The sequence below is a fragment of the Rana temporaria genome, chromosome 4 (genome assembly GCF_905171775.1).
Source record: "Rana temporaria chromosome 4, aRanTem1.1, whole genome shotgun sequence".
NCBI lineage: Eukaryota > Metazoa > Chordata > Amphibia > Anura > Ranidae > Rana > Rana temporaria.
Window position 1 is genome coordinate 54459898 of NC_053492.1, and position 71751 is coordinate 54531648.

Here is a 71751-nt window from a genome sequence, read left to right on the forward strand (position 1 = left end):
TGTTGGATGAGAATGGACTGGAAGTGAATGGGAAGGAAAGAGTGGGGGAAGAAGTTTGTAAGTTTTATGCAGGTTTGTATAAGGAAAAGAAGAGGGATGCAAGAGTTGAGAAGGATGTGTTGAAACAGGTGGAGGTGTGTTTGGATTTGGATGATAAGAGTATGTTAGGGGAGAAAGTGAGTAAGGGTGAAGTTGATGAATGTCTTGGAAGCATGAAGAAAGGGAAGACGCCTGGTAGTGATGGTTTGCCTGTTGAGTTTTATTGTGCGTTTTGGGATGTGATTGGGGATTGTGTGTATGAGATGGTGATGAAAGTTCTGGAAGTTGGGAGAATGCCTGAGTCTATGTTGAAGAGTGTGATTGTTCTGTTGTATAAAAAAGGTGATAAGCGTGAGTTGAAGAATTGGAGGCCTATATCGTTATTGAATGTTGATTATAAGGTTGTGGCGAAAGTGTTGGCGAATAGGTTGCGTGCGGTGGTGGAGAAATTGGTGGGAGAGGAGCAAGTGTGTGCGGTGCCTGGGAGGTCGATTGCTGAAAGTTTGGTGAGTCTGAGGGATGTGTTGTGGTTATGTAAGGAAAGGAAGCAGGAGGTGGCTGTGTTGGCTGTGGATTTTGAGAAAGCGTTTGATAGAGTGTCGCATGATTTTATGTTCAAAGTGTTGAGGAGGATGGGGATACCTGAGGTTTTGATTGGTTGGATTAAGTGTTTGTATAGAGGTATGGTAAGTAAGTTGTTGGTGAATGGGTAGTTGACGAATGATATAGACATTGGGTCTGGAGTGAGACAGGGATGCCCGTTATCGCCTGTATTATTTGTTTGCGTAATTGAACCGTTGTTGAGGATGTTGGCTAAGGATAAATGTGTGAGAGGGGTGGAGGTTCCTGGGAGTGGTGGTAGAGTTTTGAAGGTGATTGGATATATGGATGATGTTACTGTAGTTTGCAAGGATATGATAGGGTTAAGAAGGGTGAAATTATTGATTGATATTTTTTGTATGGCAAGTGGGTTTTGTGTGAATATGGGGAAGAGTGAGTGCAAGTTGTTTGGAGTGTGGGGAACGGTTGAACAATGTGGTTGGAAGTTTTGTGTTGGAGGATTGAGGATTTTGGGGGTTAAGTTTGATGGAGATTTGTATGGGAGAGAGAGTTGGCAGGATCAGGCAGCGCCTGATAGAATGATGAAGCAGATTGTGAGAGTGTGTTTTTCGTTTTTTTGGTCGTCGCGGATGGAGAAGTTGAAGAGAGAGAAAGTGATGAAAAGTGCAATGAATGGTGGGAAGGGTATGGTGAGTATTGAGAAGTTTCTGGTGGTGAAGTATGTAAGTATGTGTGTGAAATTAAGCGAGAAAGAGAATATTGCAGGATGTATGGTGAGGTATGCTGGTGGCAGTGTGTTGCGGAAATGTAAGTTGTGTGAGGTTGATTTGAGGAAGCCTGTATGTTTTGTTGCGCCTTGGTTTTATGTGAGGATTGATAGGTGTATGAGGAGGTATGAGTTGCGATTTGTGACGCGGGATAAATGGTGTGAGAATAAAAAGATTATGCAGTTGTTGAAAGAGAGGGAGGAAGTGGAAGGAATAGGTGGTTTGAGAATTGTTGAATGTAAGAAAGTCTGGAAGAATGTGTGTTGTAAGGGAGTGGACAATAGGCAGAAAGACATTGCATGGATGGGGGTGCATGGGTGTCTGCCTACTAGGGAATTTCAGAGAAGAAGAAGGTTTGTTGACAGTGAGGTGTGTCCGAGGAGTGGGTGTGGGGGGACTGAGAGAGTGATACATGTATTTTGGGAGTGTCGGTATGCTAGGAAAATATGGAGTAGGATGGAGAAGATGGTGAAGGGACTGACTGGTGTGGATGTTTTAACGTATGAGATGGTGTTGTATGGTTTGAGTGATCTAACAGGGAATGAGGAGAGATTGTTGTGGATAGTGGTGAATTGTGTTAAGGAATGTTTGTGGGATGTGCGGAATATTTTTATTTTCAGGCAGGAGATTGTTAAAGTGAGGGAGTGTGTGGCCATGTCCGAGGAAGGATTTTTAATTATGTGTATTTTGATTTTAAGAAATTGGGTGAGGGTGATGCACGGAAGTTGTGGAAAGTAGATGAGTGGAAACAATGGTGTTTATAATGTGTGCTTTTCTTCGGGATTATATTGTTGATGTTTATTTTTGTGATAAAATTAACCTTTTATTTTTGTCTTTCAGGGTGAGTGTAGATGGTGGTGAAGGGACAGTGTGGAGAAAGTGTATAGGAGTGATTTTGTTTGTGTAGGGATAGGGTTGAGGGACAGTGTATTGTAGGGGTAGTTTTTGATGTTTTTGATCTTTTGTTGCTAATTGATGGGTGGATGGGGATATCTTGTAAAATGTTTTTCTTGTTACCTTGATTTTTGCTATATTTTGCTGTATTTTGTTATTGTTGTTGTATGCTTTGTTATTTACCTTTTTGTGGGAGGGATTTTTGGGAGGGTTTTGTGGGTGGGTTCTGGGAGGGAAGGGGTGGGTTATGTAAATATTGTCAACATTTTTTTGTATTATGTAAATATTGTCTTTTTGTATTATGTAAAATATTGTCTTTGTTTTGTATTATGTAAATATTGTCTTTATGTTGTATTTTAATATTGTACAAAATTTTAAGATCTTGTTTTGTACATATTTTTGTCAATGTTACTTTGTATTTTACTTGTGAAATTTTAAATAAAAGAATTTAAAAAAATCTGTTCTTATCAGTTGCCAATAGGCGGTGCTAAGCTGACTGTCCCCGGTACCCTGTGGCAGGGGGAAAGGGATGGCAGTCGGCGGACGCTAAGCCTGTTGGTGTGGAGGTGGAAGCCTTCTGATTTGGACAGAGAGGCATGAGGTCGAAGCCAAGAGGCCGGGTCCCTGGCCGTTGGCCTGGATTTGGTGGTAACTGCCCCAGTCAGTTGTTCTGGAGGGAACCCTTGCTTCTCCTTTAACCGGGAAGGAGCGGGTAGTACTTCCAGAATGTGATTAGGTGGGAGAGATAGGGGTTGTGGGTAGAGTCTGCGTCAGTAGGCTCTCCCCAACCTCTTCTCCCACCTTCCTGGCTGGGAAGGGTGCTGCCGGTCCGGACCGGGGGCTAGGGACCGTTGAAAAGCCCGTGGAGATTGTGCCCCTGGAGTGGCAGTCCAGGGGTGCCATACATTGCACGAGTGTTTGAGGGGCACTCATCGTGTGGCACCTTCAGGTCACTGATCTCCACAACACACTTTTCACACCTGCCGCTTGGGCCGGGCCTTTTGGCTAGGACCAGTGGAATTTTTATCCTGGCCGGAGGGCCGGCCAATGTATTTCACATTGGTCACTTTCCTCACCTTCCCATCTTCCTTTTCCCCACTTTCTTTTATTATTTTTCCCCGTGTGTTGTTTTGTTTGTCACTTTTTGTGTGGTGCTTGCACTTTGTGTGGCGAGTAGGGTGCTGATCCTCGGGCCGGTCTCTGAAAGTCTTGGGAGTTGGTGGACTCGGCCTTCTGGTTAGGTTCACCGGCTCTCATGGGGTCTCCCTTCGGGGGAGCCTCACCGAGGAGGGTTCTGTTTCGGCAGTCCCTCTGAGGATGTTGGGTCCTTGTGGCTTCGGCTGCTTGGACCAAGATGGGTCCATATGGCTTCGGCTGTATGGACCACAGTTTACTCTTTTCCCTGCCAGGAGCCTAACGCCCCGGGGGATCAGAGACGGGTCCTTTTCGGAGGACCACTGACGTTTGCACCCGTCGCAGTTTTTTGTGATGTCACTCTTTATGTGTGTGCACATTTTTCCCTGCACCGGGTGGAGTTTTTGGGTTGTGTTTTGCACGCCACAGGCTTTTCAAAAAAAAAAAAAAAAAGTTCTGCTGCCTTGTGACTTACCAAGAGGTGCTCGGGGTACCCGACGGTCGGCCTTGGGGGACGCTTCTCTTCGGAGGGCCCCCCTTGCTGCTATTGGCCTTAGGATTACTTACCGAGCAACGTGAAGCGATCGCCTTATTAAAGGCGTTTCTGACGTGTTTTTGGGGCCCCCTTGGGGGTTCCCACTGGACGGAGGAAGATGGCGGCCCGTGGATTACGGGATTCGATACGGTTCCTTGTGAAGCCGGAATTTAAAGCGGAGGTCGAGTTGAAGACGATCGTGGTCGATGTTCTGTTGGATTTCCTGTGCCTAAGGGTAAGAGACATTGTTTGTCTTCAAGATTTTCCTCAGCAGAGGTTATATGACGTAACTCTCCTTTCTTCCGAGATGTGTTGGAATGCCTATGAGAAAATAAGGAACGAGGAAAATGATCTTTTAAGGAAGATAGAAGTTATTCCACTTTTTATGCAAGAGGAGAAAGCCATTGTCGTCCATCTCTACAACCCCTTTGCAGATGTGAATTTGGTGAAGGCTTTTTTGAACAACTATTGTGAGGATTTACGCGGTGGAGATAAGGTACTGAACAAGTTCCAGATATGAACTGGGAAATATAGGTTCTTTGGGAAGTTCCGGCGTGACTCAGCATGTGTTGGGGGGGTGAGGAGGCCCCCGGCTGTGTTTAACATTGGTGGGGAAAGGGGGTTCCTTTTCTATCCCGGACAACCCGTATACTGCAGAAAATGCTGTGTTTATGGACATACAAGTGGGGACTGTGATAAGGGGGTGAAGTGTAGGTTTTGTGGAACTGAAGACCACTCTTCTAAAGAGTGTAAACAGAAGAAAGTCTGTGACATTTGCAAATCAGTAGGTCATCTGGCAAGACAATGTCCGGAATATTCCACAGCTAAAGCCTTTTCAGAAGTGGGAAGGATGGTAGCCAGGAACTTGGCAAAAGAGGAAGAGGAGCAGCGGAGGGCAGAGTACCTGGCTCGGAGGCAGGGTAGTAGAGCTCGATCTGCTAATGTGGGTCAGCCAGCTGCGCGCTCAGAGCCAGGGACCAATGATGCTGCACCCACAGCTCAATCTGAGGCAGTGAACAGCGAGGCCGGTGCTGCTACTAGTGCCAGGGCGGACGCCGTGAGCCTTGAGGTTGCTGTGGGGGAAGATGTCGGTGTGGAAGCGGAGAGGGATGGAGCCCCGGCGAGTCAACCTGATGTTGGTGTGGAAGAAGGACAGGAGGGCCAGGCCTTTATGAGTCCGGGACAGGTTTCGGACATAATAGGTGGTATCTCCTCTAGTGATGAGGAAGGAGATGAGGAAGGAGATGAGGAAATGGACAGCGACGAGTCTCTGGAGTGCGGGCAGAGGCTTGTCATCGCAATGGAGGAGACTGCTCAGTCCTCCACCAAAAGGGCTCGGGAGGAAGAAGCAGGAGGAGGAGGGGAAGGCGTGGCTGACCCCGACTATGGAGGCTCAGGTTCTGAGTCTGCCAGTTCTCCTTTAATAAGGAAAAGATTGACATATGCAGATGTAGCAAGCAAGGGGCAGGCAGAGGACGCGCATTATCTTTAAGGTTACGTGATGGCTAAGTTTAACCTTTTGACATTTTTCATGATGACCTTGATTGTGAGTTCTGTTAATGTTCGGAGCATCTGTTCTGCATGGAGACATGCTATGGTGTTTGAACACTTGAGCCGGCTTAAAGCTGATATAATTTGTTTGCAGGAGTGTGGGATTGAAAGATTGCCATATAATGAATGGGAGGGTGGTGTATCACTGTGGTCCCCGGTTTGTGAGTCCAGAAGTGAGGGTGTGGGGATTTTGGTTAAGAATAAAAATGTACAGTGTGTGTCTCATGAAGTAGTGATACATGGAAGAATGCAGATGGCTGTTTTTGAGCTATTTCAAAAAAAGTTTTGAGTGATTAACTGCTATGCCCCTGCAGATAAAAAAGAAAGATGTGCTTTCCTGAATGTACTTAAGTTGTGGTTGCCTGGGAGAATACCTACAATACTGATGGGTGACTTCAATTGTGTGAGAAAGAATGAGGAAAGAGAGGGTAGTGGGGATGGAGGTGGTATGGACAGCTCTTCTAAATTGTTGAACGATCTGGTGGATGATTTTCACCTGCAGGATGTAGCGGTTGTGATGGAGGGGGCAGACTTATCTTTTACCTTCCATTCAGACAAAGGAACAGTTAAGTCGAGGATCGACTTTATTTTTTGTTCATCCTCTCTTAAGGTGCAGGAGTATGAGGTGGTTCCTGTGGCCTTTTCTGACCATTTGGTGGTAACAGGTCACATGAATATGGAAGTGAGTGTTAATTTTGGGAGAGGTTTATGGAAACTGAATTGCTCTCTGCTTGAAGAGGATGTAGCCTGCATGAAGTTTAAATCATTTTATGATGTTCTACTTTTCAAGAAGCGTGAATTTGAGAATGTGCTGGATAGGTGGGATTGGGCTAAGAAAGAAGTTGCTATCTTTTTTAGGAGGATGGGAAGGAAAAATGCAAGAAGGAGGCGGGAGGAGGAGGAACGTTTGGTTAATAGATTGCACTTTTTGTTTAAATGTAAAAGAATGGGAGTGGATGTGGAGGAGGATATTAAGGCCGTACGAGAACAAAGAAATAAGATGATTAAAGAAAAGGGAAAAGGAATAGTTTTCCATGCTAAAATACAAGAGATGGAGGAGGGGGAGACCTGCTCAAGATATTTTTTCAAAAAGTCCTTTGGGCCTAAAAAAGCTTTATGTACAGTCCTGAAAGGGGAAGAAGAGGTAGGTGGAGGTAGGGTGAAGGAAGTCGTTAAAACGTTCTATGAAGAACTGTATGGGGGTAGTGGAACTGCCCGGAAGAAGGAAATTGAAGATTACTGTCAAGTGGTGAAAGGAAATCTTAGAGACGAAGACGCGGAGACTCTTTTGGATGTGGTGACAGAAACCGAAGTGGAGGACGTATTGAAAGGGATGAAGAAGAATAAGACACCCGGTGGTGATGGACTCCCGGTAGAATTTTATTTACGTTTTTGGCCCATGATTAAACACCAGGTTTTTGAGGTGATTCAGTTTTGTATGGAGAAGAAGATTCTATCAAAATCCATGAAGGAAGGTATCATTACTTTGCTATATAAGAAAGGGGATCCACGTGAAGTGAAGAACTGGAGGCCGATAACTCTGCTCAATACGGATTACAAGATCTTAGCAAAGCTACTAGCAAACAGAATGAGAGAGGTGATCAGTAAAGTAATAGGAGAATGGCAGGTGTGTGCAGTCCCGGGTAGGAGTATATCAGGCAATCTGATCCTGCTGAGGGACCTAATATTCTATGCGCAGAGCAACAACCTGCCTTTGGCAGTTGCGGGATGTGATTTGGAAAAAGCATACGATCGAGTATCTCATGGCTATTTGATGGTGGTTTTGAAGAGTCTGGGCTTCACGGAAAGCCTGGTGAAGATGGTGAAGTGTCTTTATAGAGATATTAGTAGCAGAGTTCTAGTGAATGGGAGCCTCACTGAAGCGGTGAAGGTCAAATCAGGAGTCAGGCAAGGATGTCCCTTGTCTCTGATCATGTTCATTTGCGTGATGGAACCTTTAATGAGACACATAGCCATGGACAAGGCCTTTAAGGGGGTTTTTGTACCAGGCTGCGATGGAAATAATGTAAAGACCCTATGCTATATGGATGATGTGGCCTTTCTTTGTAGTTCAGCAAGAGACTTGAATAGGGCGGAGCTGCAATTGAAAATTTTCGGGAGTATATCTGGACTAAACGTTAACTGGGAGAAGAGTAATGTGTGCGCTCTGAGTGGTACCTGCGATGTTTCCAGAGGAAAATTGAAGGAAGTCGAAAAAATTACGGTCTTAGGGATCCAGTTCGAGAGGAATTTGTTGAGCCAAGCAAACACTGAAAAAGGTGTGGAGAAGATCTCGAGGAAACTAGAGCTCTGGAAGTTAAGGAGGTTATCGCTGTCTGGAAAGACATTAGTAGTGAAGGCAATAATTATGCCTTTATTGCTGTATTTCGGAGTGATTTTTCCGATAAATAAACGTTGGACGCAGAAGGTGACGAGGATGCTGTTTATCTTTTTCTGGGGTTCCAAGATGGAAAGAGTTTCAAGAGATGTAATAATGAAAACCGAGCAGATGGGTGGGTATAACTTCCCTAATATCGAGAGATTCCTTGAAGTACAGTGGTGGCTGGCGCATCATAAGGTCTTCGAGACAGGAGGAAAGGCAGCCTCTCTAATGAGATATTTGATAGGATGGCCACTTCTAAAATGGGGGTGGTGTAAAAAAGATTTAAGAAGACCTATGTCTCTAGTTTCCCCAAGTTATTATTTAAGGATGAGATCTTTTTTTGAGCAGAAAGGGCTTGGTGCACTAGGACAAAATGCTGTCAACAAAGTATGTTTGTGGAAATGGTTAAGGAAGGAGGAGGTGGTGTCTAACATTCCAGGTCTAAATTCAAAACGAGCAGAAGAATGCTGGAAGAATATGGCTGTGACAGGAATAACAAATAAACACAAAGAGATCGGATGGATGGACTTGCATAACTGTTTGCTTACCTGTGAGTTCCTGAAAGCCAGAGATCTTGTGCGGAGTGAGGTCTGTCCTAGAAGAGATTGCGGAGGGAGAGAGAATGTTAGGCATGTCTTTTGGGAATGTACTTTTGTGAAAGAAGTATGGAGGAGGATGGAAGGCTTCTTAAATAGAGTAATTAATGTGCAAAATGTGACCTTTGTTTCAGGTGTGTACGGTTTGGCTGGTGGTGGGAGAGAGGCACGACGGAAAATATGTATTTTTTCGGCTATTTTTAAAGAAGTGTTGTGGGAGGCGAGGTGTGCATTAAGAAAAAATAAGTTGGTGCTGACTGAAGAAGAATGTGTAGAGTGGTGTGTGGCAAAGCTGTATTATGTGCTGGTGTTGGAAAGGAGGAGATTAGGGGAGGAGGAGGCTAATGAGGTGTGGAATTTCAAAAGATGGAGGGAAGGGGGGGGTTTGTAAAAAATGTTTTATATATATATATATATATGTTTTTCTTGTTAAACTTTATGCCCAGATGATGAAGTGAACACTGTCAGTGAAGGTGTCGGGAGAGTTATGCTGAGGAAGTGATTCAGTCTGATGGAAAAAAAAAAAAAAAAAAATCTGTTCTTATCAGTTTAATATCTGATACGTCCCCTATCTGGGGACCATATATTAAATGGATTTTTAGAACAGGGAGATGGAAGAAGAGCTTGCTCTGTCCACTCCACGCATCGACCTGGTATTGCAGTACCTCCAGGACCGGTGCACCCCTCTCTTACGCAGTGTCAAAAAATAGATTTAACTGGAACATCATCCAACTTGTTTGTCTTGTGTGTTCTTGTTGCTTGCTGACAATGTTTCTTGCTTAAACTCGGTTCCGTGCTATAATAAACTGGCATTTAACCCTTGTGTCTTTGTCTTTATTGCTTCTTGTCACTTTCTTGCCAAATGCCACTACTTTATCAAGTTACCTATACAGCAAGACCTAGATGTAGTCAGGGCATCCAATTTTCGACAAGTCAGCTAGTGTTCTACTCCTCGCTCTCTGTTTCCTAAGGCCCAAAATGAAGCCTTCGATAAGCAGTGACTACTCTGCTGACAAACAAGGGGGCTGAATTTGCTCCATTGCTGTGTGCCTTGCTGCATGCAGCAGCTAGCTAGAAAAGTCAGCTGTGCCAAGGGTTTTTTATTTTTATCCGGAGGATCCCTTAGTCTTTGACTCCCTCTAGTGGCCCTCGATTTTCTTCCACGTTATGTTAACTAAGTCCACGTTATGCTAACTAGGAGGCCGGCCCATGCAAATGATTTTCCTCGTTGAACGTGCACGAGGAGCAACGAGAAGCACCTGAATGTGTGCAATTCTTATTTTGGGATGACTGAAGGTCATGACTGGGCTCCAGCAGTGTTGGCCAGGTGTCAGGAAAGGGTGGATTGTCCAGTAGACAGGGGGTCAGGCCTGTAGACCAGCGACACCCGTCTGGCTGAGGATTCACACCTCCGGACAGCCTAGACTGGGGGGAAGGGCGCTTGCCGGGTACAGGCAAACGGGCAACTCTCAGCGAGCCCTCCGGTGGGGCCAGAAAGCCGCTCGCTCGGAACAGAGAATAATTGGGTTATCGCTTCTCGGCCTTTTGGCGAAGATCTTGTGTCTGAGCCATTAGGTAACATCTGGCACCAGACCTACTCGGCCTTAAGATGCTTCCCTAGGGTTGCATTTTTTGCTGCTATTGGGTAGGTCGCTGTCTAGTGTGTACGAGTGGAGATCGGCTGGATTTGAATGCGGATTCGGATCTGAACTTTAAGGGCGTTCCTATTTTGCATATTCGGAGTCCGGTTCCTCCGGGCTCCGGGATCGGAGAAATCGTCTTCCTGCCGTGGGCAGAATGGCCAACTACGGGCTACGGGATACAGTTCGTTTGAGAGTAAAAGATGGAGCTGAAGTGACTCTTCATGAGGTTGTCGTGGATCTGTTGAAGGAGACTCTTAATATAGAGGTGAGCGAGATAGCGAGATATTGTGTCTTCAGGATTTCCCTTCTCAAGGCATTTATGATGTTACTTTCACTTCCTCTGAGGTTTGCTGGAATGTGTACGAAGGATTGAGAGCAAGAAGTGAAGATAAAGTGGTGAAGAAGTTTAAGTCGTTTCCAATGTTTCAGAAAGAAGAGAAAGTAATAACGGTACATCTTTATAATCCATTTGCGGACATCTCTTTGGTAAGAGCCTTTTTACTCACATATTGTGATGAACTAAGAGGAAGAGAAAAAGTGAAAAATAAGTATGGGATTTGGTCTGGTAAATACCGGTTTGTAGGACGTCTTAAAGATGATCCCAGCTGCATTGGAGGTGTAAAGAGACCTCCGGCTGTTTTCACAGTAGGAGGAGAAAGAGGGTTCCTATTCTACTCTGGTCAACCCATGTACTGTAGGAACTGTTTAAAGTATGGCCACACTAAGGCCGAATGTAAACTCGGGATGAGATGCAGATTTTGTGGAGGAGAGCATCAAGCAGCACAATGTCGGGCATCTAGGGTGTGTGACATTTGCCAAAAGTCAGGTCACTTAGCGCGCCAATGTGAGACATACGTAAATGTTAAAAAGGCTTATGCATTTTCGGACATGATGAATGACAGAGATAAGGCGGGTGGCCAAAAGGAGCAAGCTACAACATCGCAGGGAAAAGGGGGAGCTAGTTCAGGATCTAGTGACATTGTGGGTCCTGTTGGCAAGCCTGAAATACCAAAAAATGTGAGTTCTGAACCTAGAAAGGATGTGGATGAAGCGAGAGTGGAGCAGGAAGCCGACAGAGCCACTTCGGCAGAAGGAGTGGTTGTTGGTGGTACTGCCCCTCCTATCGTGGACACTGAGCAAGGTGTGGGTCAAACTGGAGAAGATGGAATGGACACAGGTACAACAACTGATCAGGATGTAGTGGTGGAGAGCTGTGGTACAGATGCAGCCTCAGTTCCCTTACCAGGTCCTCTAAGTGGACTATCTTCCAGCGAGGCAGAGGATGAAGATGAGGAATATGAAGAAGAGGATGAAGAGGAGATGGATGAAGAAAGTGGAAGCATTGCATGTGGTCAAGGTGTGGTGCGCTCATCTGGAGAAAATGAGGAGTTGTCCTCTAAAAGGTTTAGAGGTGAAGAAGGAGGGGAGGAAAGTGGGAACCTAGTAATACCCACTCACGGGGGATCGGAGTATGCTCCTGATTCTGCCGGTTCTCCTATGGATGTAAGGAGATACTTCAATGCAAGAGATCAAAGACCGTAGTTTTTCTTTAAGAAAGTATTATGGCTGACATATTTTTCTGGTTAATAATGGTGCTTACAATAAGTACTATTAATGTAAGAAGTATAAATTCAGCATGGAGGAGAAGGGCTGTGTTTGACGAGCTAAAAAATCTTGATGTGGATGTGTTTTGTCTTCAAGAATGTTGTGTGGAATATGATCCTGAACAATCAGAATGGGGGTTTGGAAGTTGTGTGTGGTCTCCACTGTGTGTGTCCCGCAATGAAGGAGTGGGTGTATTGTGCAAAAATAGAGATATAAAAATACTATCATATGAATGTATTGTACCTGGGAGACTGCTGTTGTGCCATATGGAACATCATGGGACTAAATTTAGATTATTTAACGTATATGCTCATGCTGATAAAAATGAGAGAAAAGAATTATTGAACTTACTAAGAATACATTTAGTTGGGAGAACCCCTACAATTGTGGCAGGTGACTTTAATTTAATTTGGTTTGTGAAAGATAGAGAAGGAATTGGTGAACAAAAATTGGATGTGACGTCTAAAAACCTAAATGAAATTGTAACTGATTTCAAGTTGAAAGATGTGGTGGTGGAGGTGGGAGGTAAAGAAGAAGCCTTTTCTTACTTCTCTGATAAGGGAACATGTAAATCACGAATAGATTATATACTGGTGACTGGAAACGTGAACATTCATAGATGCAAGAGTTATAAGGTGTCCTTTTCTGACCATGTGGCTTTAAGCTGTAGAGTGGAGGTGGATCAACAAATGGCTTTTGGTAAAGGAGTCTGGAAATTGAATACTTTACTGTTACAAGACCCAGAGATATATAATGAGTTTGCAGTGTTTTTTGAAAAATTGGTGGCCAAGAAGAATATTTTTAATAATGTGCTAATCTGGTGGGATGAAGTTAAAAAACAGATGGCGGAGTTCTTTAAAAAGATAGGAATGAGGAAAGCCCGGGAGAGGAGAGAAGAAAATGTTAAAACTGTAAAACAACTACACTTCCTATATAAATGTAAAAGGTTGGGACTGGAAGTGGACGAAGAAATACAAAAAGTTCGGGGAAAGAGGAATGAAGAACTAAAAAGAAAAGGCAAAGAAATACTGTTTAAAGCCAAAATTAAAGATATGGAAGAAGGAGAAAAATGCACAAGGTATTTTTTCAAAAAGGTGCTTAGTCCAAAGAGTACCATGGCGGCCGTGTTGGTGGAGGGGAAGGTGGAAACAGGAACAAGAATTGAAGAAGCAGTAAAAGATTTCTATACTGACTTATATAGTGGTAAAGAAGATACAAAAATGAGTGAAATAAAAGAATACTGTCAAGTGCTGGAAGATGCCTTAAACCCAGAGGATAAAGAAATGTTGGATTATGAGATTACGGAACCTGAACTTTTGGATGCAGTCAAAAGTATGCAGAGAAATAAAACCCGGGGAAGAGATGGTTTGCCGGTAGAATTTTTTGAATTTGGATGGCCCGTGCTTGGAAAGCATTTCCTCGAAGTATTAAAATTTTGCAGACAGAAGAATTGTATATCACAATCTATGAAAGAAGGTTTGATTACTTAAATTTTTAAGAAGAAAGGGGATCGAAGAGAAATTAAAAATTGGCGTCCAATTACCTTATTGAATAGTGACTACAAGATCTATGCAAAGATATTTGCAAATATGATGAGACAAGTAATAGGGAAGATGGTTGGAGAATGGCAAACATGTGCGGTCCCAGGACGCAGGATGTCTGATGGTCTAATTTTGTTGAGAGATTTAATATCCCATTTACAATCGAATAATGAAGCTCTGACAGTGGCTGGAATTGATCTGGAGAAGGCCTATGATAAGGTTTCTCATAAATTTTTGTTTTCTTGCTTGCTGAGTCTTGGGATCCCGAGTGCAGTGGTGAACACTCTAAGGAGCCTATACACTGGGATTACAAGTCAGATATTGGTGAATGGAAGACTGTCACCAACGGTTGATATTTTGTCTGGGGTTAGACAAGGATGCCCCTTGTCCCCTATTTTGTTTATTTGCGTTGTTGAGCCTTTGTTGAGATATGTCCAGACAGACAAAGTGATGAAAGGTTTTTTTCTACCAGGAGGAGATGGTACTAAAATAAAATCATTATGTTACATGGACGATATGGGATTTCTGTGTGGGAATCAATCTGACATGAATAGAGTGGATTTGTTACTGAGGTTATTTTCAAATGTGTCTTGGTCTAAAAGTAAATTGGCAGAAGAGCCAGCTGTGTAACTTAAGTGGGATGGATAATGTGCGATCTGAGAAGATCCCAAAAACGGAATCGATAACAGTATTGGGTGTTCACTTTGAAAGAAATCTTGTAAATACAGTTAATGCTGAGAAGGCCCTTGAAAAAGTACAGAAGAAAATTGAGTTTTGGAAACTGAGAAGATTGACATTAACAGGAAAAGTGTTGATTTCTAAGGCAGTATTGCTTCCTCTGATGCTCTTTTTTTCAGTAGTATTCCCGCCAAATAACGCATGGTGTAAAAGATTTGAAATGCACATGTGTAGATTTTTTTGGGGCTCTAAAATGGAGAGGGTGCGGAGAGAAATAATCAAAAAAGAATGTAAAAACGGAGGATACAATGTCCCTGACTTGAGAATATTTCTGGATATGCATTATTGGTTAAACTGTTTCAAAATATTTAGGAGTGGAAATAGAACCGCAAAAATGATGAAATACTTGGCTGGCTGGGAAATGGCAAAGTGGGGCTGGTGCAAAATCGATTTGACCAAACCAAAGGCTTTTATTGTACCTATTTTTTATTTAAAATTGAAAAGTTTTTTTGAGAAGAATAAGTTAAACCAGATGGATGATGGATCTACAGATAAAGTTAAGCTTCTGAGATGGTTGAGAAAGGATGAGACGGTTTGCAATATCTTTAATTTTCCTTCTAAAGTAGCACAAGGAGTTTGGAGCAAAATGAGTTGGGGAGGCGTGTCTAATAGACAAAAAGAAATTGCTTGGCAGACTTTCCAAGAATGTTTGATGACTTAATATTTCCTAAAAACACGAGATTTAAGTAGAGAAGAGACGTGCCCGAGGGATGGATGTGCTTCAATGGAGTCAGTATATCATGTTTTTTGGGACTGCAAGTTTGTAACCAAATTAAGAAGGAAACTTGATCCCTTTTTCAAAGAAGTTCTGGGAGTAGGATTAAATTCCTTGGAAATATGGATGTTTGGTGAAATAAAAGGATGTAAGAGAACTCAAAGAAGAGTATGGGTGTTTTCCTGTATAATGAAAGAAGTGATTTGGGACGCAAGATGTTTATATGTGAGGAAAAATGTACGTTTATCCGCAGATGATTGTGTGAATTTATGTTTGGCAAAACTGCATGTTGTGTACCTATGGGATGTGAAGTTAATGGGGGCGGAGGAGGCTTCTGATTTTTGGAGAAGGAGTAGATGGAAGGTGTAGGTGGTGGAAGGTTAAAAGAGTAGGATAGAATAGTTGATAATTGTATGGAAATAGGAGTGTTAGATGCATATACGTTATTTTATGTGTGTTTAAAGATTTTTTACAAAAGAACTATAATGATGACGGAGTTAAAGCCGGAGGTGTTTTCTAAAGTTTTCATTGGAGAACTAGTGAGATACAAAGTTTGGCGGAGATACTCAGTCTGAAAAGTTCGCAAAAAAAAAAAAAAAAATCTGTTCTTATCAGTTTAATATCTGATACGTCCCCTATCTGGGGACCATATATTAAATGGATTTTTAGAACAGGGAGATGGAAGAAGAGCTTGCTCTGTCCACTCCACGCATCGACCTGGTATTGCAGTACCTCCAGGACCGGTGCACCCCTCTCTTACGCAGTGTCAAAAAATAGATTTAACTGGAACATCATCCAACTTGTTTGTCTTGTGTGTTCGTGTTGCTTGCTGACAATGTTTCTTGCTTAAACTCGGTTCCGTGCTATAATAAACTAGCATTTAACCCTTGTGTCTTTGTCTTCATTGCTTCTTGTCACTTTCTTGCCAAATGCCACTACTTTATCAAGTTACCTGTACAGCAACACCTAGATTTAGTCAGGGCATCCAATTTTCGACAAGTCAGCTAGTGTCCTACTCCTCGCTCTCTCTTTCCTAAGGCCCAAAATGAAGCCTTCGATAAGCAGTGACTACTCTGCTGACAAACAAGGGGGCTGAATTTGCTCCATTGCTGTGTGCCTTGCTGCATGCAGCAGCTAGCTAGCTAGAAAAGTCAGCTGTGGCAAGGGTTTTTTATTTTCATCCGGAGGATCCCTTAGTCTTTGACTCCCTCTAGTGGCCCTCGATTTTCTTCCACGTTATGTTAACTAAGTCCACGTTATGCTAACTAGGAGGCCGGCCCATGCAAATGATTTTCCTTGTTGAACGTGCACAAGGAGCAACGAGAAGCACCTGAATGTGTGCATATCTTATTTTGGGATGACTGAAGGTCATGACTGGGCTCCAGCAGTGTTGGGCAGGTGTCAGAAAAGGGTGGATTGTCCAGTAGACAGGGGGTCAGGCCTGTAGACCAGCGACACCCGTCTGGCTGAGGATTCACACCTCCGGACAGCCTAGACTGGGGGGAAGGGCGCTTGCCGGGTACAGGCAAACGGGCAACTCTCAGCGAGCCCTCCGGTGGGGCAAGAAAGCCGCTCGCTCGGAACAGAGAATAATTGGGTTATCGCTTCTCGGCCTTTTGGCTAAGATCCAGTGTTGTTCTGCTGTGCTGGTGATTGGTCAGAAGGTGCCCGGGGTACCTGACGGTCGGCCCTGGGGGGATCGTTCCTCTTCGGAGGGGCCCCCCCTTGCTGCTATTGGCCTTAGGCTTAGTCCCCGGGCAACGGGAAGCGATCGCCTACTTACTTCCCTTTGTGGGATGTGGAGTAGTCCCTAGGTGAACATGGTGTTTACACCTGACGCACCAAATACAGTTCGGCTGTCTGTTGTTGAGGAGAGGAGGGATGACGTTGGGCTGCACCATATTCAGAAGCGCGTAATCGAGGAACTGTTGGGAATGGCTCGTGAGAGTATTTTTTGCGTACAGTGCTTTCCTTCCACTGGTGTTTATGTCACCTTTTGGGAGAAAGCGGACTTGCAAACATGTTGGTTACGGCAGGCGGAGAAGCAGGGCGACCCTTTATTGGACGACATAACTTTCCATTGTCGGGAAAGCAAGTTGCAGATACCGGTCATTGTCCACATGTACAACCCTTTCGTGAAGAACGAGGAGATTGTGGCCTTTTTGGCCATGTACTGTGATTCCGTTTCTGCTGGACAGGAACAGGCCAATATTTTTGGAACATTCAATGGCAAACGTAAGTTTTGGGTCCAGCAGAAACGGGATCCAGACGGAATTGGAGGGGTAAGGCACCCACCCCAGACTTTTTCTATCGGGTCCAATCGTGGGTATCTTTGGTACCCAGGGCAGCCTACATTTTGCCGGCTGTGTTATTCTTTCGGGCACACCAGGGAGGAGTGTGTCATTGGCGAGGTTTGCAGGAACTGTTTCAAGCCTGGCCATAAGACCGCAGGCTGTGGGGAGGGCAGGAAATGCCATATTTGTGGTAGCCGGGAGCATCTTGCCCGGAATTGCCCGAAGGTGGCCCGGGGGAGTCAGCCAAGCCAGCAGTCGGGCCCACAGGGGAAAGACGCTGGAGGTGGAGAGTCACTGGAGAGTGGGGGAGGCAGAGCCTCCTATGCCGATGCAGTGAAGGGCAGTAACATCATTGCCCCTCCCCCTGTGTGTGATCCAGCCCATGCTGAGGATCTTCCTAGCGAGCCTCTAGATGCTGCCGTGGGGGACGTGCGCTCCAGTGGGGCTGAGTGCGCGCCCGAGGCCCTGGCAGCGGAGGGTGAGCAGGAAAGGGAGGTAGTGGTGGCTGATGGGGGGGGGCAGGCCCGAGTGCTGAGAGTCCTGCGCAGGAGGCAATGGACCTCAGCCACGACTCACTGAAAAGGAAAAAAGAAGAATCTCCTTTGTCTCCCTCACAGGTCATCGAGGACTACAGCGATGTGGGCTCTCCGAAGGAGGACGTGGCGGCTGACTCAGACGACTCGGGCCAATCTGACATCAGCGCTGACAAAGTGGAACATCTGCAGGATGTGACCGGCTACCACAGACCAAAGGCCAGGAAAAAAACAGAGGTAAAAAAAGGGGGGGTGGTTCCTGTGAAGACCCGGAGTTCTAAGGCAAGTAAGAAAAAGAAGTGACGGTCAATTTTCTTTTTTGTCTTGGACCGGTGTGCTGTCTAAACTTCCCTTAGATGAAATTAAGGATCTCTTCACTCAATGTTAGGAGTATAAGATCTGCATACAGGAGGGCAGCTATTTTCCAACGTTTTGCTGCCCTGCCCTGCGATATTTTGTGCTTGCAGGAGTGCAACTTGAGTGAGGAGCCCCGGGCTGCTGGTTGGACCCAGGGACCTGCTGTGTGGTCCCTGAATAATAGAAAGAGTGGCGGGGTGTGTGTGCTCTTTAAAAATAAAAACTTTAAGGTCCGAAGGGTTGTACATGTGGACCAGGGCCGGTGTCTGCTGTTTTTTTTTGAGTTTGGGGGTATTATTTTTCATCTGTTTTGTATATATGGGGCTGCTGTGAAAAATGAAAGACTTGCTCTTTTTGAAAAATTGAATTTTTTTTTGGGGGGGAGGGAACCTACTTTTTTGGTTGGGGATTTTAATTGTATTATTAGGGATGGGGATAGAGTGAGTAGTAGTGGGGTTGGTGGTGGTGGTAGCACAATGGACAAGTCGGGGAAGGAGCTTGGGGATATTGTTAGGATGTTTAATTTTATTGATGCTGGGTGTGATGTGGGGTCAACCTTTTTTAGTTCTGGTGGGAAGGTGTCCTCACGGATTGATTTTTGTTTTCTGTCCAGGAACATGAAAAAAGAATTTTTTAAAATTGAGAAGATGCCTTTCACGGATCATGGTAGGATTGATTGTGGAGTAAGTATATGTGCTGAAGGTTTGTATGGGAAGGGGGTGTGGAAGTTGAATGTGGATGTGTTGGAGGATGTGAAAATAAGAGAAGAGTATGGTAGGTTTTTTTGAGGTTGAAAGGTAGGAAGAATGATTTCGGAAGCATGGTTGTATGGTGGGAGTGGGTGAAAGTTAGGACAAAAGAGTTTTTTGTGAGGAAGGGGTGTGAGAGAGCGCGGAATGAAAGATTTATGTATTAAATGTGGCAAAAGAGGTTTGACTATTTGGAGGAAATGAGGGAGTTGGGAGAGGATGTGTCTGTGGAGATTGGAGAGGCGAGAGAGAAGTTGAATGAGTTTTTGGAGGCGAGAGGGAGAAAGATTGTGTTTCAGGCGAAAATGGAGGTGAAAGAGAAGGATGAAAGGTGTACTAAATTTTTCTTTAAGAAGGTGTTTGGAGGGAGGATGGAAATGAAGGATGTGGTGGATGAGAGTGGTGCGGTAGTGGTTGGAAATAAGGGTATAAGTGAGGTGGTGAGAAGTTTCTATTCTGAATTATATACGGCTGGTAAGATTGATGTGAGTGCGGAGAAAGAGGTTTTGGGTGAGGTTGAGGCGTGTTTGAGTATGGAGGATAGAGAGTTGTTGATGGCGGATGTAACGAAAGAGGAAGTGGAGAAATGTATGAGGAGTTTAAAAAAAGGGAAATCACCAGGTGGCGATGGGCTGCCGGTGGATTTTTATTGTGTTTTTTGGGAAGTGATTGGGGGGGGTGTTTTTGATGTATGTAAGGAGGTGTTGGCGAGTGGAAGTTTGTCTGAGTCTATGCGTGAGAGTGTTATTGTTTTGTTGCACAAAAAGGGAGATAGGAGTGATCTAAAAAATTGGAGGCCTATTTCACTTTTGAATGTAGATTACAAGATGATTGCGAAAGTTATGGCTGATAGAATGAGGGAGGTGATTGGGAAGATGGTGGGCGAAGAGCAAGTGTGTGCAGTGCCTGGAAGAAAGATTGCTGAGAGTTTGGTGAGTTTGAGGGATGCTTTGTGGTGGTGTAAGAGTAGGTGTCAGGGGGTGGCTGTGCTAGCAGTTGATTTTGAGAAAGCGTATGATCGGGTGGTGCATGATTTTATGTTTAAGGTATTGTCTAGGATGGGTGTGCCGGAGAGGATGGTTGGGGGGATTAGGAGTATGTATAAGGGTATGGTTAGTAGAGTGCTTGTGAATGGATGGTTAACAGGGGAGGTGCAGATTAAGGTGGGTGTGAGGCAGGGGTGTCCGTTGTCCCCTGTGTTGTTTGTTTGTGTGATTGAGCTTTTGTTGCGTATGTTGAAAAAGGATAAAATTGTGAGGGGTGTGGAAGTGCCTGGTGGGGGTGGTAAGTGTCTGAGTGTGATTGGGTATATGGACGACGTTACTGTATTATGTAGGAGTGTGGCAGGTTTGAGGAGGGTGAAATTGTTAGTGGATGTGTTCTGTATGGCTAGTGGTTTTAGGGTGAATATGGAGAAGAGCGAGTGTAAGGTGTTTGGAGTGTGGAGCGATGTGGCATCTTGTGGATGGAAAGAATGTGTTGGTGGTTTGAGGGTGCTTGGTGTAAAGTTTGGCTGTGATTTGTATGGTAGAGAAAGTTGGGAAGATGTGAGAGGGAAGCTGGAGAGGAAGATCCAGTTTTGGTCTTTAAGATCTATGTCTTTGGAGGGTAAAGCCCTAGTGGTTAAATCTGTGTTGTTGCCAATATTAATGTTTTTATTTTATGTTTTTCCAGCGCCAGACAGGGTGTTAAAAAAAATTATCAAATTATGTTTTACTTTTTTTTGGTCGTCCAAAATGGAGAAACTTAAAAGAGATAAAGTTGTGAAAGGTAAGTTGAATGGTGGGAAGGGTTTGGTGTGCATTGCGAGGTTTCTGGTTGTGAGGTATATAAGTATGTGTGTGAAGCTTGGTAAGTCTGAGAGTTTGGCAGGGTGTTTTCTGAGGTATGTGGGAGGTGGTGTGTTGAGGAGATGTAAATTGTTGGAGTGTGATTTGAGGAAGCCTGTGTGTTTTAACCCACCGTGGTTTTACGTGAGGATTGAGAGAGGTATTAGGAGGTATGGTTTGGAGAGTGTAAGTAAGGAAGCTTGGTGTGAATGTAAGAAAGTATTGAAGATGATGGATGGGAGGGAGGATTTGGAAATAATAGGTGGTTTGAGTGAGGCTAAGAGTGAAAGAGTGTGGCGGAATGTGTGTGTCACTGATCTGACCAATAGGCAGAAGGATGTGGCTTGGATGATTGTGCATGGGTGTTTGCCGACGAGGGTATTTCAGCGTAGAAGGAGGTTGGTTGACAGTGAGGTGTGTCCGAGGGAAGGGTGTAGAGGATGTGAGGATGTGGTTCATTTATTGTGGAGATGTGTGTTTGCAAAGAAAGTATGGAGGAAGATGGGTGGTTTAATTAAAGGTTTGACTGGAGTGGAAGATTTAACGTATGAGATTGGTTGTGTATGGATTGTGTGATCTAGGGGATGAAAAAATGAGGTTGTTTTGGTTGTTGGTTAACTGTGTGAAGGAGTGTTTGTGGGATGTTAGGAACATTTTAGTTTTTCGGAGTGAAGTGGTAAGTGTGAAGGAGTGTGCCGCCATGATCCGTGGAAGGCTATACTTCTACGGACTGTGCGATGTTAAGTATTTTGGGTTACCTAAAGCACAGGAATGTTGGTGTTTTAGGCAATGGAAATATTGGGTGTAAGTTGTGTTCAGGGTTATGTTTTTTTATGTTGTTTTTTTGATGTATTTAACTTTTTCATTTTTGTCTTTCAGGGTGAGTGCAGGCGGTGGTGAAGGGAAAGTGTGGAGCAAGTGTTGAGGAGTGTTTTTTGTTTGTGTAGGGATAGGGTTGAGGGATAGAATATTGTAGGGGTAGTTTTTTATTGTACTATTTTTGATGGGTGGAAGGGGTTTGCTGTAAATATTTTCTTGTTTTTTGCCATTTTTATTGTTGGATATTTTGATGATGTATGCTTTGTTTGTTGTTTGCCTTTGGGGTTTTGTGGGAGGGTTTTGAGGGAGGGTTTCGTGGGAGGAATGTGGGTGTTATATGTAAATATTTGTCAAAAACTTTTTGTACTATGTAAATATTGTATTTTGTATTGTGAAATGTTTGTTAAAGTTTTTTTTTGTATTTCTTGTTTTTATTCTTGTACAGTATGTACAATACGTTGTTGTACATATTTTTTGTTGTTTTTGTCAATGTTTACTTTGTATTTTATTTATGAAATTTTAAATAAAATAATTAATTTTTTTTTTTGGATTTTTAGAACAGGGAGATGGAAGAAGAGCTTGCTCTGTCCACTCCACGCATCGACCTGGTATTGCAGTACCTCCAGGACCGGTGCACCCCTCTCTTACGCAGTGTCAAAAAATAGATTTAACTGGAACATCATCCAACTTGTTTGTCTTGTGTGTTCTTGTTGCTTGCTGACAATGTTTCTTGCTTAAACTCGGTTCCGTGCTATAATAAACTGGCATTTAACCCTTGTGTCTTTGTCTTTATTGCTTCTTGTCACTTTCTTGCCAAATGCCACTACTTGCTGTATAGGTAACTTCATAAAGACCTAGATTTAGTCAGGGCATCCAATTTTCGACAAGTCAGCTAGTGTTCTACTCCTCGCTCTCTCTTTCCTAAGGCCCAAAATGAAGCCTTCGATAAGCAGTGACTACTCTGCTGACAAACAAGGGGGCTGAATTTGCTCCATTGCTGTGTGCCTTGCTGCATGCAGCAGCTAGCTAGAAAAGTCAGCTGTGCCAAGGGTTTTTTATTTTTATCCGGAGGATCCCTTAGTCTTTGACTCCCTCTAGTGGCCCTCGATTTTCTTCCACGTTATGTTAACTAAGTCCACGTTATGCTAACTAGGAGGCCGGCCCATGCAAATGATTTTCCTTGTTGAACGTGCACGAGGAGCAACGAGAAGCACCTGAATGTGTGCATATCTTATTTTGGGATGACTGAAGGTCATGACTGGGCTCCAGCAGTGTTGGGCAGGTGTCAGAAAAGGGTGGATTGTCCAGTAGACAGGGGGTCAGGCCTGTAGACCAGCGACATCTGTCTGGCTGAGGATTCACACCTCCGGACAGCCTAGAATGGGGGGAAGGGCGCTTGCCGGGTACAGGCAAACGGGCAACTCTCAGCGAGCCCTCCAGTGGGGCCAGAAAGCCGCTCGCTCGGAACAGAGAATAATTGGGTTATCGCTTCTCGGCCTTTTGGCTACGCTCAAGTGTAGTTCTGCTGCATTTGTAAGTGGTCAGAAGGTGCCCGGGGTACCCGACAGTCGGCCTTGGGGGGATCGTTCCTCTTTGGAGGGCCCCCCCTTGCTGCTATTGGCTGAAGGATTAGTCCCCGGGCAACGGGAAGCGATCGCCCTTCTAAAGGCGGACAAGGCGTTTTTCTCCAGGGTGCCCCTTTTGGGGTACCCTTGGACAGTGGGAAGGCGAGGTACCCTTTGGTGCCAAGATGGCGGGGCGCGGGCTCCGTGATTCGCTGCGCTTTCTGGTGAAGCCAGATTACAAGACGAAGGTGACGTTGAGGACAGTCGTTGTGGAGGTCCTGATGGAAGTCTTCAGTTTGAAGGTAAGCGATATTAAGTGTCTGCAAGATTTCCCCCAGCAAGGGGCTTACGATATAACTTTTGAATCTTCCGAGGTGTGCTGGAGGATCTTCGAAGATGCTAAAAAAAGGAAGAACGAAATTCTGAAATGTTTTGAGATCCAGCCTCTTTTCCTTCAAGAGGAAAAGATGATCACTGTTCACTTATATAATCCCTTTGCGGATTCGGCACTGTTGTGGGCTTTTTTAAAGCAGTACTGTGATGACTTAAGAGGGGGAGATAAGGTGATGAATCATTTTGGGATTTGGTCAGGAAAGTATCGTTTTTTTGGAAACTTTAAGAAAGACCAGAGCTGCATTTGAGGAGTGAAGAGGCCCCCGGCTGTCTTTACTATCGGAGGGGAGAGGGGTTTCCTCTTCTACCCGGGGCAGCCTAAATATTGCCGCAGATGTTTCAAATATGGGCACATGAGTGACGATTGTAATGAGGGGTTGGTATGTCGGCTTTGTGCCCAACCGGGTCATACGGCAAGAGAATGTAACAAGGGCAAGGTTTGCGATATTTGCAAAATGGAAGGACATTTGGCCAAGCAGTGCGACCTATATAAAGAAGCTAAGGAGACTTTTGCGGAGACTGCAGTTGGAGAAGAAATTCGGAGGATGTGGAACGCAAGAAAAGGAAAGAGCTTTTGGCAGAGGCAAGATAGTGGTGAGGGGAAGGGAGCCAAGGGGGGACCCGCGGAAGTTGATGATGATGCGACCCCATCTGGCATACCTCGTCCTGCCACAGCTGATGATGCTGTACCCGAAAATGGGGGGGTCCCTGTTGGTGGAGCGGGCGATGCTTCAGCCTCTGCTGGTGTAGCGGAGTCTGGAGTGGCCGGCTTCGGGCCTGGGGACCCTTCGCCGGGCGAAGAGGAGGGAACATCTGAAGTACCTGGAGTTGGTGAGGAAGAGGTCATGCAACAGGATACTGAGGGAATAACTGGAGCGGAAACAACTGCCTCTGAGTCGGGGCACAGTATGACACGGTTGCTGGGTGAAATTTCTGACAGTGAGGAAGAGATGGATGATTTTGATGATGAGGAAGAGGAGGAAAAAGAGGATGGAGAAGAGGGCATAGAATGTGGGCAGCGTCTTGTGCCTTTATCAGTAGAGGGGGAGGGGTACTCTGGTAAAAGAGCCCGGATTGAAGGGGAGGACTCTGGGAGTGGGGAGGGGTCACTCCATATTGCCCTTTCTGGGGACTCAGGAAAAGAGTCCGCCAGTTCTCCTGGTCCAAAAAGATGGCAGAGGAAGAGACAAAAGGTTAAGCAAGCAAGTAGAGAGGAGAAGATGTAAGATGTTTCCTAAGAACTTATGATGGCTGGAAAAATGGCTGTACGCTTTTTCTTTATTTTTCTGATGGCATTTTCTATTGGTTCTGTGAATGTGAGGAGTGTGAAATCCAGATGGCGTAGAGCTGCGGTTTTACAAGAATTGGCTGATAAAAACGCTGATATGTTCTGCTTGCAGGAATGTGGAGTGGACAAATGGCCGGGGGTGGAGGAGTGGAAATATGGCCCTGCTATATGGTCACCTGCATATGAATCCCGTAGTGAAGGGGTGGGGATTTTGTTTAAGAACCCTAATATACAGCTGTTATCTCATGAGGTTGTGATTCCCGGAAGAGTGTTGATTGCAGTAGTAGATTATTTGGGTGTGAAACTGCGTATTGTGAATTGCTATGCCCCTGCTGAACGGAGAGAAAGAAAGGAAATGTTTGAGACCTTAAAACTATACTTACCAGGAAGAATGGCTACAATTGTGGCTGGGGATTTCAACTGTGTGCGGAAGGCTGCTGAGAGAGATGGTGTGGGGCAGGGAGGAGGGGCGGACTCTACATCTAAAATGTTAAATGAGATGGTGGAAGATTTACATTTGAAGGATGCAGCAGTGGAGGTGGAAGGAGGTAGGCCATCATATACCTTTTACTCAGACAGGGGGTCCGTCAAGTCCCGTATTGATTTTATTTTTGTGTCTGAATCCGTTGGGGTGGATGGATATAAGGTATGTCCGGTGACCTTTTCTGATCATGTTCTGTTACTATGCACGGTTGATTTGGATGGAGGAGTGAAGTTTGGTGGTGGATTATGGAAATTAAATTGTGCAATTCTGGAGGATGTGGAGGTGTGTGAAAGATTTGAAGCCTTTTTCCAATACCTAGTGGGCAAGAAAGAAAGTTTTGGTGATGTGAGGTGGTGGTGGGACTGGGTAAAGGGTAGGGTGGCTGGTTTCTTTAAGGGTATGTGCGCCCAGAAAGCCAAGGAGAGGAGGGAGCGGGACAAGGCTTTATTAAAAAGGCTCCATTTTTTGCTCTTGTGCAAAAAGATGGGGTGTGAAGTAGATCAGGATCTACAGGAGGTAAGAGACGAAAGAAATAAGAGGCTGAAGGAGAAGGGTAAACAAATAGTATTCCATGCAAAAGTACAGGATATGGAAGAAGGGGAACGGTGTTCGAGGTTTTTCTTCAAAAAAGCCTTTAACGGAAGAAGTCTGATGCGGTCAGTGTTAAAAGGAGAAACGGAGGTGGAAGGAGAAGAGATGCTGGAGGAGGTCTTGAGATTTTATGAACAGCTGTATAGTAAACAGGAGGGGGCATCAGAAGAAGAGAGGATGGAATACTGCAAAGTGCTGGAAGAAAGCTTGATTTTGGACGAAGGTGAAGGACTTGGAGATCCTGTGACGACGGTAGAGGTAGAAAACGCCTTGAAGTGCATGTCCAGAAATAAGACCCCTGGGAATGATGGGCTCCCAATGGAGTTTTATCTCAAATTTTGGCCTATTTTGCAGGAACATATTGTGGAACTCTTAAACCTTTGTATGAGATCGGGAGTTATGTCAGGTTCCATGAAGCAGGGGGTAATTACCCTGATCTTCAAAAAAGGGGATCGTAGAGATATAAAGAACTGGCGGCCCATATCTTTACTGAATTGTGACTATAAGTTACTGGCTAAAGTGCTGGCCATGCGCTTGGGGCAGGTTGTAGGTAAGCTGGTAGGGGACTGGCAGGTCTGTGCTGTCCCCGGGCGGCGGATTACTGACAATTTGATTTTGCTAAGAGACCTTATTTTTTACGCACAGACTAATAACTTGCCCCTGGCCGTGGCTGGCATTGATCTAGAAAAAGCCTATGATAAGGTTTCCCATTCTTTCCTTTTTCAGGTGTTAAGATCAATGGGATTGCCGGAAGGGGTAGTAAAGATGGTGAGAGGGTTATATAAGGATATTTCCAGTCAAGTGATCATAAATGGGAATGTGTCAGGGCCCTTTCAAGTGTGCTCAGGGGTAAGACAAGGCTGCCCTCTATCCCCGATTTTATTTATATGCGTAATGGAGCCACTGTTGAGATCCGTCCAAAAAGATAAAGGTTTTAAAGGTTTCTTTATTCCAGGAGGAGGTGGAGAAAACGTCAAGTCCCTGTGCTATATGGATGATGTGGCTTTTGTATGTTCATCCGAAAGAGATCTGGCCAGAGCAGAGCTGCAGCTAAATATCTTTGGGACTGTATCCGGACTGAGTGTTAATTGGGCAAAGAGTCAGGTGTGCCCGTTAAGTGGATCTTTTGACACAGCCAGGTCAAAATTGAAAGGAACAGAGTCCTTGGAAGTACTTGGAACTTGCTTTGAGAGAAATCTCTTGGGACAAGCTAATGCCAAAAAATCCATTGAGAAGATGTCCAAGAAGTTGGATTTTTGGAAACTGCGCAAGTTGACCCTGACTGGTAAAATTTTAGTTGTTAAAGCAGTGGTGTTACCTCTTTTATTATACTTTAATGTTGTTTTCCCTCCAAGCAAGATACTGATGAAGAAGATGGCACGGAGCTTGTTCCTTTTTTTCTGGGGGGCTAAAATGGAAAGAGTGGCTCGTGCCACAGTGATGAAAAGCAGCAAGAATGGGGGGTATGATTTCCCTAATGTAGAAACTTACCTAGAGATGCACTTGTGGTTCAGCCACTGGAAAGCCTTTTCAGTCAATGGGAAGACTGCTCATCTGATGAGGTATCTGGCAGGTTGGTCCCTAATAAAATGGGGGTGGTGTGTAAAGGATTTGAAAAGACCTGTTGCCTTGTTCCCGCCTTCCTTCTACCTTAGGCTGGGGCAGTTCTTTGACCGTTATAGTCTGGGAAGTCTGGGTATAGGTGCCTTAAAAAAAGAATGCGTAGTGAAGTGGTTGAAAAGGGAGGAGGTGGTGGAAAATATTAGAGGCATGAGAAGTAGCTTTGCAAAGGAATGTTGGGCGAGATTCTCGTGGAGTGGTGTAACAAATCGTCAGAAAGAGATCTGTTGGATGGCGTTTCATGAATGCTTGTTGACCCTGGCTTTTTTGAAGGGGAGAGATTTGACTAGAAGAGAGGACTGCCCAAGAGAAGGATGTGGAGCAATTGAGTATGTACAACATGCATTATGGGATTGTGTCTTTGTGCAAAAGATTTGGAAAAGAGTGGAATCCATAGTCAGGAAGGTGACTGGCGTGAAAGTGATTGAGCCTGAGGTTGCTTTCTTTGGGGTGGTGGAAGGGAGTAAAGAAAGCCAAAGAAAGATGTGGATCATGTCTTGTATCTTTAAGGAGGTAGTGTGGGATGCCAGATGTTGGTGGTGGAAGAGTAAAGTTAATATGTCTGAAGAAGATTGTGTAAATATGTTCTATGCAAGATTGTATCTGGTGGTGTTGTATGATGGAAGGTGGATGGGTAAGGAAGAAGCGGAGGTGTATTGGGATCATGGGAGGTGGGGAGTGGGGTAGGAAGGGTTTTTTAACTTTGTTGGATTGATTTTTTAAGAATGATTTTTATGATTCTTTTGGCAAAAGAGTAAATGACCATACTAACGTGATGCAAAGAACACTGCTCTGAGATAAGTTGAGCTTAAAAACTCGGTTGAGTTGGTGATTCAGTCTGATTGGTATGTGAAAAAAAAAAAAAATCTGTTCTTATCAGTTTAATATCTGATACGTCCCCTATCTGGGGACCATATATTAAATGGATTTTTAGAACAGGGAGATGGAAGAAGAGCTTGCTCTGTCCACTCCACGCATCGACCTGGTATTGCAGTACCTCCAGGACCGGTGCACCCCTCTCTTACGCAGTGTCAAAAAATAGATTTAACTGGAACATCATCCAACTTGTTTGTCTTGTGTGTTCTTGTTGCTTGCTGACAATGTTTCTTGCTTAAACTCGGTTCCGTGCTATAATAAACTGGCATTTAACCCTTGTGTCATTGTCTTCATTGCTTCTTGTCACTTTCTTGCCAAATGCCACTACTTTATCAAGTTACCTATACAGCAACACCTAGATTTAGTCAGGGCATCCAATTTTCGACAAGTCAGCTAGTGTTCTACTCCTCGCTCTCTCTTTCCTAAGGCCCAAAATGAAGCCTTCGATAAGCAGTGACTACTCTGCTGACAAAAAAGGGGGCTGAATTTGCTCCATTGCTGTCTGCCTTTCTGCATGCAGCAGCTAGCTAGAAAAGTCAGCTGTGGCAAGGGATTTTTATTTTTATCCGGAGGATCCCTTAGTCTTTGACTCCCTCTAGTGGCCCTCGATTTTCTTCCACGTTATATTAACTAAGTCCACGTTATGCTAACTTGGAGGCCGGCCCATGCAAATGATTTTCCTTGTTGAACGTGCACGAGGAGCAACGAGAAGCACCTGAATGTGTGCAATTCTTATTTTGGGATGACTGAAGGTCATGACTGGGCTCCAGCAGTGTTGGGCAGGTGTCAGAAAAGGGTGGATTGTCCAGTAGACAGGGGATCAGGCCTGTAGACCAGCGACACCCGTCTGGCTGCGGATTCACACCTCCGGACAGCCTAGACTGGGGGAAGGGCGATTGCCGGGTACAGGCAAACGGGCAACTCTCAGCGAGCCCTCCGGTGGGGCCAGAAAGCCGCTCGCTCGGAACAGAGAATAATTGGGTTATCGCTTCTCGGCCTTTTGGCTAGATCAAAAGGACTCCCGCGCGTGACCGGTTTTTCGGGGATCAGCGGGCCAGGCCTCTGAGCCTGGCCAGGTGAGCATATCACTTTTGGGGGTTCCCCCTGAAAGGAGAAGGCCTATGATTTGCATAGAATTTCTATAATCATTAAACCAGTAATGGATGACAATATCCATTATACTTCAGCGGTCCATGAGGTGCGCTTCCGCAATGCGGTAAAATTGAAATTGAAGGAGAATGCAAAGAAGAAGACTGTGCTATGTTGGTCATGGGAAAAATATTGTCTGTATGCGGTGTGCAAGGAGAAGAATTGCTATTTATGGCAGAATATCGTAACCAGGGAGTGGTGGAGGTGGTGTTCAATTTATATGTAAATTATCAGGATTTCAAGAAGAAGTGGCAAGAGAAGAAAAATGATCCTGAGATGAAGAGATTCAGTGTGGAATTTCTTCATCGCAACCCATGGAAGATGGTCACTGTCATGATGTATAATCCATACGTGACTACTAGTGAAGTGACAGATTTCTTGAAGATTGAATGCGAGGAAGTAGAATTCGTAAGGAAAATTAAAAATAGTGTGGGTGTTTGGTCCGGTAAAAGACTGTATAGGTGCAGATTTTATGTGAACGAGTTCGCTGAAGACAACTTGGAACATATAAAACAGACTTTCCAAATTGGTCGTAATAGGGGGTTCCTGAAGTATTCAGGGATGCCTCCCTATTGCTGGAAATGTGCTGACAGAGGACATACAACAGCAAAATGTGATCTCTTGACAAGATGCAGGAATTGCAATGGATTGGGACATACATTGGAGAACTGCACGTTTCCCAAGAAATGTACGCATTGCCAAGGTACGGACCATCTGTATGAAGAATGCCCGACCAGAGTGAAAACGTTCGCTGAGAAAGTGGTTGGAACCAAAACCGGAAAAAAACTGAACTTGCCTGAAGACGAGGATGTCCTAAGGCAAGTAGTGGAGATGGAAAAGGAGCTGGGTAAGGAGAAAGAACCGGAACATGCTGAAGGTGAAACTGAACGAGTTGAACCAAATGTGATGGCAGAGAAGGAGAGTGAAATGGTGGTGGAGGAAAAACCTGTGGAAAAAGAGATGGACTATCAGTTTGAGAAGGAGGCAAGACCACAGGAAGAACCTGAAGAGGAGGGGGCGAAGAAGAGGAGGAAAGTCAACCCGAGTACTGATACAGTAGAGGATCTGTTTGGACCGGCGTAGTCACCGGATTCCTATTCCTGGATCATGGATGTGGCAAAGGAGGAGGATGAAGGAAGCTCAATAACATCAGAGCCAGTCGTTAGAAAGCTTCATGATGGCAGTGAGGATGATCCTGGTTAGCCAAGAAGTGAGCTGGTGATGGAATGTTTATTTTTGTCTCACACTACTCTAATTTATAGGAATGCAGTTGTGCGATCTTAATGTGCGATCCATCGCAAATGGCCGACGTAGAATAACAATTTTTTATTTCTTTTCTACTATCCAAGCGGATATCTTTTTGTTACAGGAGTGCGGAGTGGAATTTAAGTTGCATTATGATGATTTGGAAAGGGATTGGAAGTATGGCCCATCTTTATGGTCAGGGGAAAATGGAGTTAAAAATTCTGGTGTTGGCATCTTGATCAAAAATAAGGATGTCAAAATCATTTCTGTTACTCATATTGAGCCGGGAAGAGCTTTTTGGGTTAAAGTTTTGTTTATGGGGAAGGAAATGAAAATAATTAATATATATGGCTCAGTAAGGAAAAATGAGCGATGTGATTTATTTGAAAAATTAAAATACATTTTTAATGGGTCAGGAGCCAGTTTTAGTTATGGGGGATTTTAACTGTATTTTACGTCCGGGTGATAGGAGTGGAGATAACTCTTTAGATAAATCATCAAAAATTTTGATTGAAATGTGTGAGGACTTGAGACTGCAGGATGTATGGAGTATTGTGGGCAATGACAGCAACAGGTTCACATGGCAAAGTACAATTCCAAAGTCACGGATTGACCATTGTTTGATTGCAAATGGGGTGAATGCGGTGAGTTGGGAGTTGTGTGATAATTTATTTTCAGATCATCGGTTAATTTTAGTTCAGGTAAATGTGGAAGGATGTGTGTCTGTGCAAAGGGGCTTATGGAAGTTGAATGTGTTGTTATTAGAGGATGGATGAACTGTTTCGTGTATTGTATGTGAGATGTGTGAGGGCTAAAAGAGGGTTTTTGAATGTGTTAAAATGGTGGGACTGGTTCAAAGTACAGTGCAAAAACTTTTTCATTAGATTTGGAGTCAGAAGGAGAAATGAACAAAGGAAAAAATACTTTATTTTGAACACAAGATGGCAGTGTTTGATCAAATTAAAGGACATTGGTGTGGATGTGAGTGATGCAATGGAGAAAGTGTGTGAGGAAAGAAAAAAAATAGATAAATGAGAGAGGGAAAGAAATTATATATAGAGCGAAAGTTGAGGAGTTAGAAATGGATGAGAAATGCACAAGATTTTTCTTCAAAAAGTGTGTGCAAAAGAAAAGTATGATTAAAGAGATGGATGGATGTAAGGAAATGGATGGGATTTTGAAGAAGGTTTTTGATTTTTATCAGTTTCTTTTTTCTAAGAAAAAAATTGATTCTTCTTTTTATCTTGATTTTTTGGAAAAATTGGATGGGAAAGTGGAAAGGAGTATGTATGGAAGTTTAACTGAGAGAGTGACGTGTGCAGAATTAGAGATGATTGTGAAAAGTATGGCTAAAGGGAAACACCAGGGTGTGATGGTTTGAGTGTAGAGCTTTATTTAAAGTTTTGGGATTGTGTGAAAGAGGACTTGTGTGAAATGGTGAATTATGTGTTTGAGTGTGGTGAATTATGCGAATCGCAAAAGGATGGAGTGGTGACTCTGATCTTTAAAAAAGGTGATCCAACTGATATTAAAAACTACAGACCTATAACACTACTCAACGTGGACTATAAAATTATAGCTAAGTTGTTGGCGTGTAGATTAAAGGAGGTTGTCAAATGTGTGGTAGGTGAGAGTCAAGTGTGTGCTGTGCCTGGTCGGAGTGTGTGGGAAAATTTGATTTTGGTGAGAGATGTTGTGAGTGATATGTTGGATAGGAATGGTGGAGTGGCATTACTTTCTTTTGATTTTGAGAAAGCGTACGATAGGGTGAGTCATGAATTTATGTTTTTGGTATTGGAACGAATGAACTTTCCGAGAGAATTTGTAGGTATGGTGAAAGTGTTGTATAAGAATGTTTTTTCACGTGTGCTGGTGAACGGTGCTCTAACGGAGAAAATTAATATTAACTCTGGTGTTCGACAAGGCTGCCCATTATCACCTTTATTATTTATTTGTTGCATAGAGCCGTTAGTGGTGAGTCTGCACAGAGAAAAAATAATCCGTGGAGTGACTATACCAGGAAGTGGTGGAAGGGAAGCAAAAGTTTTGGGCTACATGGATGATGTGGTTGTCGTGTGTAAGGATGTGAGATCGGTGAAGAGAGCAGTGTTTGTGGCTGAGTGTTTTTGTTCTGCGTCTGGCTTTAAAATAAATTTGGACAAGAGTGTGTGTTGTGGATTTGGTAATTGGAGTGTGTGTGAAAGTTTGAAAGTGAATGTAATTAGAGAGGAAATAAAAATTATTGGAGTTGTTTTTGATCAAAGGAACAATGGTGTTAAGAGTTGGGAAGGTGTGTTTGATAAGGTTAAGAAAAAAGTGGCCTTCTGGAAATTTTGAAAATTAACAATTTGTTGTGAAAATATTAATAATTAAAGCAATTTTTTTATCATTGTTACTTTATACCGGTTTAGTTTTCTACCCTGGAGAGTTGATCTTGAAAAGAATCATAAGGGAACTCTTTATGTTTATATGGGTTGCAAAAATGGAGAGAGTGAAGAGAGAGGTGTTATGTAAAGAAGTGAATAAAGGAGGAAGGGGGATGCCTGATGTGAGATTGTTTTTGTGTGTGAGATATCTTGGAATGATTGTGAAAATGAGTGGGAAGGAGACATTAACAGGATGTATGATTCAGTATGGTGGTGGCAAAATTTTAAGAAGATACAAATGGGTGCCTGTTAATTTGAATGTGCCTTATGCGGAGATTTTGAGTTGTCATTATAAAATTTTGTTCAGATTTATTAAACGTTATAATTTACAGGAATATGATGTGGAGGAATTCAAAGATCCTAAGAAGGTGATCAAAAAGATTTTGAGTCTTCAGTATGTAGAGATGGTGGATAGGTACAATGAGAGGGTGTCAAGGAATATTTGGAATATGGTTGTTAACAAGAATCTGACAAATAGCCAAAGTGATTTAGGATGGCAGATAGTGCATGAATGCTTACCTGTGAGAGCGTTTCAATATAGAAGAGGTTTACTCCGATCTGGGAGGTGCCCTAGGTTCCCTTGTGGCAACGATGAAACGGTAATGCACTTAATGTGGAACTGTATTTTTGCACAGGATTTCTGGAAAAGAGTGGGTGACATCTTGAAAGTGGTAACAGGAATGGCACGTTTGAGTTTTGACAGAGTGGTGTATGGTGTTAATTTAGGTGTAATGCAAGATAAGAAATGGGTGGCGTGGAAAATTATTAGTTCTGGAAAAGAAGTGTTATGGATGTGTAGATGTATTTTAGTTAATAAGAGAGAGATTGTAAGTATAGATGAATGTGTAAAGTTTTTGTTGTCTAAAATGCATATATATTTTTTGTGGGATTTGAAACGTATAGGTGAGAGTGCGAATGATGTGTGGAAAATAAGTGAGTGGTATTTGTTTAAATAAAATATACAACTTTAAATTTAATATAAAAAATACAATAATAATTAAAAAAATTATTAATGCCAAACAAATGATGTAAATATGATCTCAACATAAGGAGTTCTTCAGTGAAGTTTTGTCTTGACGTTGAGAAAAATCATGAAATAAGCTGATGTTTGGTTAAAAAAAAAAAAAAAAATAATCTGTTCTTATCAGTTTTCGGCGGAGCACTGAAGCACCTCTTTAGTAGAGGGTGGATGTAATCCAATCATGTGATAGGCACCTGGAAGGATGGTTTCAGCAGGGGCTATGCCGGGCTACCCGACTGTCTGGGGGCAGGCCACTAGTCGAGTCTGAACCATCTGGAAGGGTGCTCCTGGTAGACGGAGAGGCATGAGATCTTGGTGGAAGGCCGGGGCCCTGGCCTTCTGGCCTGGATTTGATGCAGTTCCTAACCCGCCTTACCAGTTTCTCGAAAAGGGAAAGCTGGCCCGACCCTTCAGTGGAAGGTCTAGTGAGTAGTTAGTACCTCTCGAGTATAATTAGGTAAGGAGCGAAAGAGGTGTATGGGCACTCTCCCTGAGCCTCCGGTAGCTCCCGACCCTTTCTGGTTGAGGTGGGAAGGGGGCCGTGGCTGTCCGGGCCGTGAACCAGGGTCCATTGAAAAGCCTGTGGAGATAGTGCCCCTGGAGTGGCAGTCCAGGGGTGCCATACATTGCACTGAGTGTGTGAGGGACACTCAACGTGTGGCACCTTTTTGGTCACTTATCTCCACACACTTTTAGCACCTGCCTCTAGGGCCAGGCCTTTTGGCTAGGACCAGAGGAATTTTTGATTCCTGGCCGGAGGGCCGGCCAATGTATTGCACATTGGTCACTTTACCTCACTCTCCCATCTTCCTTCTTCCCCACTTTCTTTTTATTTTTCCCCGTGTTTGTCTAGTTTGTCACTTATTTTTGTTTGGTGCACTGCACTTTATGTGTGATAAGTAGGGTGCTGGTCCTCGGGCCTGCCCTGAACGTCTTGGGAGTAGGTGGACATGGCCTTCTGGCTTAGTTCGCCTGCTCTCATGGGGTCTCCCTTCGTGAGGGAGCCTCACTGTTGTGTCCGTGCTGGCTTCAGCTACATGGGCCTTGGATGGGTTCATGTGGCTTCGGCTGCATGGACCACTGACAACCTCCGTCCCTGTCAGGAGCCTTGCGCCCCGGGGGATCAGGGTCAGGCCCTCTTCGGAGGGCCTATTGACGATGCACCCGTCACAGGTTTTGTTGCACCTCCTTGTGTGTTGAAAAGAATTTTCCCAAATGGGGTTATTGCGCAGCTCAAAAGGAGAGAGGTAATACCATGTAATAAAAAAGTTGTATTTATTCACATGTTAAAATTGGACAAAAGTGGACAAAAATTGGGTAGCATAAATTGATGGAGCATGAGTTGTATCAAGTACACAAACAGCGTTTACATAAATGTATAAGAAGCAGTACACAAACAATGTTTATACAGTCAAAAATGTGCATTGTAGTAAAAACAATCTAACGAATGTTTCAAACTTTGGAGGTCTTCTTCAGAGAGTTTGTGTGGCTGGAAAGGAACATATAGTGGTTAGACATCTCATGATCATAATTTAGGTAATAAGAGGTACATTGTTGGTTTTACAAAAAGCCCTTTGGCTAGAGGAGCAGTGTGCACGTCAACATAAACTTATGTATGTTGTGATAGGGTCACCAGTGTTTTTGTAATTATGTGTATTAAAATATGAAACTGTATATATTCTTAGGACTATATATGTGTTTGCTCTCATGTTTCTGAAATCTATTTATAACCAATTCCTTTTTCCTGGAGTATTCCCTCTCCCCTTTTCCCTATGACATGTCTCTTTGTTTGGCTGGTCCAGGATGCTCCCCTCCTTTTCCCAGGTTGTGGCAGCTGCCACTCATGTGGGCGTCCCGTCCACCGCCCAGCAGGGTGAGACAATATCGCAATTCGTTGCGCTATATCAATTCCCCACATGATGGCGACAGTGCACGGCCGCCGCGTGTGGGGAGCGCATTCTCCCCCTGCTGGTGGCATGTACGCACCGCCCTCACACCCAGTGGCGTGCAACGCGCGTGCGCGGCGGGTCCGCGCGCACGCGGTGACGTCACATCCTCTCGTGGGATGGTGGGGGCGGCGGCTGTAAGCCAACGACGATGGCGTGCGTACACGCCGAGGAGACCACCGCCGCCATGCACCTGGCTATACCAGGTGCGTTTTTGGCACCCTGACCCACCAGAGTGGGTGGGGAACGTTGTGCTTGATTAGGCAGAGGGGCGGATCGACCGCAGCCCCCTCAGGTGGTACTCGTTCTTTCCCCCCCTCCCCTCTCCACAGGTGGTACTTGTTTCTCCATTCCCTACAATTAGGCTAGATGCACTCTATTTATTCTGGCCTTACCTGCTGGTTTGGAAGGATCTTGCTTGGTACTTCCAACTACTAGCATATTGGTGGCCTCTATGCTATAGGTGAGTTTTATTTCTTACATCCTTTTTCTGGCCAAACATTTTGGCTTCTCTGGTTTCATTCCAAAAATGACCCTTTTTACTCTTATATTTTAGAAGGATTAACCTTGTCTGCTTGCTGCTGCTATTTATATCCCAGCAGCTTTTGTATCTGACACCAGTGATCTCTGCTCAGGAAGTCTTCTAATTTCTTTTAATTCCCAACTGAATCTCTACAATTCAAAGGTACAGCTCCCCCCCCCCCACTCACCCTTATCCTTGATGCGTTTTTAACATCAGGTGTTTGCCATTCACTGTTTAATGTTGCCCAGCTGCCCTCACTTCAATATATCCTGTAGTTTCCGTTCCACCATGTCTCCAATCCCATCCTTCTTTTTGCTTTAGTTTATATAATTCTCTTTCTGTACTATCACCCCCCCATTCTCCTCTTTCCCCAGTCCATTTCCCCACACCGTTGCCTACTTTTCACTTCTTGTTTCTGTACCTTCACCCCTCACTTTTTCATTTCCCTTCCTTGTCCTTCTCATTTTCCTCTCCCCCGTCTCTTTGTTTCACTTTGTGTTTTCCCATCAGCTAATTCTCACCTCCGCATTCTTGCGACTGATGCAAGTTTATTTGTGCCTCCCTAGGTCATTCACTTCAATTACTCACCGTCATCTTCACTGTTTTTTCATTCCTTTTCACTACCTCTCACCTCTCCCCTCACTTCACTCCAATCTACTCCCATCACCCCCATTTCCTTCACTCCTCCTCACTGTTCTCCACATACTAACACTCCCACTATTTCACCACACATTTCTTTCACATTTTTACACTATCTCTTTCTCATGCTTCATTTTTTCTTCCCTTTCCTTTTATCCCTTTCTGTTTCTATTTTTTATTTTATTTTTCTATTTTTCTATGGTTCTTCTGCTCACATCTAATTTTTCCTTTGTCTTTTTTCTTTCCCATCTCTACCCTATTTTTCCTTTGCGTTCTTTCCATCTTGTTTTCATTATCTTTATTCAGTTTTTCATATATACATATAAAAAGGGTAAGAGGGAAGAAAAGTATATATATATATATACTTTTCTTCCCTCTTACCCTTTTTTCTCTTTCCCTTTTATGTTTTTCTTTATTCTCCTTTTGTCTTTGGGGAGACCCCTGTTTCCGTATTCTAGAGATTATTATCTTATCTTAGTACTCTTGAGCACTTCTTTTCATTATAGCCTGTGACGGTTATCTACATTTACCGTCACTTCTCACCTCAGAGCCCCAACAACTTTTTAATAACTCGTGCCACTACATATGTATGTAGACATCCAGAATATCAATTTTACTATTCTGTTTACAGGCTTCTTTATTAAACCTCCTCGTTCCACCGACTTTCCCTTACCGCTCCTGGTTTCTATATGGTCATTCCATCTTGGCCCCATAATTTTTGGGGGTGACCTCTTGTGGTGTTGAGCGGGGTGTTTCACATTATGTGGACAGCTGTTTTTTCTGCCTGGGATGGAAGCTATCCTTATTAGACCGCCTGATGCTGCCGCTTGGACTGCAGCACATCATTGAGACACATCATCAAGGTAAAGGAATTAATAATTAAAAACTAAAAATTAAAAAATGTATTCAAGATACTTTTGTTTGCAATGTTGCATACGAATTTGCTTAATTTTTTGATCTTTTGCTTTCATTGCATCCTTTTGCACACTGCTCCTCTAGCCAAAGGGCTTTTTGTAAAACCAACAATGTACCTCTTATTACCTAAATTATGATCATGAGATGTCTAACCACTATATGTTCCTTTCCAGCCACACAAACTCTCTGAAGAAGACCTCCAAAGGTCGAAACATTCGTTAGATTGTTTTTACTACAATGCACATTTTTGACTGTATAAACATTGTTTGTGTACTGCTTCTTATACATTTATGTAAACGCTGTTTGTGTACTTGATACAACTCATGCTCCATCAATTTATGCTACCCAATTTTTGTCCACTTTTGTCCAATTTTAACATGTGAATAAATACAACTTTTTTATTACATGGTATTACCTCTCTCCTTTTGAGCTGCACAATAACCCCATTTGGGAAAATTCTTTTCATCATTTTTATCGGGGTGAGCAGCCACATTCTCTCCACCATAGTGTCCTGTCTCTTTTCTCCTTATGTGTGTGCACTTTTTCCCTGCACCGGGTGAAGTTTTTGGGTTGTGTTTTGCACGCCACAGGCTTTTCAATAGAAAAAAAAAAATCTGTTCTTATCAGTTGCCAATAAGTGGTGCTAAGCTGACTGTCCCCGGTACCCTGTGGCAGGGGGAAAGGGATGGCAGTCGGCGGACGCTAAGCCTGTTGGCGTGGAGGTGGAAGCCTTCTGATCGGGACAGAGAGGCATGAGGTCGAAGCCAAGAGGCCGGGTCCCTGGCCGTTGGCCTGGATTTGGTGGTATCTGCCCCAGTCAGTTGTTCTGGAGGGAACCCTTGCTTCTCCTTTAACCGGGAAGGAGCGGGTAGTACTTCCAGAATGTGATTAGGTGGGAGAGATAGGGGTTGTGGGTAGAGCCTGCTTAGGTGGGTTCTCCCCGACCTCTTCTCCCACCTTCCTGGCTGGGAAGGGTGCTGCCGGTCCGGACCGGGGGTTAGGGACCGTTGAAAAGCCCGTGGAGATTGTGCCCCTGGAGTGGCAGTCCAGGGGTGCCATACATTGCACGAGTGTTTGAGGGGCACTCATCATGTGGCACCTTCAGGTCACTGATCTCCACACACACACCTTTTTGACACCTGCCGCTAGGGCCCGGCCTTTTGGCTAGGACCAGTGGAATTTTTGTTTCCTGGCCGGAGGGCCTGCCAATGTATAGCACATTGGCCACTTTACCTCACTCTCCCATCTTCCTTCTCGCCACTTTCCTTTTTTATTTTACCCCGTGTTTGTTTGTTTTGTCACTTTTTTTGTTTGGTGCTTGGCACTTTGGTGTACGTTTAATAAACCGTGATAAGCCGAGATCATGATGATCACGGCTTATCACAGAGCATTGCCGGTTTAATAAACTGTGATAAGGAGCAGGGAACGCATTCTCCACTTCACATCACAGCACATGGATGTTTTGTCACAAACGGACAGTTTAATAAACCGTGATCTGAAGATTTCACAGCTCTTCACCTGAAATATCTCCCTTCCAGATTCACCGGCTCAGAGGTGGAGAAGCTGGTGTGATAAGAGGAAGAAGGCTTATTTCTTCCTAATTTCAACACCAGTGGGTTAAAAATTAATATTAACAACAATATACACGTGTGTATATAGATACTGTGTATATGTATGTATATATATATATATATATATATATATATATATATATATATATATATATACACACATACATACACACACAGGGCAAGTTCCACAAAAACGGGTGTATATCTAGGTTGGCGTAGCGCATATCATATGCGCTACGCCGCCGTAAATGAGAGTGGCTCCAAGGGTATCCACAAAGAACTTAACGTAAATCTGCCGGCGTAAGCCCGCGTAATTCAAAGCAGGCTTGGAGTGGGCGTGTTGTATGGTAATCTAGTATGACCCCACTTAATTGACGCTTTTTACGAATGGCGCATGCGTGGTCCATGGTCGTATCCCAGTGCGCATGTGCAAAATCACGCCACAAATAGTCAATGCTATCGACGTGAACGTAACTTACGCAAAGCCCTATTCGCAAATGATTTACGCAAACGACGGAAAATTTGACGCTGTCCCGATGCCCATACCTAACATTGCGTACACCCCATAGAGGCAGGGGTAACGTTACGCCGAAAAAAAGCCTTACGTAAACGACGTAAAAAAAAGGGCCGGAGCGGACGTACGTTTGAGAATCGGCGTATATAGCTAATTTGCATACTCTACGCGGAAATCAACGGAAGTGCCACCTAGCGGCCAGCGTAAATATGCACCTAGGATCCGACGGCGTACTAAGATGTACGTCAGTCGGATCTAGCCCACATTCAGGCGTATCTTGTTTTGTGGATACAAAACAAAGATACGACGGCGCATCGTAGAACTTACGCGGCGTATCAATAGATACGCCGCCGTAAGTTTTTTGTGGATCTGGCCCACAGTATCTATATAACACGTGTGTGTGTGTGTGTATGTATGTGTGTATATATATATATATATATGAATATATATATTCATGTATTTGTGTATATATACTGTATATGTATACATATATATAAATCCGGTATATGTGTGTGTGTGTGTATATATATATATATATATATATATATATATGTGTTATCACATGTCTGAAAACATTAATTACATGTTCTTTTAAACTTTAGTTTCAATTTTTGAACTCGGCTGCACTGTAATCTCACAATATCTCATGAGATTACAGGCAGTCCACCCACTTTTACACAGATCTCGGCTGTTTTCAGAGAAAAAACTTCACCTCTGTTCACCATCTGAGAACTGAAGTTCTCAGTTTATTAAACTGGCTGCAGAGGAGATAATTTTCCTCCTGAGAACTGCCGTGAACAGCCGTGAACTGAACTGAGAAAAAACTTCACCGTTTATTAAACGGACACCTTTATGTGTGGCGAGTAGGGTGCTGGTCCTCGGGCCTGCCTCTGAAAGTCTTGGGAGTTGGTGGACCCGGCCTTCTGGCTAAGTTCGCCGGCTCTCATGGGGTCTCCCTTCGGGGGAGCCTCACCGAGGAGGGTTCTGTTTCGGCAGTCCCTCCGAGGATGTTGGGTCCTTGTGGCTTCGGCTGCTTGGACCAAGATGGGTCCATATGGCTTCGGCTGTATGGACCACAGTAACTCTTTTCCCTGTCAGGAGCCTAACGCCCCAGGGATCAGAGACGGGTCTTCTTCGGAGGACCACTGACGTATGCACCCGTCGCAGTTTTTTGTGATTTCACTCTTTATGTGTGCACATTTTTCTCTGCACCGGGTGGAGTTATTGGGTTGTGTTTTGCACGCCACAGGCTTTTCAACAGAAAAATCTGTTCTTATCAGTTTAATATCTGATACGTCCCCTATCTGGGGACCATATATTAAATGGATTTTTAGAACAGGGAGATGGAAGAAGAGCTTGCTCTGTCCACTCCACGCATCGACCTGGTATTGCAGTACCTCCAGGACCGGTGCACCCCTCTCTTACGCAGTGTCAAGAAATAGATTTAACTGGATCATCATCCAACTTGTTTGTCTTGTGTCTTCTTGTTGCTGCTGACAATGTTTTTTGCTCTAATAAACTGGCATTTCACCCTTGTGTCTTTGTCTTCATTGCTTCTTGTCACTTTCTTGGGGGAAGGAAGAAGTTTTTTTCTGCTCACCAAATGACACTACTCGATTAAGTCACCTATTCAGCAACACCTAGATTTTAGTCAAGGCATCCAATTTTCGACAAGTCAGCTAGTGTTCTACTCCTCGCTCGCTCTCTCTCCTAAGGTCCAAAATGAAGCCTTCAATAAGCAGTGACCACTCTGCTGTCAAACAAGGGGGCTGAATTCGCTCCATTGCTGTGTACCTTGCTGCATGCAGCAACTAGCTAGAAAAGTCAGCTGTGGCAAGGTTTTTTTATTTTTATCCGGAGGATCCCTTAGTCTTTGACTCCCTCTAGTGGCCCTCGATTTTCTTCCACGTTATGTTAACTGAGTCCACGTTATGCTAACTAGGAGGCCGGCCCATGCAAATGATTTTCCTTGTTGAACGTGCACGAGGAGCAAAAGAGAAGCACCTGAATGTGTGCAATTCTTATTTTGGGATGACTGAAGGTCATGACTGGGCTCCAGCAGTGTTGGGCAGGTGTCAGAAAAGGGTGGATTGTCCAGTAGACAGGGGATCAGGCCTGTAGACCAGCGACACCCGTCTGGCTGCGGATTCCCACCTCCGGACAGCCTAGACTGGGGGGGAAGGGCGATTGCCGGGTACAGGCAAACGGCAACTCTCAGCGAGCCCTCCGGTGGGGCCAGAAAGCCGCTCGCTCGGAACAGAGAATAATTGGGTTATCGCTTCTCGGCCTTTTGGCTAAGATCAAGTGTAGTCTCGACTGCCTGATTCTTAGTCAAGAGGTGTCTGGGGTACCCGGAGGTCGGCCTTGGGGGGATTGCTCTCTGCGGAGAGCCCCCCTTGCTGCTATTGGCCCGAGGCTTAGTCCCCAGACAACGAGTTGCGATCCCCTACTTACTTCCCTTTGTGGGATGTGGAGTAGACCCTAGGTGAACATGGTGTTTACACCTGACGCACCAAATACAGTACGGCTGTCGGTTGCTGAGGAGAGGAGGGATGACGTCGGGTTGCACCATGTTCAGAAGCGCGTAATCAAGGAGTTATTGGGCATGGCTCGTGAGAGTATCTTTTGCGTTCAGTGCTTTCCTTCCACTGGTGTTTATGATGTCACCTTTTGTGAGAAAGCTGACTTGCAGACATGTTGGTTACGGCAGGCGGAGAAGCAGGGCGATCCATTACTGGAAGGCATAACCTTTCATTGCCAGGAGAGCAAGTTACAGATACCGGTCGTGGTCCACATGTACAACCCTTTCGTGAGGAATGAAGAGATTGTGGCCTTTTTGGCCATGTACTGCGATTCCGTTTCTGCTGGACAGAAACAGTCTAATATTTTTGGGACGTTTAATGGTAAGCGTAAGTTTTGGGTCTAGCAGAAACGGGATCCAGATGGAATTGGAGGAGTAAGGCACCCACCCCAAACTTTTTCTATTGGGTCCAATCATGGGTATCTTTGGTACCCAGGGCAGCCTACATTTTGCCGTCTCTGTTACTCCTTTGGGCACACTAGGGAGGAGTGCGAGACTGGAGAGGTGTGCCATAATTGTTTCAAGCCGGGCCACAAGACTGCAGGCTGTGGGGAGGGCAGGAAGTGCCATATTTGTGGTAGCCGGGAGCATCTTGCCCGGAATTGCCCGAAGGTGGCCCGGGGGAGTCAGCCAAGCCAGCAGTCAGGCCCACAGGAGAAAGATACTGGAGGTGCAGAGTCGCTGGAGAGTGGGGGAGGCAGAGCCTCCTATGCTGACGCGGTGAATGGCAATAACATCATTGCCCCTCCCCCTGTGGTTGATCCAGCCCGTACTGAGGATCTTCCTTGCGAGCCTCTTGATGCTGCCGTGGGGGACGCGCGCTCCGGTGGGGCGGAGTGCGCGCCCAAGGCCCTGGCAGCGGAGGGTGAGCAGGAAAGGGAGGTAGTGGAGGCTTATGGGGGGGGGGGGCAGGCCCGAGTGCTGAGAGTCCTGCACAGGAGGATATGGACCTCAGCCACGACACGCTGAAAAGAAAAAAATAATCTTCTTTGTCTCCCTCACAGGTTATCGAGGACTTTAGTGATGTGGGCTCTCCGAAGGAGGACGTGGCGGCTGACTCGGATGACTCGGGCCAATCGTACATAAGCGCCGATAAAGTGGAACATCTGCAGGATGTGACCAGCTACCACAGAACAAAGGCCAGGAAAAAAGCAGAGGTAAAAAAAGGGGGGGGTGGTTTCTGTGAAGACCCGGAGTTCTAAGGCGAGTAAGAAGAAGTGACGGTCAATTTTCTTTTTTGTTCTGGACCGGTGTGCTGCCTAAATTTCCCTTAGATTAAATTAAGGATCTCCTCACTCAATGTTCGTAGTATAAGATCTGCGTATAGGAGGGCAGCTATTTTCCAGCTTTTTGCTGCCCTGCCCTGTGATTTTTTATGCCTTCAGGAGTGCAACTTGAGTGAGGAGCCCCGGGCTGCTGGTTGGACCCAGGGACCTGCTGTGTGGTCCTTGAATAATAGAAAGAGTGGCGGGGTGTGTGTGCTCTTCAAAAGTAACAACTTTAAGATCCGAAGGGTTGTACATGTGGACCAGGGCCGGTGTGTGCTGTTTTTTTTTTAGTTTGGGGGTATGATTTTTCGTCTTTTTTGTGTATATGGTGCCGCTGCAAAAAATGAGAGACTTGCTTTTTTTGATAAGTTGAAATTATTTTTGGGGGGAGGGAACCTACTTTTTTGGTTGGGGATTTTAATTGTATTATAAGGGATGGGGATAGAGTGAGTAGTGGTGGGGTTGGTGGTGGTGGTAGCACAATGGACAAATCGGGGAAGGAGCTTGGGGATATTGTTAAAATGTTTAATTTTGTGGATGCTGGGTGTGATGGGGGGTCTACTTTTTTTGGTTCTGGTGGGAAGGTATCCTCACGGATTGATTTTTTTTTTTTTATCTAGGAACATGAAAAAATAAACTTTTAATATTGAGAAGATGCCTTTCACGGATCATGGTAGGATTGATTGTGGAGTAAGTATATGTGCTGAAGGTTTGTATGGGAAGGGAGTGTGGAAGTTGAATGTGAATGTGTTGGAGGATGTGAAAATAAGAGAAGAGTATGGTAGGTTCTTTTTGAGGTTGAAAGGTAGAAAGAATGATTTCGGAAGCATGGTTGAGTGGTGGGAGTGGGTGAAAGTTAGGACAAAAGAGTTTTGCGAGGAAGGGGTGTGAGAGAGCGCGGAATGAAAGATTTATGTATGAAATGTGGCAGAAGAGGTTTAATTATTTGGAAGAAATGAGGGAGTTGGGAGAGGATGTGTCTGTGGAGATTGGGGAGGCAAGAGAGAAGTTGAATGAGTTTTTGGAGGCGAAAGGGAAAAAGATTGTGTTTCAGGCGAGAATGGAGGTGAAAGAGAAGGATGAAAGGTGTACTAAATTTTTCTTTAAGAAGGTGTTTGGAGGGAGGATGGAAATTAAAGATGTGGTGGATGAGAATGGTGTGGTGGTGGTTGGAAATAAGGGTGTAAGTGAGGTGGTGAGGAATTTCTATTCTGGGTTATATACGGCTGGTAAGACTGATGTGAGTGCGGAGAAAGAAGTTTTGGGTGAGGTTGAGGCGTGTTTGAATATGGAGGATAGAGAGTTGTTGATGGCGGATGTAACGAAAGAGGAAGTGGAGAAATGTATGAGGAGTTTAAAAAAAGGGAAATCACCAGGTGGCGATGGGTTGCCGGTGGATTTTTATTGTGTTTTTTGGGAAGTGATTGGAGGGTGTGTTTTTGATATATGTAAGGAGGTGTTGACGAGTGGAAGTTTGTCCAAGTCTATGCGTGAGAGTGTTATTGTTTTGTTGCACAAAAAGGGAGATAGGAGTGATTTAAAAAATTGGAGGCCTATTTCACTTTTGAATGTAGATTATAAGATGATAGCAAAAGTTATGGCTGATAGAATGAGAGAGGTGATAGGGAAGATGGTGGGTGAAGAGCAAGTGTGTGCGGTTCCTGGAAGAAAGATTGCTGAGAGCTTGGTGGGTTTGAGGGATGCTTTGTGGTGGTGTAAGAGTATGAGTCAGGGGGTGGCTGTGTTAGCAATTGATTTTGAGAAAGCGTATGATCGGGTGGTGCATGATTTTATGTTTAAGATATTGAGTAAGATGGGTGTGCCGGAAAGGATGATTGGGTGGATTAGGAGTATGTATAAGGGTATGGATAGTAGAGTGCTTGTGACTGGATGGTTAACAGGGGAGGTACAGATTAAGGCGGGTGTGAGGCAGGGGTGTCCGTTGTCCCCTGTGTTGTTTGTTTGTGTGATTGAGCCTTTGTTGCGTATGTTGAAAAAGGATAAAATTGTGAGGGGTGTGGAAGTGCCTGGTGGGGGTGGTAAGTGTCTGAGTGTGATTGGGTATATGGATGATGTCACTGTATTATGTAGGAGTGTGGCAGGTCTGAGAAGGGTGAAATTGTTAGTGGATGTGTTCTGTATGGCAAGTGGTTTTAGGGTGAATATGGAGAAGAGCGAATGTAAGGTGTTTGGAGTGTGGAGCGATGTGGCATCTTGTGGATGGAAAGAATGTGTTGGTGGTTTGAGGGTGCTTGGTGTAAAGTTTGGCTATGATCTATATGGTAGGGAAAGTTGGGAAGATGTGAGAGGGAAATTGGAGTGTTATATTCTAAAATCCCTTCCGGAAGGATTTTATAAAGAATATATATATTCTTGTTAATATGAATGAATGCGAGACTGTTTGAGCTAATAATTTTCTTATGTAATCCGCTGAATTCGAGGTTTGAAACTCCAAAAACGTATAAGTTTGAATATGAAATATATATATGTTCATTTGAAGTGTTTAATGTTGTAAGTAAAGAATTGTATTTGATTGGAATGTGTTCTCCTATTGAGGTATTTCATATGACTGTTTCTAAGTTGTATAGCTACCCCCCATGTATAGTGTCAGTGATTGATTAGCTAGGCCACATCCTGTTTAGACTGTGCGTTTAGCTGTGTCTGCAGACCATTCCCCTTTTCTTACTTAAACAAGCCATTTCTTCTTGTGATGTACAGAATGTTTGGATTAGTTCTCAGGAGTCACTTCCTATGTAAAGGTTGATATAGATGTAAACCAGATGTTGTATCAGGTTTTCATTATAAGTCACACCCTTTGGGAGGGTATATTTCTGAGCGCGAAATTCAGACAAAGAAATGTCTTTGATATATAAACTGAAGGTCTGATAGTTTGCGCAGCTCTTTCATATTCAGCCACCATCAAGAAGAAGAAGCTCACATTCACAGACACTCATTTTGCAAGTACACAGAAACAAGTCTTGAAGCACACATCTCATTCATTTGAAATTCTTATTTTTTGAACTCTTATTTGAAGCTATTGATACATTGAAATTGTTTTTGTACTTATGTTAAGTGTGTACATTAAACACACGTTTTTTTATTCACGAATCTGTCTCACGATCGATTTAATAGCAGTAAGTGTGCTATTTAAATATAAGCCAAGTTATCAACTTTATTTCAGAGAGGAAAATTCAATTTTGGTCATTGAGATCAATGTCTTTGGAGGGTAAAGCCCTAGTCGTTAAGTCTGTTTTTTTGCCAATATTAATGTTTTTATTTTATGTTTTTCCAGCACCAGATAGGGTGTTCAAAAAAATTATTAAATTATGTTTTTCGTTTTTCTGGTCATCCAAAATGGAGAAGCTTAAAAGGGATAAAGTGGTGAAAGGTAAGTTGAATGGTGGGAAGGGTTTGGTGTGCATTGAGAGGTTTCTGGTTGTGAGGTATATAAGTATGTGTGTAAAACTTGGTAAGTGTGATGCCGCGTACACACCATCGCTTTCTGCGATGTAAAAATGCGACGCTTTATGTGCTTTAAAAAAAGTCATTTTTCAAACTTCAATTTGAACAACGACGTAGCATACACACCTTCACTTTTTCACAGCGCAGTTCCGTCAATCACGCACGACGTCACTATAAAGGGTAGTTTCCATGCGGAAGACGGCCTCTTTTGCTGATATCGTGTTGCTGCGTGTTAGTAAAAGTTTGGTGAGATACGATTCGTGATTTTCAGTGACTGTGCTTTAAATTTCGTTTTCTGTCGTACAGTTTGTCTATTTGTTGTCGGATCTGTGATACAGTGCTTGTACTAAGGACGTATTTGTTTTGGCATTACGTTTTGCGTGCACGGTGCTGTTTAGCAGGTCGTTCTTCAAAGGCCATTCTGTACTTCAGGGCGTAATTTTTAGTCTGATCCGATTTGACGACCGTTTTCTAGCCATGTTGCGGGTACGAACTCGTCGCCGAGATCGTGCTGTGCTTGTTGTTAGGATGTGTGCTGCATCCCAGCGACGGTCCATGAACAGGGTGAGGAGGAGGTTGTGGACCAAGAACTGGTTGCTATGCAGGGACCAGTTCTCTCATATGCCTCTGCTGCGGGAGATCCGAGAAAATAACCCTGATGATTTCAGGAATTTTCTTAGGATGTCTGACCCCGTATTTCAGCAGCTTTTGGCTTCGGTGTCGCCATATATCACCAGCCAGGACACCGTTATGCGGGAAGCCATCACTGCTGAGCAGAGGCTAGTTGCTACGTTGCGCTACCTTGCAACAGGGAGAAGTCTGCAGGACTTGAAGTTCTCGACGGGCATCTCCCCCCAGGCTCTGGGCCTCATAATCCCGGATACCTGTTCGGCCATCATTCAGGTTCTTCAGGAGGACTATGTTAAGGTAAGTGGTGTTCTTTCAATGGTCAAACTATGGCCCAAAAAAAGCAAAAAAAAAAATGTTTCTAATATGCTCAGAATGTTCACTTTGTCTCCATGTATGCTGTTCTACACAATTTGTAAAGCCCTACATGTTTATTTTATTTAGCCAACCTGTCCATCATTCTATGTTGTGGCCAAACCCACCTAGCATAGTCCCTATATCCCCGTTTATTTGTGGCCTCCATTGTAGTGCTGCATTTTGTGTGTCCCTATATCCCCGTTTATTTGTGGCCTCCATTGTCCAAACCCCCCCCCTAGATTTTTGAACTACATACTAATAATTATTTTTATTATTATTTTATCTTTTTTGTGGGGTTGTTTCTCAGGTGAGAAACTCATCTTGGGCCCCCACTCCCCCTAAATATTTTTTTTTTCAGAGGGGGTGATTAATATGCTTAGTGTTCACATGTTATTTTTTAATACTAACCTTTTTTGTTTAAGTTTTGGTGGGATCCCTTGAAATTGTAGCTATATTCTGTTCACAATGTTTGTTTGAATGGATTTTTTATTTTCTTTCTATCCAGTTCCCCACCACGCCACAGGAATGGCAGACTGTGGCAGCGGACTTCTCCCAGCGTTGGAACTTTCCGAACTGCGGAGGAGCCATTGATGGCAAGCACATCCGCATTTGTGCCCCCACCCCATAGTGGATCCCATTTCTACAACTACAAGGGGTTCCACAGCGTTGTTTTGATGGCGGTGGTCTCTGCCAATTATGAGTTCATGTACGTGGATGTTGGGAAAAATGGCCGGATGTCGGACGGCGGTGTCTTTGCGGAGACGGAGTTCGCCCAACGGCTTCAGTCGGAGGACCTAGGATTGCCACCTGCGGAGGAGAACGAAGAGGGTCTGCCCTTCGTGTTTGTTGCAGATGAGGCTTTTGGTTTGGGTCCCCACCTCATGAGGCCATTTCCCGTACGCACCCTCACCCATGAGAGGAGGGTTTTTAATTATCGGCTGGCCAGAGCAAGACGTGTGGTAGAGAATGCCTTTGGAATCATGGCCAGCCGATTCCGATTGTTTTTAACAGCAATAAACCTTGCGGAATACAAATGGAATCACATTATCCTATGTTGTTGCATTCTCCACAATTTTTTAAAGAGACATTCACAAACTTATCTCACGGTATTGCCTGATGAGGCTGATGTTGTGGCTCCGGAGCCGGGACATCAGGCTAGCCATAGAGGCTTGGCCCCCCAAACCGCACGTGCAGTGCGTCAATCCTATGTGGACTATTTTATGGGGAGGGGGGCCATTGCAATGCCCGATCTTGACTAAATAATAAAATTTACTTTTTGTTTGATTAAACAGTGTTTATTTTTTAGATTTTCTTGATTTTTAATTTTTGGGGGGTAATGTTTCTTTTTCCTAGGTTCTCATCCATCCATGTGTTTGGGATGTCATAAATTCACATGAGTGTTAAATCTTAATAACTCAACAAATATGCCTGAGTAATTTAATGAGTCAGCATTGATACCAATAACTACACACACATTTTTTTGAGTTTAAAATATTATTATTTTTTTTTCTTTTTTTTTTTGATTATTACAAAATAGAATCATTTTTTTCTTTTTTTGTCTTTTTTTTGATTAGTACAAAATATATTTTTTTAATTTTTTTGTCTTTTTTTTGATTAGTACAAAATATAATTTTTTTTTTTTTTTGGGGTTTTTAAAATTCTTGGGAAATAAAATGAACACAAACAATTAAACCCTCCCCAAAACATTAATACAATTTTTAAGCTGCCGTTCCAGCGTCTTCGCTTTGTGGCGAATTTCCCGGCAGGCCAGACGTATGTCCTCGACTTGGGCCCTGCAGGTGAGAACCTCGCCGATGAGGAGCTGGGCACTATACGTGTCCAGTCCCTGACCAGCCCGATTTCCTCCTGAAATGTGGAACCAAAACATGTGTTAAAAGATTGTATGCCTATATCTATATTCCCTGAAAATGTGGTATATGTTACTTTACCGGATGTTGTGGCAGGTTCCTCTTCATCTACATCCCTCGGGGGTGTGGCTTGGTTGGCTTGTGCCTCCTGCCTTGCTGCTTCATTGTGCCCTACAAGATTGAAGAAAGGGAAAACAGGAGGTTAAAACATTACGAGCGGCCTGAAATGACCCAAAAATATTCTAAAATTATAAAAAAAGAGGGCAATATTGTTGAATTTTAAAAAATTAGCAAGAAAATAGACCAGTATTTAATCCATTCACAAAGTAATGTCAAATCTGGTGACAAAATTTTTTTTTTCTATATGTAAGCTAACCAAGTCTCCCCTGGATCTGCTCACCCCTGTGTGTGACCCAACATAGGTTGTGATTGTGACAAACAATTGTGCTACTGAGTACACATGTTCAATAAAAAAAGGAGTAGCAAACGCTCCTTTTTGGGAATCTCAAGGTATTTACGTTTCTTCTAAAATAAGCTGAAACACATTTACATCAATACCAGAATTGAAGACACCTTTTAAGCCCCAAAAATGTCACAACTTTCATATTTGTGTCGAATAATTGGTCATAGGAGTCGTCGTTCATTCGCCCACAATTCCTACATTTACGTTTTTAATTATGATACAGTGCTTCAACTCCCCTTTGCACATGCAAACTAGGCATGATGCCATTTCTCAGTAATATGGTATTGGATTATTGAAAGTCAGCGAATGAACGACGACTACGACGACTGCATCATGCGTCCACATTCATAATATTCATTATGGTCAACCTGCAAAAATACAAAACATGGCACAAAGAACACACCAAAATAATTAATACACATGGAAAAAACTTACTTCTTCTTCGAATCACCCTATTAATTTTGGCAAGTTGGTGGGGTTCCCTTTTTTTTAAATCCGACCACCTTTTGCGCAGGTGCTCTCTGCTCCTGCTTTTTCCAAACTTCCGCTGGAGCCTACGGATGACCTTCTCCATAATTTTAGCTTTCACTTTATTTGGATGCATGTAGGGGCCATGCTTGGCATCATAGTCCTCCCTCCTCAATATGGTGACCATCTCCACCATTTCATTAAAACTCATGTTGGAGGCTCTGCATCGGAATCTGCGGCGTGGTTGGGCCTGGCCTGCCTCCTGGCTTGAGCTGGAATACACCTCCATGTTGTCCATCTTTTCTCCCTCACCAAACGACAGAGAAGGGGCGTGGAAAGGACGATACCGAACGTCAGGGGCGGGGTGTCGTGCGGAGCGTCACGCGTGCGTAGTGTAAAAAGGGATCGGACGTGTTTGTAAACGGCGTGCATAGTCTGTGGAAGAAGGCGTAAATCACGATCTTTCATAACGACGATACGTAAGTTTTTTTTTGTGCGACTTTATTATAGTGAAGAGGGAATGAGTTTGTGGGCTAGTTAGGGGAAGTAAGCTAGTGGCTTTAATTACATTATGTTTTGGCTTCTGTTTCATGTGCAGAAAGAATGGATCCCTTCAAGGATGCTGATTTCCTCACCGAATTCATTCAAAAATGGAAGGAACATCCTGTTCTGTGGCAAACCAAAAACACAATAAATAAAAACAAAGATGCCAGGGAAAAAGCTAAAGAGAGCATGCTTGCTTTTCTGAAAACAAGGGTCCCCAACGCCACAAAAGACACAGTGAAAAGCAAAATTAATTCCATCAGGGGCACCTACAGGGCCCAACGGGTCCAAGTCCTGGCCTCAATGAGGTCTGGGGCTGCAGCTGACTCCATATACAAACCAACCCTGTGGTACTACAGTCAGCTGCAGTTCCTGGACGACCACATTGAGACCAGGGCATCCATGTCTACCCTTCCCCCAAGAGGTAGCTCCCAGCTTCCCAGCAGCCAATCCTCCAGTGTTCCCTGCAGACAAGAGCAGGCAAGCTGGGAGGAAGAGCAAGAGTTCCTGGAGGACCCCAATTGTGAGCCATGGAGCATGGTATGTGTTTTTTGTATGAATTTAGTTAGTATATGACAAGTATAGTAATAATGTTAAATGTATGTTACTATTGTTCTAAATTCTAAGTGAATCTCCTAAGTTTAGGGATAAGATCAATAGTCAGTAGTGGCAAAACATGATGGGGACAAAATTGGCCAATTAATAATGTTTATGAAGGAGTGGGTGGCATTTTCAGATAGGCCAGTAGGGGGGAGTAACGCAATACACCTGCAAGGGGTCCCAGATGGAAAACACCCTTTTTGAGTACTATCTAGTTGACACGAATTTTAATAATACATTTTTGGGGGAAAAGGCCACTTATTTGCTAAATTAGGCATGCAACAACCCACATAATTCCAGGGGGACCATGTCTGAAGGTGTGTAAGGGGCCACATAATTAGGGATGGCGACCCTGTGTGTAATATATATTGACATTCAATTTGCATCACTCATGATTTTAAAAATGTGTGTGATTAATGACAAACACAAATAAAATATGTTCCTTTTTTTGATACACAGGCAGACCAAAGCCAGGAAGAGACAGGGCCCACAGGGAGCCAGGAGGAGCCAGGGCCAACTGCAAGGCAGGAGGTGGCAGAGCCCACTGGGAGCCAGGAGGTGGCAGGCCCCAGTGGGACCCAGGAGGCACGCCGGCGGGATACCATCTCCCGGATCCCTCCATTCCGCAATCCCAATAAACGGCTCAGGAGTATGCGACAAATGGAGGAGGAGACCCAGGGCCTGCTTCGCCAAAAGCTACTGCAGCCATCCGAGAGCCACCCAGTGAAGTTGAGGGGTTCGCAGCGCTCATTGCAGCCAGGCTCTACAATCTGGAGCAGAGCCAGCGTGTGCGATGCGAACAACTCATCTTCAAAGCCATAAGCATGGCATCCCTGGGGCAGCTCGATGACGACACCGACATTGTGCGGATTGCTCCTCCTGTTCTTGCTGCTCCTCCTACTCCTGCTCCTGCTCCTGCTCCTCCTCTTCATGAGGCTGCTCTGGCTCCTGCCACCTCATCTCCTCCAGGAACCCAGCCCCCAAGGACTCGGGCTACAGGGAAGGCTGCTGGGAAGAAAAAGCCCAAGAAATAATACGGTGCCCCTGATGGAATTTTAATGTGGACTCACAGGCTGTATTTGTGGCTTCGGGGACCCTTGTTTTCAGAAATATTCAAGCATGCTCTAAAGTGCTGCCTTCCTTGGCATCTTTGTTTTTATTATGTTGTGTTTTTGGGTTGCCACTTTTTTTTTTTTAATTTTTATGAAGAATAAAATAAATGTTAATTTTTCAGCCAAATTTCACCATGTTTCTTTATTGTAGATTTGAGAGATCATTATTGAGTGGGCAGACCCATTACAAAATAAATATTGCAAACATTAACTCACCCACAAGCATGTTTTTTTACCTTGTTAAAGAAAAAATTAGGTTGTTGCAGACACTTCACACACTCCCAAATCAACACAAAATAGAGATTACAAATAAAATTGGTGACAAAAAAAAAAAAAAGGTGGACCAATATATATATTTAAAATGTTTAAGATGGAAGATACAACTAAATAACAGAACACAAACATAAACATTATCAAACAAGAAAGAAACTAATTAAAAGCTTGTCATAACTATGTAACAAGATCAGCCGCAACAAACGTCCATTTCTGGGTAGCAGTTAAAAGCAGGGGTTAAAGAAGCGCTTTCTTTTCTTGTCTATAAGCTGAAAAAGACCTTAACGAATGTGCTGATTCCATTCTGAACAGTCGTTTTACATGAATGAGCGCTGCCGTCTCCTAACTTGCTTATGAGCATGCGCGGGCTTAAATCGACGTTTTTACGTACACACGGTCAATGTTTAGAACACAGAAAACGACGTCGGCCAAAAACGACACATAAAATTGAAGCATGCTTCAATTTTTTTCTGTCGTTTTTTAGAAGACATAAAACGACGTTTTTGCCCACACACAGTCAATTAAATTGACGTTTTTCAAAATGTCGTTTTTTTTCATCGCAGAAAGCGATGGTGTGTACGCGGCATGAGAGTTTGGCTGGGTGTTTTCTGAGGTATGTGGGAGGTGGTGTGTTGAGGAGATGTAAATTGTTGGAGTGTGATTTAAGGAAGCCTGTGTGTTTTAACCCACCGTGGTTTTATGTGAGGATTGAGAGAGGTATTAGGAGGTATGGTTTGGAGAATGTAAGTAAGGAAGCTTGGTGTGAATGTAAGAAAGTATTGAAGATGATGGAAGGGAGGGAGGATTTGGAAATAATAGGTGGTTTGAGTGAGGTTAAGAGTGAAAGAGTGTGGCGGAATGTGTGTGTCAGTGATCTGAAGGATGTGGCTTGGATGATTGTGCACGGGTGTTTGCCGACGAGGGTGTTTCAGCGTAGAAGGAGGTTGGTAGATAGTGAGGTGTGTCCAAGGGAAGGGTGTAGAGGATGTGAGGATGTGGTTCATTTATTGTGGAGATGTGTGTTTGCAAAGAAAGTATGGAGGAAAATGGGTGGTTTAATTAAAGGTTTGACTGGAGTGGAAGATTTAACGTATGAGATGGTTGTGTATGGATTGTGTGATTTAGGGGATGAAAAAATTAGGTTGTTTTGGCTGTTGGTTAACTGCGTGAAGGAGTGTTTGTGGGATGTTAGGAATATTTAAGTTTTTCGGAGTGAAGTGGTAAGTGTGAAGGAGTGTGCCGCCATGATCCGTGGAAGGCTATACTTCTATGGACTGTGCGATATAAAATATTTTGGGTTACCTAGAGCACAGGAATGTTGGTGCTTTAGGCAATGGAAATATTGGGTGTAAGTTGTGTTCAGGGTTATGTTTTTTGATGTTGTTTTTTGATGAATCTAACTTTTTAATTTTTGTCTTTCAGGGTGAGTGCAGGCGGTGGTGAAGGGAAAGTGTGGAGCAAGTGTTGAGGAGTGTTTTTTGTTTGTGTAGGGATAGGGTTGAGGGATAGAATATTGTAGGGGTAGTTTTTTATTTTTGTACTATTTTCGATGGGTGGAAGGGGTTTGCTGTAAAATATTTTCTTGTTTTTGCCATTTTTATTGTTGGATATTTTGATGATGTATGCTTTGTTTGTTGTTTACCTTTGGGGTTTTGTGGGAGGGTTTTGTGGGAGGAATGTGGGTGTTATATGTAAATATTGTAAAACTTTTTGTATTATGGAAATATTGTATTTTGTATTGTGAAATGATTTTTAAAGTTTTTGTATTTCTTGTTTTTATTTTGTACAGTATGTACAATATGTTGTACATATTTTTTGTTTTTTTCAATGTTTACTTTGTATTTTATTTATGAAATTTTAAATAAAAGAATTAAAAAAAAAATCGACTATAGCCTTTAGGGGTGTCTCTGCTTCACAGCTAGGACGTTGAGAACCACTTGTATCTATCCAAGCCAATTGGTCCTTGTGGGGTACCCTCTGCTCGGCCTTGTAGGATCGTTGATTAAATTCAGCTTCACCTACTTGCTGCTATTGGGCAGAGGCTTAGCCCCCACTTGGAACGAGTTTGCGATCTACCCTTCTCCCCCCCCACACTCTGCATTACTACCTTCGGGCAGTAGATGCAAGAGCCTTTCTCAAGGCTAAGAGCGAAGACGTCGAGGAACCAGAAGGAAGCCGCCTAAGAACACCTGAAGCGACATCCTAAATCCTTGATGATGGGGAAGAGCGAGAAGAAGAAAGACCAGAAGAAGAAGACAGCAGTGCGCATGCGCGAGAGCTCCCGTGATGGACGCCTGAGCCCGGAGCTCCGCATCATCCCAGCCCCTCGTTCATCCTAGCGGGCACAGCGCTACAGCTCGGGACCCGATCGTCAGGCACCTCGACACAGGACACTAAGGGGCTCCTCGGTGGATGCCTAATCCAGCTGCCCGGCGAGATCTTGGGCCGGAATTTGACAAGTCCCGCGGGGACGGACATTCCAAAATGGCCGCGACGCAGGCCTCGGCTTCTTCACACGCGGCTGCGGGAGAGAGGAGGCCGGAACACAGACAAGTGATAGCTCCTGCCACCCTCACTTACTCACAGGCTACCCAGGGCAAGCAACACCTCCTCCAAGCCCCCTCACCGGCCTCCACAGAATCCCTTCTAGGCCACACAATGGAGGATTATGCTCTATCCCCAGCAGGGCCTGACTTTCCTCTCCATCTCACAACACCCTCTCCCTCCCAGCATGATGCAGACCACCATTCTCCTCAGGGAGATCTCTTTCTAATCTGCTTGAAAGAGGACTGGCTAATACAGCAGCCCAGATCACAGGGGACATGAAATCTGATTTTGCTAACTTAGGCTCTAGAATGGAGGCTATAGAGAACAAACTGGACATCACAGTCTCTTGCACTAACCAAAATTCTGCTCATATCCAATCCCTCCAGGAACAACTAGACATTGCTTTATCTAAAATCGATGAACTCGAAAACAGAGCAAGGAAATATAATTTTAGGGTCCAGGGCATTCCAGAGAACATCATAGAGGTCACGGAAGCAGTGCAAGACATGATTAAAGAGCTTATCCCATCTATTCAACCCCATCGGCTGGAAATGGATAGAGCCCACAGGACTCTAGGTCCACCCAGGAAAGACGGTCTCCCGAGGGATGTCGTTGTTAAGCCACATTTTTATGCTACCAAAGAGGAAGTCATGAAACAGGCCAGAATCCGACAACAATGCTTCTGTCGGGGTCACCAAGTCCAAATCTTCGCGGACCTATCCCCTGCCACCATCCAAAAGAGGCGAGCTCTTAAACCCATCCTCAACGTTCTCTCTAAGCAGGAAGTTAAATACCGTTGGAACTTTCCATTTGCAGTCAAATTCTCATTTCAGGGCAAGGCTTACGCCTTTTCCAGCTTGTCGGAGGGAAAAAAGTTACTGCTTCGCCTCAAACTTATTTCGCAGGAAGCTCCTATGGACATCTCGGCTGCTTCAGCAAATACCTCCAAACGCCCATCACCAACTAGTCCACTTTCTCCAATGTGGAATGTCGGTAAATCTAAGAAATCCAAAGAAGGTGGAACTCCATAGATTGACTAGCCTGAAATAATGCTCTTAAAGATTCTGGTGGCTCTTATAATTCCTCCTTGAAGGGACATGAGTAATGTTTCTTTTTTTTTGTCTATGTTAGGCTGTTTGTCCTTTTTTTTAATCAGAATTATATGCTCGAAGAGCACCGTGAGCCTCCATGTTGCATGGTTGATTGGGGGTTACCCCTTCAAGGAGTCCCCACTGGTCCTTTCACTGCTCACTTAGATCTACGTGGGCAAATTTGGGTCATAGGTGTCCTTGCTGATGGCCACATTCCTATGGTCCCTATCTACCTGTGTGCGGTTCATCCTATCTGTTTTTTGTTTTATTATGTCCAACTTCCTAATTATTTTTTGTCTATTTTATATTCTTTTTACTTATGCTTGGTCCCCATAGATGAAAATACCTTCTATGTGCCTTTGCTTTAATGCTTGTATATTCTTATATATTGTACCTGGGGCTGGGATGACACACATGCGCACCCACCCATCCCTCACAAGCGGGTTACGCTTCTGCGGGTTGGGTAGTCGGTCCTCGTATAGAGGTCTACGACTGTTGATCTTTAGGTTTCTGGCTGGATCTTTCCTCACCAGAAACCGGGTTTATACTCTGGAGTATATACTTAATGTTATGTTACATTCAGCTATTGTCCTTTTTTCTCATCTTTTCTCTTTTTCCCACCTTTCTCTTTTTCTCGAGTCAACCTGCGGTCCTCCCCTATCCTGAGTAGCCAGGCCAGGTATACGGCCCCCCGTCCCCTTCCTACGGTTCCTATTAAGAGAAGACCCCGAAGGGGTTTGTATGTCACCTACATAAGAGGGGGTGATACAGGGTGCTGCTCGTGCCCCGAGACGAAGTGATTCTTTCACGAAACGCGTCGGGTGAGCGAGCGGCATTCCTGTGTCATCCCCTCTCAACCGTCTACTCTCTACGAGCAGTCCTGTTGCCTGTAAGCGTCCGGCCGGAGCTGCATGGCAGAAATGTTTTATTGAATCTTCTGAAATGTGAGTGAAATATCTGCTACATTTATTTTAATAAAGTCACATTTGGTTTTATGCTATGGAAGCATTTCCTTTTTTCTTTATTTGGCTTATGTGAATACCATTGTGGAGTCTGCTTACATCTGGATACCAACATCGTTTTACTGAGGAGCTATATGCTGGGCTTGGTCCGTAGGGACCTTATAATCTGGTAAGCGGTTTACGATCACTGGTGGTGGATTCACTTTTGGATAATCTATCCCACGGATAATCGCATGGTTTTAAATCTGGACGGGTGTTTCCAACAGTCATATTATGGACTTCCTTTTTTTCTTGGACTATTCACAATAACAATTGTTTATGTCACAATTTCCGTTTATTGTGCAAATTATTTATTGCCAAATTTGGTGATAGATCGATAATTGTGACACACTGTTACTGTTATTTATTTGTTTATATATTTTTCACTTATAGATTTGGGCATCCAGGGATCTGGAGCTCAATTGTTTAGTATATAGTCACTTAACCCCTAATAGGCCACTGCTCTTTGGCCTTATTTTTGATATACACTTGGGCACACGTCTATTGTATTTTTCATATTATCACAAGATCTGTACATTTATGTGTACATTTCTGGTTTAGCGCAGTTATCTCCTTTTTTTCTGTATTTTTTTTGTGTACGTTTGACATAATAATTGCTGCTTATCAATCCACATTTATTTACTTAGCGCAGTTGCTTCCTCTTTTCTTATCTTTGTATCGCAAATTTTCCAATTGCAGCTTTGTCTGTTTCTATAATTAGAGACAATAATGGACATTTTTGACTTCCGTTCTAAACGGATAGTCAACACAGCGGGAGTTTTTGATTCCACACCAGTTTCTGGAATATCTGAAGTCAGTGGGTTATTTATGAATTAAAGAAACTTATGACAGCGGAGGTTCACACCCAGTGGGATATCATCTTTCTGGAGACCTATGCCAAAAATGGCATGGTCCCCAGAAGCCTACGGTGGGAGGTGAGCCCCCAAACAGATGAACCTGACCTAGCGAGTTGGGCCAAGTACTTCAATGACGCTGGCATATCCTTTCTGCGTTTTCTGGCAGAGAGGAAAACCGATAAACTCTCCAAATTAGATGCTGATATCAAAACCATTAAAGAATCATTGGAGTCCTTCAAAAATGGGGAGGAGTATAAAGAACACTCTAACAACCTCCTCAAAACTCTTGACAAAGAGGATAAGGACCAAAAACTAAAAAAGAAAAAGAAATATAACCGTGACTTGGAGGATTTCAAGTCAGGTTTAATCTTTATGTGGCAGAAAAAGATCCAGACAGAGCAAAGTGGGAGGGAGGGTATGGATACCGCCCCATCTACTTTTGGGGATGCGGTTCCCTCTACTTTCTCCCAAATGTCTCGTCCATCTGGTCAGCAGATGAGTGTCTTGGGTGGACAGGTGAATTCCCAGTCGCAGCCCTATGTCAAATCTAAGGGTTCAAAAAAAAAAGGTGGTACAGGCCAACGCCCACTTCAAGAATGTTGGTAAACCGAGGAATCTTAAATCAGAGACCCAGTACCATCATTACAGAAGTGATTCACCTAGGAGATGGGAAGAAGCACCGATGAGGCAATTCTCCCAATGAAATTCCAGTGTTGCTGGAACCCCTGGCCCCTATCCTGGCAAGGATAATGGCCCTGAGTATAGTTTACCAACTCATAATAGGTATTTTCCCTTGGTTGATCAGGCGGGACCATATGGGTATGGCCAAAGGGAGGGACCCTACAATAATTGGGAGAGATCCTTTCCCCCTCCGAGTTTTGGCCAACTAGAGAGGAGTTTTGGCTTTAGGCCCGAATTCATGCAGGGACCTCCACCTCCCCGTCCATCCCAGAATTGGGGTTTTCCCAGGGGCTATCAAGGTCCTCTGTGGCCCCAAGAACTAAGAGAGGGACCAGAGGGGGGAGGCGAGCCCAAACACTCAAAAAGAAAGAGAACCTAGGTGTAGGCATCTACAACCTAAGTACTCAAACTCTTTCAGATCCCGAAAAACAACTACTCGATAAAGGCCTGAAGTTTGCACCCCCTAGAAACATCAGCAAGTTTCAGACTTTTATGGATGTGCACAAATTTGCTAGAAAGCTTAGCATCAAGCGGCACTTTCTGGCAAATCCTATTAGAGAAGGGAGCAATCCCCCACCTAAATACAAGCACACTAACCTCTCTAATGCCTCTCTATTCAACCCTGGGACGCTACCAGCTAGCGTCAGGGTTTTTAGAGACAATGTGCTTAAAGATCTGGACGATATTAAAATTAGAAAGGCAAAAATGAGCAAAGATCTCGAAATAGGTCTTGAATCCCTCTGTACCAATAAATCCCTTGTCATAAGACCAGCTGATAAGGGGGGGGGGTAGTCGTCCTAGATAGATGTGACTACATTGCAGAGATGCATCGTATAGTTGATGACCGAGATACCTATACCCCCTTAAGCTATGACCCTTTGTTTAAATATAAACAGGTTCTAGTAGGGCAGGGTTTCCGTAGGGGAATCTAAACTGAAAAGGAAAAAATGTATTTAGTGCCGGTGGCCCCGCGCACACCGGTTATCTACTACCTTCCAAAAGGTGCACAAGAGTCTTACTTGCCCCCCGGGACATCCCATTGTGAGTGGGATAGATTCAATCACGTCCCGGGTGGGCAAGTATATAGACTACTTTTTGCAACCCCTTGTCCAGAACATTCCGTCCTATGTTAAGGACACCAAACAAGTCATTAATTTACTTGCGGGTTTTGTCCCTACTAATGGCGTCTGGATGGTCACGGCTGACGTGACGTCATTATACACCATCATTCCCCACGAGTTGGGGTTTGAGGCGGTCAAGTTACATCTGACCAGAGGAACCGAGTTAGCAACTGACCAAATAGAATTTATTATGACCTTGCTCAAATTTGCAGCAGGTCATAATTACTTTTGGTTTGACAACAGCTTCTTCCGCCAAGACAGGGGAGTAGCCATGGGGGCCAAGTATGCCCCCAGCTTGGCTAACCTGTTCATGGCCAAGTGGGAGGAGGACGTCATCGATAAGTGTGGCAGACCTGAGCTCATTTTTTGGATCAGGTATATTGACGACGTCCTCCTCCTATGGGATGGCGGAAGGGATGACTTAGAGACCTTTATGTCGTCACTCAATGACAATACGAGGGGCATCCATTTCACCTTTTCAGCTAGTCAGACAAAGGTCAATTTCCTTGATCTTAATATCGAAATTGTAGGAGATAGTTTTCGCACAACTACATTTTTTAAACCTACAGACAGGAATTCCTTTATTCCTCTTGACAGCTGTCATTATGCCCCTTGGCTGAAGGCTGTCCCTCGTGGGCAATTCACTAGAATCAGGCGGAATTGCACAGAGGTTGAGGCCTATGATAGCCAAGCAGAGGTATTGTCACAAAGGTTTAAGGAGAAAGGTTACGATCCAGGGATTCTTTCTGAACTCGTCTCTTCTACTCGTTTAGTTGATAGGGATTCCCTCCTAAGTGATCGTCCGAAGAGAGATAGGAATGCCTTCATGGTACCTTTTATTACTACCTTTTCGGCACAACACCAGAGTATTAAGCAACTCATAAGAAAGCACTGGCATATTTTGCGGAGCGATCAATTGCTCGCACCAATATTGCCAGATAGGCCTTCTATTGTTTTTCGGGGTGCTTCGTCATTGGGCAGCAGTGTGGCGCCCAGTGTCCAGGACCCCCCGGAAAAGAATAGAACCTTCCTAGAGGGCCTGTGTGGTTATCACAGATGTAAGAGATGCCAAGTATGCTCTTTGAATAAGTGCCAAGACCGTAAAATCTTGCAGTTTATATCAACAAGCACTGGTAAGACCCATGAGGTAAAACCCTTTGTCATTTGTTCCACCAAGGGGGTGGTCTACCTCCTACAGTGCCCTTGCGGGTTACAGTACGTGGGGAGGACAAAGAGGGAAATGAGGATTAGAGTCAACGAACATATAGCGAATATTAGAAAGGGTTTTCCAAATCATTCAGTTTCACGACATTATGATGAAGTCCATAATAGGGACCCGACAAGGACACTGTTCATAGGTATTGACAAATACAGGCCCCATTGGAGGGGGAGTTCTCTTGTCAGAGAAATATCTAAATGTAAGATGTCCTGGATCCATCGACTAAGGACTTATCTCCCATATGGACTTAATGTCGACACGGACATAAACGCCTTCATTAATAATTCCTGATTTTGTTGCCTCCTTCCAGTTTCCCCCCCCCTCCCACCTTCCACCCTTGTACCCACTTTTTGTTCCCCTTTTTGGTTTCTGCCTCTTTTTCTTGTCCCACATTCGGGTCCTTGTGTGGCCCCTTTTTCTATATTTTTATTTTCTTTCAAGGTGGGTAGGATGTGTGGGGTATTTTTTGTATCCGTAGCGAAACGCCCCCCCCCCCTTTTTTTGAGTATTTTGGTGGTCTTTGGGATGTTTTGCTAACACAACTATGGGGAGTGCTAAAACCAGCACACCACACTGTCCCCTAATTTTTGTATATAGATTATTCACATATGATTAAAGCCTTTAGTTAGGCACTAGCTCCACTATAGTTCTGTGTCCCCAGGTCCAATATGTCATATATTGGTATATGTGACATCGCATGGGTTCCATCAACTGGTGGCTACAGGATCTATCTGACATGATTCACTTTTGAATGGGTAGGCCTTTGTGCAGACTTTTGATAACTGTCATTTGTGTCGATATGAATTAATATTAATGGCATTTAATGTCCCTAGAGGCAATAGGGTTGCATTTCTGGCCTCAATTTTATCTACAATGTGCACTTTTTGGTTCAGACATATATTGCTACTTATGGTGGTTATTAAATGCCCAAAGTGTGCACATTTTAACATAATCCTATTTAATTTAATATTTAAATTGATTGTACTATTGATTTAATTTTTAATAATGCACTCTGCATAATTGTTTAATCACGGATATTATTGATCCGGGCAGTATGTGATATTATGAGTGTACATTTTAAATTGTCCCCCAATACATGTGTAACAACTATTTCCGGGACTCTGTTTGATTAATCCTCGCTGGGTTCCGCTCTCGTACGAATCGATGTTCACGCTCCCCACATGTGGGCGTCCCATTGTGGAGGCCGCCAGCCAATTGCTGGTGTAGTAGGCTGGAGTACTGTGGAGCTCGTCACTATCCTGGGATTACGGGACGTCGTGCTTGAGCGTGGCCTCAGAACGAGGCTTGGTTTCATATGTTTTTACCAGGCCAGCTTCTCGGTCCGTGCGCGCGCCGCGTCACGCCTGCTGTTCTGCCCAATTGGGCGTCTCCTTCCTTGATGACAGCCAACCAGTGGTCGAGGTAGGCTGGAACACAGCGGCACTTTGACGCTGCAGCTGGGGCGTCGCGCGTGCGGCCCGTAACGAGGCTCGGCCTCAATTTTGTTTGTATGTCACCTACACAAGAGGGGGTGATACAGGGTGCTGCTCGTGCCCCGAGACGAAGTGATTCTTTCACAAAACGCGTCGGGTAAGCGAGCGGCATTCCTGTGTCATCCCCTCTCAACCGTCTACTCTCTACGAGCAGTCCTGTTGCCTGTAAGCGTCCGGCCAGAGCTGCATGGCAGAAATGTTTTATTGAATCTTCTGAAATGTGAGTGAAATATCTGCTACATTTATTTTAATAAAGTCACATTTGGTTTTATGCTATGGAAGCATTTCCTTTTTTCTTTATTTGGCTTATGTGAATACCATTGTGGAGTCTGCTTACATCTGGATACCAACATCGTTTTACTGAGGAGCTATATGCTGGGCTTGGTCCGTAGGGACCTTATAATCTGGTAAGCGGCTTACGATCACTGGTGGTGGATTCACTTTTGGATAATCTATCCCACGGATAATCGCATGGTTTTAAATCTGCACGGGTGTTTCCAACAGTCATATTATGGACTATTCACAATAACAATCGTTTATGTCACAATTTCCGTTTATTGTGCAAATTATTTATTGCCAAATTTGGTGATAGATCGATAATTGTGACACACTGTTACTGTTATTTATTTGTTTATATATTTTTCACTTATAGATTTGGGCATCCAGGGATCTGGAGCTCAATTGTTTAGTATATAGTCACTTAACCCCTAATAGGCCACTGCTCTTTGGCCTTATTTTTGATATACACTTGGGCACACGTCTATTGTATTTTTCATATTATCACAAGATCTGTACATTTATGTGTACATTTCTGGTTTAGCGCAGTTATCTCCTTTTTTTCTGATTTTTTTGTGTACGTTTGACATAATAATTGCTGCTTATCAATCCACATTTATTTACTTAGCGCAGTTGCTTCCTCTTTTCTTAAGTCCTATATATTATAGCGGATTCTCACCCCTCTGTAAAGATGTCTGTTCCACATAGTTTGAATAGGGAGCTTAAGATTGCTACTCACAACACGCAGGGGCTAAATTCCCCCAGGAAAAGGCGGACAGCCTTTGATCATTACCGCTCATCTAAATTCGATGTAGTCATGCTTCAGGAAACTCATTTTCCGGCTCGGTACAGTCCAAAGTTTTTACACTCGCACTATCCCACTTTTTATTTAGCAAACGCTGAAATAAGACACGGGGAGGTTGCTGTTCTCTTCTCTAAAAACTGCTCATTTAACCATACCGCCACACATAGGGATCCAGAGGGCAGGTATATTCTTGTCAAGGGCTCGATTGAAGGAGTTTTATACTCCTTTGTCTCTTACTATGCACCAAACAAAGGCCAAGCTACTTTTTTTCAGGATCTACTTAAGACCATTCTTCCTCTTATTGAGGGTAAGGCTATATTTGGAGGTGATTCCAATGTCGCCTTCGACCAAGGACTGGATAGATCTAAACCTCTTAAATCACAAGTGACGCGCCCCACCAGAGCCAGTTTAAATATTGCCCGTACTCTTCATAAGCAGGGACTAATAGATATCTGGAGAGAGCTGAATCCAACTAAAAAGGACTACACACATTATTCTGCCCCTCATAAGCTGTATGCTAGAATTGACCACATCCTAGTCCCGCCTAATCTTATTCCCTCTGCTACTAGAGCAGCTATCTGACACCTCTTGGTCGGATCACGCTATCGTTTCCTTATTAGTGCGGAATTCTCTTTCTAAACCCTCAGGGACTTATTGGCGTCTCAATGAGTCCCTATTAAGTGACCCCGCATTGTCTAAAGAGATAGAAAACTCCTTGAAGGAATATTTCACCCTAAATAATGTAGAGGAGGTCTCCCCTGAAGTTCTCTGGGCGGCCCACAAAGTGGCTATCAGAGGGAAAATTAGTAGCTTGGCCTCACTTTTTAAGAAGGAAAGGCTCCTTGATATTAGGACACTAGAAACTAAATACGCAGATCTCAAATCCCAACATAAGAAATCCCCCACCAAGGACTTAGCAAATCAAATGGACTCCATTAGATTAGAACTTAACTTAATGCTGACAGCGAAGGCTGAAAAGGACATACGCTGGAGTGGGGCTAGGTTCTATCACCAGAAGGATAAAATTGGATCCATGCTAGCCTCTAAACTGACCCCCCGAATTAGAAATATCGCCTTTCCTAAGATTAGGGATGAGAACCAAACTCTCACAGCTAACCCCAATAAAATTCTCAAAACCTTCCACGATTTTTACTCCAAACTATATAGCTCATCTCAGGAAGAGGGAGATCAAGGGATAGCAAATTTCCTTCAAGATCTTCCTATTCCTAAGCTTTCTTCGACTCATAAACAGATCCTGGATGCTGAATATACAGTGAAGGAAATTACAGAGGTCATTAAGAACCTAAAAACTGGATCCGCCCCAGGTCCAGATGGTTTGTCAGCTCTATATTATAAGGTTTACTCGGAAACACTGACATCATATATGGCTAGATTCTTTAACGCAAAGACCAATGGAAGTCCCTTAGATCCTCATCTCAACACCGCTTATATTACAGTAATCCCCAAACCCAATAAAAATCCAGAGGAGGTAGAGAACTATAGACCTATTTCCCTCATTAATAATGATTTGAAGATCCTAACAAAAATTATGGCCAACCGTCTCTCAACCTTTATAAGAAGATACATTCACAAAGACCAGGTGGGATTCATCCCAGGTCGACAAGGACCTGACCAGATAAGGAGGGCGGTTGATATAGTCTCTATTTTGCAATCTAATTGAGAGGGAGGTCCCAAACAAAGAGTAATGTTATTGTCTCTCGACTTGCACAAAGCATTCGATTCTATTGAATGGCCCTATTTGTTCTCCCTTTTGAAGCGCTGGGGGTTTGGTCAAAAATGTATGGGTATACTTAGTTCCCTATACTCTAAGCCGAGAGCATTGATTCGTCTTTTAGGACATTATTCTTCTCCTTTTAATATCTCAAGGGGGACTAGACAAGGGTGCCCCCTCTCGCCCTTGGTCTTTGCTATAGCCATTGAAACATTGGCGATTGCCATTCGATCAAATCCAAATGGTTCAGGTGTCTCCTGTGGAACCCAGACTCATAAATGTGGTCTGTTTGCGGACGATATGTTACTTTTTATTACTTCCCCGGTAACTTCTCTCCCCAATCTATGTAACATTCTCAGGGACTTTCTAAAGCCTCGGGCCTCCAAGTTAACTATAAAAAATCCTTTGCACTTAATGTTTCTTTGCTCCCTAGCACAGTGGACGCTCTAAAGGCCGCCTTTGATTTTAAATGGAAAGACGACCATTTAGAATATCTTGGGATTAATCTCACCCCCAAAATTGAATTATTGTATGCAGCGAATTTCCCGCCCACTTACAGGAAACTTGAACTAGATCTGAAAACTTGGGCTAAAGGAGGACTATCTTGGCTAGGTAGGATACATTCTATAAAGATGAGCCTTCTACCCCGTCTATTGTATCTGTTTAGGGCCATCCCGCTTACCATAAGGAAGTACCACCTCAAATCCCTACAAAAGAAAATTATACAGTTTGTTTGGGATGGGTCAGGCCATAGGTTGCCCTGCAATACACTTCTTAGGCCTAAGAAATACGGTGGTTTGGGCCTACCGAATCTAGACTGGTACTACCAAGCGGCGCGGTTGGCGCAGCTTTCGGCGGTTTACTCTAAATATGAGAAACCAGACTGGATTCAGATAGAAAGACAAGCTGCCCCGTCGTACACAATGGACTTTCTATTATGGACTCCCTCTAAAGATAGACCCGCTATTCTCTCCCCTGTCCTGTCGCATTCTCTTTTGCTATGGGATAGAATGAGATCTTTGCCAACACTAACCTCGAGTTGTAAACCACTCGCCCATATCTTTAATAATCCAGACTTTATCCCAGGTTTAGAAATTAACTCTTAAGTGGTGGCTAGACAAAGGACTGTACAGAATCGGACATTTTGATTCAGCATCTGGTCCCTTGACTCTAAATCACTGTAAGCGGCAACTTAACCTACCGAACTCAGAACTTTTTAGATTTGGTCAGATACAACATTTTCTCCACAAAGTTTGGAAGGAGAAGCCTCTACCGCCGCAATTCACAGCTTATGAAGCATGGTGCGGCAGGGCGGAGGAGCAGAGGGGTGGTATCTCTATTATACATCAGTGTTTGGCTCACCAAGATAGTAAGACCCCCTATATCTCAGCTTGGGAAAATGATTTACAGTTGAATTGGGATCTGGACTTATGGTCGAGAGTATATTCCAGAGCATATAAGGGCATCCTGAATATCGCCCTAATAGAGGCCAACCTAAAAGTTCTATCTAGATGGTATCTTACCCCTGATAAGTTGTCACTCATGTACCCTTCCACAGACGCTACCTGCTTCAGAGGGTGTGGCCTTTTCGGCTCAATGGTCCATATATGGTGGGAATGCCCCAGAATAAGACGGTTTTGGCATAAAATTTTTAATCTTATCTATAAAGTCACAGGATTGCACATCTCTAGATCTCCGAACATAGCTCTCCTTAACACTCACGACCCCCGAGACCCCAAAACTTTCAAGGAGCTTAATCCACTCCATCCTTTTAGGGGCCAAATCCACGTTAGCTAAGGCCTGGAAACAACCCAAGGTGTCTTTCCCAGCTGCAAAACGCAAAATCTCCTGGATTATGACCCAAGAAAAAATCTCTAGCAGTTTGCTTGACTCAAGGGAAAGGTTCGTATCCATTTGGGAACCATGGGCTCACCATGTAGGTGTTTCCCTTCGACCAGGTATTCCGGCTTAACATACACTGAATTTGAATGGCTCTCTATCTCACTTGCCCTCGGTTGCTGCTTTTTGAGGTAGGTGTCCGCAGGTTGACTCACTTCTTTCCTTATTTTTCAGGTCTCCCTTGACCTTTCTTTCCCTCCTTTTTCTGATATCTTTTTCTTAGATTACGTTTGGCAGCTTCCAAATACACGCTGTCCTTTAAATTGGGGTATGTGAGATGTATCGTGTCTCATAGTTTATTGTCCATTTCCTACATTTCCTTATGTAGGGAAGATTACCCGATAGTTTTGATCTAGTAACAGTTTGGTTACGGGAGTTAATCTGCCTAGCTCAATAGACAGGATCATTTAAATTTCTAAGTTCTTAATTTGAATGGCGGGGTATGGTGATATATGTGGCTTATTCCGGCACAGTATGCGCCCATTCGGGGTGTCGGATCTAGCTGCCGCCATACCGGACGTTATTTATCTCTGAGACCTCCATGCCTAAATTACTTTGCTCTTCTCTATCGGGTCTATTATCTGTATAGGCTCATTTCAATTTGTGGGTCTCAACCATCTAATATCATTGTAGATCAAGGCTTTTATGTCTATATATCCTGTTTGGATGATAGTCTTACGTAGCAGAAAGCAATTTGACTTTATTGTTATGTTTTTCTATCTCTTTCATTAGAGTACTAATAGACCTATATTTCATATGTCGCTGTATTATTTTTTCTTTATATTTTTGACATTGGTGTACCTTACATGCCCTATGTATGTTAATCCAATTTCCTTTCATTTTATAAAACAATAAAAATCTTTGAAAGTGAGAAGAAGAAGACAGAAGAAACGATGAAGAAGAACCCTGCACCAGCCACTTCCTCCGAAGTCCCAGAGAACGTCACTGCCTCAACCTCCACTCCTACCCCGGCCGGCACCAGCCAACCGAGAACAGTGAAGTCGAACCCTCCTGCAGACGGGCTGCCAATCCTGGAGCCCTGGATGAAGCAGACGGTTGTGCTGCAGCTGAAGGAGGTGGACGGAAGAGTCCCTGACATGACCCCGGAGATCTTTGGAAAGAAGATGATCCTGGAGCAGGGTTTCAGCAAAGCGGAAAAGCTTTCAGTACAGTCCTTCCCAAGAGGGACTTTCTTCATCACCTTCGTGTCGTTCCAAACATGCAGAAGGTACTGGGACATGGTGAAGACCAGTGGCCCTGAATCCCCTTTCCGGAAGTTCAGCGCGAACTGCCCCATTACACGGGACGAAAAGTGGGTGAAGGTGTCCATGAGGAACCCCCATACCCAAGGCAAGGACATAGCCACATACCTCCAGAGGTTCTGCACCGTGGTGAAAGACCCAGTCCAAATCCTCGATGCCAACGGCTTCTGGATAGGTAAGTGGTCCGTCCTTTGCAAGCTGAGGAAAGACCCGTCAGGGGAAATGCAGCACCTGCAGCCGTGCTTCTCCCTGGGATATTCCGCAGGCTCACTCCTTTACCCCGGGATGCCCATCAACTGTAACAGGTGTGGCCATCCTGGGCACCTAGGTAAGGATTGCAGAGAGCTTTCTTGCAGGTTCTGTAGGGTCTCAGGCCATGAGACCAAGGACTGACCGAGGTCCAAAACCTGCAACCTCTGGTTTGGCAGAGCATGTCTTCATGCAATGCCCCCAGAGGACCCGGACCTACGCTGGAGCCCTGATCCAGGGTAAGCCAGCCCCTAGCTCCGGTAGTAAGCCACCAGTAAAGAAGCCGAGTGAGCCTCGAAAGGCCACAGGTAAGTCTGTCACTGTCCCTGTCCCTGTCACTGCCCCTGCCCCTGCCCCAGTCCCTGCCCCAGTCCCTGTCCCCACCCCCTCTGTGTCAGAGGAGACCCCTCCTGCCCCACTGGCCACCCCGGACCTGTCCTCCTTGGAGGACTTCCCCTCCCTCCCCCCTTCCACCCCTGCCGGTGGCCAAACAGGAGGCCGGAAACGGAAGCCTGTGAGCCCACCGGCAGAGGAACCCGCCACCTCCACCAAACGGCCCAATGGGGTCCAGCACGAAAGCGCTGGACCAGGGCAAGTAATGGAGGACCTGGAGTCTGAAGGAGAGGAAGATGAGGAGATTATGGCTGACACTGTGCCTAACTCCACCGTCAACAACCTCAAGATGATTGAAGATGCCCTAGTGGAACTGGGTCGAGTCCAGAACCCAGAACAGATAGCTGAGCAAATGGAGGAGTCACCCCCCCCTGCGGGGAGGTAAGTTTGGCCCCTTGCTGACTAGACCTCATACCCTTTTTCATTATGGCAGAGATCTCAATCTTTTCCATTAATGTGAGGAGTATCAAGGATACCTCTAGAAGGCAAGCGGTGCTGACTTTTCTTTCAACTCAGCAGAGTGATGTCTACATGCTCCAGGAGTGTGCTCTTCCTCCCTTGAGAAGGTACACACATCTGACCTCTCAGTGGACCCTTGGTACCTCCTACTGGTCCGGGGGTGGCGATTGTAAATCCGCAAGGGTTGCCATTCTTATCAGGGGCGGGCGCTTCACGGTTGACTCCATCCACGAGCTAGTCTGTGGCCGTCTTTTGGTCAAAGACGGCTCGTGGGCGGGAGAGCCAATTAGGCTCATCAACGTGTCCACCCCCCCAGATAAGAGTGCGCGGCTGGAACTTTTCCAGACCCTGAGGACACAACTCGTCACCACCAGAGCAGTAGTGATCGGCGGTTATTTCAACTGTCCGATAGAGGAGGATGGGCGCAGCTCCAGCATATACGCAAAACTTGATTCTACTTCTAGGCTGCTTAGGGAGATGATCTCGGAGGCTTCCCTGCAGGACGCCGTGGGATCCATAGGGAAAGGTACCGTGAATTATTCATGGTGCCGTCCTGATGGATCTGTGCGTTCCAGGATTTACTTCGTGCTCACTTCAAGAGCAGTCAAGCATCGTGAGTTCTCCATGATCCCCTGCTGTTTCTCTGACCACAGGGCTATTCACTTTCGGGGTGAACTTGGCGAGGGCTTTGCCCGCGGACCAGGTTCCTGGAAACTGAATAGCACCCTGCTGGAAAATGAGGAATTGATGGGGGAACTCCGGGAGGCCTATGCCTCCTGGACGGAGGAAAAGAGATTCTTTGGAAAGGTAAGTGATTGGTGGGAGTTTGTGAAAGTTAAGCTGCGCAGCTTCTTTCAGGCAAGGGGACGTCAGCAAGTGTGTGCAAGCAAGAAGGAACTCAGGAGACTGCAACGTCAGTTGCAGTCCCTGCAGGACCTTCACCACTGCGGCTGGGACGTTAGGCAGGACCTGGAGGACACCGTGAAGCCCCTGAA

The 71751-nt window shown here is 44.3% G+C and overlaps 1 long non-coding RNA gene, 3 other non-coding genes and 2 pseudogenes across 4 annotated transcripts; all 6 read left to right on the top strand.

Annotated features, from left to right (window-relative positions):
* Positions 1-8961: 8961 nt before the first annotated feature.
* LOC120938620 lies at positions 8962-9147 on the top strand. The gene has a single exon (XR_005749176.1). It is a non-coding gene; the product is annotated as a U2 spliceosomal RNA (small nuclear RNA).
* A 6103-nt stretch (positions 9148-15250) lies between these two features.
* Positions 15251-15456, top strand: LOC120938623 (annotated as a pseudogene).
* A 6296-nt stretch (positions 15457-21752) lies between these two features.
* Positions 21753-21925, top strand: LOC120938663 (annotated as a pseudogene).
* Positions 21926-28055: 6130 nt separating this feature from the next.
* On the top strand, positions 28056-28243 carry LOC120938611. The gene has a single exon (XR_005749168.1). It is a non-coding gene; the product is annotated as a U2 spliceosomal RNA (small nuclear RNA).
* Positions 28244-36270: 8027 nt separating this feature from the next.
* LOC120935288 lies at positions 36271-38270 on the top strand. The gene is made up of 4 exons (XR_005748394.1): positions 36271-36350; positions 36444-36572; positions 37681-37912; positions 38138-38270. It is a non-coding gene; the product is annotated as an uncharacterized LOC120935288 (long non-coding RNA).
* A 3014-nt stretch (positions 38271-41284) lies between these two features.
* LOC120938562 lies at positions 41285-41468 on the top strand. Its single transcript, XR_005749135.1, has one exon. It is a non-coding gene; the product is annotated as a U2 spliceosomal RNA (small nuclear RNA).
* Positions 41469-71751: the final 30283 nt, after the last annotated feature.